Source organism: Lampris incognitus, chromosome 6 (assembly GCF_029633865.1).
Source record: "Lampris incognitus isolate fLamInc1 chromosome 6, fLamInc1.hap2, whole genome shotgun sequence".
In the NCBI taxonomy this organism is placed as follows: Eukaryota; Metazoa; Chordata; class Actinopteri; order Lampriformes; family Lampridae; genus Lampris; species Lampris incognitus.
Window position 1 is genome coordinate 61,171,894 of NC_079216.1, and position 71,362 is coordinate 61,243,255.

The 71,362-nt window shown below is 47.1% G+C and overlaps 3 protein-coding genes across 7 annotated transcripts; 2 read left to right on the forward strand and 1 right to left on the reverse strand.

Annotated features, from left to right (window-relative positions):
- The first annotated feature begins 14,442 nt into the window (after positions 1-14,442).
- On the forward strand, positions 14,443-27,031 carry LOC130114711 (proprotein convertase subtilisin/kexin type 5). The gene is made up of 10 exons (XM_056282595.1): positions 14,443-14,463; positions 14,608-14,806; positions 14,953-15,176; positions 17,360-17,602; positions 18,343-18,588; positions 19,232-19,427; positions 24,564-24,769; positions 25,144-25,244; positions 25,377-25,548; positions 26,378-27,031. Exons 4-10 carry the CDS (start codon positions 17,431-17,433, stop codon positions 26,761-26,763), a joined length of 1,479 nt encoding a protein of 492 aa, XP_056138570.1. The 5' UTR covers positions 14,443-14,463; positions 14,608-14,806; positions 14,953-15,176; positions 17,360-17,430; the 3' UTR covers positions 26,764-27,031.
- A 5,723-nt stretch (positions 27,032-32,754) lies between these two features.
- Positions 32,755-34,344, forward strand: gcnt3 (glucosaminyl (N-acetyl) transferase 3, mucin type). The gene has a single exon (XM_056281423.1). The coding sequence runs from the start codon at positions 32,792-32,794 to the stop codon at positions 34,073-34,075; it is 1,284 nt and encodes a 427-aa protein (XP_056137398.1). The 5' UTR covers positions 32,755-32,791; the 3' UTR covers positions 34,076-34,344.
- Positions 34,345-34,464: 120 nt separating this feature from the next.
- Positions 34,465-49,129, reverse strand: bnip2 (BCL2 interacting protein 2). 5 transcript variants are annotated; one of them, XM_056281419.1, is made up of 11 exons: positions 48,044-49,128; positions 44,617-44,712; positions 42,572-42,639; positions 42,285-42,461; positions 39,914-40,096; positions 39,582-39,684; positions 39,361-39,492; positions 39,059-39,145; positions 38,869-38,967; positions 38,496-38,531; positions 34,465-35,290 (listed from the first exon to the last, which is right to left on the reverse strand). In XM_056281419.1, exons 1-11 carry the CDS (start codon positions 48,412-48,414, stop codon positions 35,233-35,235), a joined length of 1,410 nt encoding a protein of 469 aa, XP_056137394.1. In that variant the 5' UTR covers positions 48,415-49,128; the 3' UTR covers positions 34,465-35,232. The 5 variants fall into 5 exon arrangements, with proteins under 5 accessions (XP_056137394.1, XP_056137393.1, XP_056137397.1 ...); XM_056281418.1 differs by having other exon boundaries at positions 42,285-42,473; XM_056281422.1 differs by lacking the exon at positions 44,617-44,712 and having other exon boundaries at positions 48,044-49,129.
- Positions 49,130-71,362: the final 22,233 nt, after the last annotated feature.

The following is a 71,362-nucleotide window of genomic DNA, read 5'->3' on the forward strand; positions in this document are numbered from 1 at the left end:
AGGGCTTTGAATGTTAAAAGGCACACATACCACACCAAAAAAATATTGCAAAGTTGATTTTTTTTTTCCCCTAAAGAAAATTGACCAATATTTGCGAAGGTCTGTCATTTTGTAGTATGAGCCGAGAAGCAGTACCATACGACAATACCGCAGCAGTGACACGAGAGAGCCCGACTGGGTCCACAAACGGCCGGCATCTCTGTTCCGGTTTTCTGGAGCTAAATGCCAGTGACAGGAAGAGAATTCGCTGTGGTAACTGATCAGGTGCCAACCGCCTCCTCCCCCGTGCCCTGGTGTACCAAGGCCCTCTGTGGTACTGGCACGTCCTGGCCTAGCCCGGCACTGGGGGGTGGGCGGCGGTGGTGCACACTTTCTGACAGCCTGCCCCGACTGGTATCCAAATCAAGCCTGAAAACACCGTCCCTCTCACAAACCCTAGTCACAAATCCACATTGGCCTGAATAAGCTGTTCTGTTGCTAGCCCCATGTGGCACCTCAGCTCTTCACCACCTCCCGTTACCCTGCGATTCGCTCACTTACCATAGGTCTATTAGGAATAGATCAAAATGCTATTTTCCATCTCTTTTCAATCAGCCACAGCATCCTGGGATATATACCTCTTGGGATATCATCTTGGGATGCTTGTGATCCCGCCAGCGAGGTGAAACGTTTAACCGGGGTGGAACAAACGCTACAAAGGGATAACGTTATGAAGAGCTGAGGTCACATATGGGGCTATTCTGCTGCATAAAAACGTTTAACAGATGACTTGATCCGCTGCGTCCAGTCTGATCCCATCAGCAGCTCGTTGCAGCCATGCAACGTTGCAGTGGAGGCTTGCGTTTACTATGTCAGCGTGTTATAAACCTGCAGGGGCATCACATGACATTTGCATGCAACTGAAATTCTACATGATGCATGGTTGTCCGAGGGGGAAGAAGTTCAACGAGTTAAGCAATCAATTGGTCCACTCATCATCCTCATCATCATCATCACTACTACTCGCAGCATGGTGGCACAATGTTCTGACACGGGGAACAACAGAAGAACAGCAGTGCTGTGTCATTTGCAGCGAGGTTTACAGTCGAAGAGGTACACGCCACATTTAGGTTGCGATGGTCGGTGTACTGAATCATGCATGCAGGCCCCTCTCAAGTACACCGCCACATGTAGACCCCTCCATCCATCCCAAGTGGTCAGCAACATAACATTGCATATTTCATGTTATGTACAACCTTCCCCTCTAACGCTGCTTAACCTCAATTAGGTAACAACTGTTTTTTGTTTTTTTGCTTTAAAATTAAAATATAGGTTATAATACCTCGGCAAAAAGCATCTCTCTCTCTCTCTCTCTCTCTCTCTCTCTCTCTCTCTCTCTCTCTCTCTCTCTCTCTCTCCCTCCTTACACACATTTATCCCGCCGTTTCACAGTCACACAGGTTTGGGACTCGGGTCCTTCGCCGCGTTGACATCTCACGACCATCGCCCCAAGATCTCAAACCCTCCACGGGAAAACAGACCAGCATTCAGCATCAAGCCGTTTTAACACCCACCTCCAATTAACCCGGCGTGCACCCCCACCCCCCCCGTGCACCCCCCCCCCAAGTTGTGGCGGACACGGAGGCGCCTGCTGGCACAGCAGCAGGTGCACCTGTGCTGTACCGCTACCTGTCTGCAGCGGCATCGTGCTTGCGTGCTCAACCATCACGCTGGGCGACGCGTTACCCCCCCCCCCCTCACCCCCACCCTCCTCCCCGACCCCTCTTACCCGTCTCTTTTCAGCAGCCGCTTGCCATCGTAACGTGCGCGACCCCGGACCTGCGACGGGCGGCGGATTTCTAGCAGCCTCGGGTCCGTCTCTCCCGCCCCGTCCCTCTGCCCCCATGTCGTATTTCTCCGCTGCAGCAGAACCCAAGCCACGCCTCCTCCGGCCTCCGCTCGCGCGTGACGTCAGCCAGTCAGAGGAGAGGGTTTTTTTTTTTGGTGGTCCACGCCCCCTTCTCACGAGCGACGCGGGAGTTAGAGAACGGGAAGGGTTACCGGGGCGATATTAATTTAATACGAATGTCAGGGCACTTCCGCGAGAGCTGCCCCCCCCCCTCCTCGCGCATATCACCTTAGACGTCACGTGGAGGGGCGACGGACCTGTAGCCCGCGCGGTTCTGGGACGGGCACCGGCTGTATTTTCTGGGTTATCCTGAGCAACTTTTACCCCTTATTCCTCCTAATCTGCCACGGTTCACTTTTCCAAAAAGACAACAGATCAGCGGGGTGACGCGCTGCCAATTAAATCAAAATCCTCCCCCCGGTCTTTCAAATCCCGTTGTTGTTGTTGTTGTTTAAAATGAGTGACGCAATCAGAGGTCTACTTTCAGGTATACCTCTATGTGCCGCACGACACAAACCAGAGGATTGTTGTTCTGGTCGTTTCTTACTCCGAGTCGCATCAGTTTTATCCAAAGCCCGGCCGCAATCCGCGTCCGTCGTCCGACCCCGCTCGGGGCAAAAACTGGTCGGGCGAGTTGCTCCCCTGCGTCGCCTTCCCCCCCTCCCCTCCCCCCCCGTAAAACCCCCCGCCGGCGCCGCGTCACAGCGCCACATCTCTGCACCTGCTGCTGCGGCGACGGACCCTCCGCGGAGGGGGCACTCAGCGATGCGACTCGCCGCGCTTCTCGTCTGCCTCTCGGCCGGATTTCTTCGAGGTGCGCCTCCGCCGGCCTGTCCGAGGGGACGGTTCGCCTCGAAGACCCAGTGCGTGCTCTGTCACCCCACCTGCTCCGGGTGCGACGGACACGAGCTTTTCCAATGCACCACCTGCGGAGTTGGTAAGCAACACTATGCTTGTTTCATATATATATATATATATATTCATATATATATATATATATATATATATATATATATATATATTCATATATATATAAGCATACATAACATGGCTAAAAGCGTCGACTGAGCAATGCAAACTTCCAATGCAAACTTCTGCTGCATGATTGTGTTGCACACTAAAATGCTCATTCCTGATTGACATTCACGAGACAAGTGAGACGGGGTCCCCCCCCCCCACACACATATTATAATGGCTTTGTCAAATCATAAACAGCTTACTCTATATCCTACTGGAGTTTGGCAACATTTGTGCCATTGTGGGGCGATTTTTGCATTCACGTAAGAGTGTCCCTCTTGTCCTTATGGGGTGTTGAAGCAGTATGGAGGCTCTCTGAGCCCGTGCAGTTAGTTCTCCGGTCTTGATTTGGGGTTGCAAAGCTGCAAGGCTCAAACGACACCATGCCACACAAACTCATTAATCCAGCTGAGTTGCTGTTGTTGTTGTTTTCTCCAAACACAGCTACTTAATGGTTACCCAAGCGGGGCTGCTCATGAGGAATTACAGAGGGAGCGCTCGCCTCTGTTTCCATCATCCCCCACTGTTAAGCAAGAGAGAGAGAGAGAGAGAGAGAGAGAGAGAGAGAGAGAGAGAGAGAGAGAGAGAGAGACACCCACATTAAATATTATTTCAGACTTTGTTGACTCTAGACATCTGACAATGAGGACTAATCAAAAAGAGGCCTTTGAAACTGAAATTGAAAGGAAGGTGTGATCGCTCTTGCTGACCTTCCACGGTGAAACCTGATCATGTCAGAATGGAGCCTTTGTTAAGGAGAGGGAAGCAGAAAAGTATCCCCACCACCACCACCACCACCACCACCACCCCCCCCCCCCCGGGCGAGAAACACTACTGCTATGGTCCACTTGACCGAGTCTCTCTCTCTCTCGCCATCCCTCCCCCCTCTCTTTCTCACAATCACTCTCCCTCTCCCAACATACACCAATCCACCCACCCCAGGATTGGACCCCCCACCCCACCCCACCTATCTCTATAGGTCCATCTCTGGATATTTCTCTTTCTCCCCTCTCTCTCTCTCTCTCTCTCGCACTCTCTCTCTCCTTTCTTCTCAATCCCCAATATAGTATTATCATGTCACTTGAGCTTGGACTACTGGCCCTGCAGACTTCAGAGTCCTGTTTATTGGCCATGTAGGGTTGCACAGACATGGAGTTTGACTGCGGTTTCGTGGCTCTCTCGGTGTACTTCACATAGAATACCAACACGACAACGCAGCAATCTTCAGATATATAGCACTGACTAAATACAGGAGAAATTAGAGGCGATAAAGTGCAGAGAATATATCAAGAGATGCTGAAATAGATGTTGGCAGGTTGCTTCCATACTTGCCTGAGGTAGATGTACATGACAGAGCGTACTAGTATGTGTACAATGTACAGTACAGTATACACAAAATGGTTGGATTTGTTGACAGTGTTACGCGTTCATCGGAATGACAGCCCAGATTCCTCTCTTCTGTTTTATTTCCAATACTTATTTGGAGGGTTTAAGCAGTTTATGTGAAACCTCTGACACGTTTCACCGGGAAACTGTAAAAAAAAAAAAAGGTCAGATGTTTGGCACATCGGACTAACGGTGGAATTTGTATGTCGCCCCTCCGCAAGCGTGTCTGTGCGCACACCGAGGTGGAGATCTCCGGGAGGCGGAAGGGCGGAGGGGCAGGCAGCCTCTGGTGGGCCCCGTCCTCCCCTTCCCACGCGTCTCCTCGGCAGTGCTGAACTGATGTGACAATACTGTAACTCAGCTGCTCCCACAACAGCCCCGGGTGCCGGCGCCGGGCGAGCGGCAGGTGGCGGAGCATCCATCAGCCGGGGCGGAGGTGCAGCATCGCCTCTGCCCGCAGCTCTAATTTTCTCTCATCTTCCTTTGATCGCCCTCGTGTCTGCTCGCTGTGCGATCACAACATCATCCGTCATCGGTGACCTCGCGCCCTGATCTATAAATCGGAGGTCACAAAGCCACCGCGTTAGATTATGGCGCTCACTTGTTTTGCTTTTGGGGGGGGGTTTCTAATACTAAGTGTGGCATGAAAGGTTTTTCGTGCATTCATTTTTAATTCATGACCAAAATAATAGCCGCTAATGCAATCTTTGTGCTGCAATGGATTTTTACATTTTTTTTGTTTATCCATCCATCCATCCATCCATCCATCCATCCATCCATCCATCCATCCATCCACCCATCCATTATCTGAACCGCTTATCCTGCTCTCGGGGTCGCGGGGATGCTGGAGCCCATCCCAGCAGTCATTGGGCGGCAGGCCCAATGGACACCCTGGAAAGGCCGCCGGGCCATCAGGGCCACATAATTCATACATGAAAGAAAATAATAAAATTCATTTGATGGAACGCATTTGCAGTTTATATTAACATCTTAATTAACTACATGCTTCCACATAGAGTCCATAGTCAGTGCTGGCATTTGCTGTGGGCACTGAACCTTCTCACAGTTGACAGCGTGACCTCTATTCTCCATTCTGTGCCACTGTCAAGGTGTTTCCCTCTACCCTCTCAGGAAACAAGGGGTCAGCGATCGGTTATTCAGAGGAGCCTGTGCTTGGGGGAGGCCGAGGCCTCGTGGCTGAAGATTTCCTCGTTAGAGGACGAGGCCGGGCAGATCTCATATTCACTTCGCCGGAGTCTCATGTTTTGTCTCATCCGCAGACGGGGACGGACAGGAGCGTTTCCTCCACCAAGGTCGCTGTCGGACACACTGCCCCCGAGGACTTTACCCTGACAGGGCTCGCTATGCTTGCCTGCCTTGCTTGGCCAACTGCGAACTCTGCGTCGACGCTAATGTGTGTGCCAAATGCCGGGAACACTACAATCTGCACAACGGGGTCTGCCAGACGGCCTACTGTGACATGGGTATAGTATATGTTCGGCATGCCCTGTGTTTGGTTTGCAATCTGAAAAGGAAAGCTGGAGGGGCCCTGATTTACAGATTGTCGGCATCTTTACGTTTCAGGCCAAGTCCAAGATCCCGATACGGGGGAATGCATCGACTGCGAGATGGGTTGCAAGACATGTTCCACAGGTATGACACATGACACTGCTCTGCCCTTTACTGAAGGCAGCTTGCCAATATAGAAGAAAAAAAAAATTACCAGTCATTATCCAGAACTACTCCCTTATGTAGGGCGTCCGGGTAGCGTAGCGGTCTATTCCGTCGCCTACCAACACGGGGATCGCCGGTTTGAATCCCTGTGTTGCCTCCGGCTACAGACACAACTGGCCGTGTCTGCGGGTGGGAAGCCGGATGTGGGGATGTGTCCTGTTCGCTGCACTAGCGTCTCCTCTGGTTAGTTGAGGTGCCTGTTGGGGGGGGGGGGACTAGGGGGAATAGCGTAATCCTCCTGAGCGCTACGTCCCCCTGGTGAAACTCCTCACCGTCCGGTGAAAAGAAGCGGCTGGCGACTCCACATGTATGGGAGGAGGCATGCGGTGGTCTGCAGCCCTCCCCGGATCAGCGGAGGGGGTGGAGCAGCGACCGGGACGGCTCGGAAGAGTGGGGTGATTGGCCAAGTAAAATTGGGGAGAAAAAGGGGTAAATTTTCAACAACAACAAAAAAAGAAATACTCCCTTATGTACCTCGCTTGGACCGTTTACAGTTTATCACGGTACGGATGAGGTAGGCCAGAGCGTCCATCTGTTCAAACTAAGGAAATACTGCAGTGATGTTCACCGAGCTATTTCTACTACACACAGTCCAGTGATGACTCTTGCATAACAATGACGCGGCTATAAAAAGACACACTAGCGTTAAGAATAAGGTGACTAAATCATCCAGACTAAACAACGACCTACTTCCTGATCCGGATGGACTGATAACCCACTGAATGAATAAGAGTAAGCCTAAATGGATAGCGTGAGAAATGACGAATAACGATAGCGCTGACTCGAAAGTCTCTCTCTGACACATCTCGGGACAAACTCTTGTGACTCACTTTTTTTCCTTCCCTCCATTTCTACACAGAAGACCCCGAGATCTGCTACAGCTGTGTGCAGGAATACTTTCTGTAAGTCTGCTTATAAATTCCTACCGTGGTTTATCCGTCTGTGTTGTTCTCCAATTAGCATATCCGTCACAACGGGAGGACAAGTTATTCACCCGCCATTCCCTCTGTCTGATGATCAGTTTGAAACTCGAGAAGCCATTTGCGGGTCTTGGTTTGACACAGACCGGATATTTAGTGTACATTTGTCTGTAGTTGCTAAATGTTCGACATTAAGGGATCACCGTCGTTATTCGTTTCATGATGGCTGTTCTGCAAAAAACATCTTTGGGCTTATTAATGGGTTCTGGCTGTCTGCATTACGTTTGCATCGAGCATTATATTTGCTAAAAACCCAAGGAACAATTTGTTGATTCCATTATTGCACCCCTCCGAACGTCATTTCAGCTGTTTCTTCTGGCTGCTCCAAACCCTCACCTGGACACAATACTATAGCACAGGCTATGGAGCCTGCACAGAGCTCTAATTGTCTACTTCTCCCCAGAGTTTAGCAGGTCTCCTGGTATTGGGTGAGTCAGGTTACCGAGCTATCTGAATCTGAACCGTGCCCTGTTACACGGGCCTTTTTTTTCTCTCCACAGGAAACACTTCCCATAGCGGCTGTATATCGTGTTTGGCAGGTCCTATGCGAATATATGAGAAAGAGACAGACAGGAAGATAGATGGAGAGAGAAAGAAAACAAGAGCGAGAGAGAGAAGATCCTCCAAACCTTAACAAAACCCTTGCAAATGAAAACGTTAAGCAGCAGCGGGTGAACAAATGCGGGCTGCCCAGTCTTAACCTCCTGCAGCGGTGCGAAAGACAGCGGGGCGATGCTGCACAACAGCCCGACACCTCATTTGTACCTCAACCCTTTTATTTTTCCTACTTTGGTGCAAAGAGATAGCGAGTCTCCCTCTACTCTAGGCATATATACTCTGGTGGCTTTGCATTTAACGGTGTTGGCGTTTAATGGGTTGCACTTCAGAGAGTCCCTGGACAATCTCCCGGCCCCTTAAACTGCGCTACATACATTCAAATAGCTGTCAGAGTAAAGGGGCCGTCATTGTGAAGAAGAAGAGTCAAGCGTTGGGCCTCCCTGGATTGTAGGGACGGAGTGGCCCCACTGTGTCCTGTGACACGTTCCTCAAACGTCGGAAACTATCGGACAGAGGGCGATAATCGTTCGTCCCATGGGAAATCCCAGCGTTTGGCGGCGGAGGCCACCGTCCCGTTCGAGAATGTCACATAAGAGCGCATTTGAGGCAGTGGCGGCACAACGGTTGGCAGCTTTTGCTCCGCCGTCGTCCTCGAGGAGGGTCAAGAATCGCGGCAAAACGCCGACCTTCCCTTCTGAAGGGCCGAGACAAACTAAGCCATGTTAGGAGAATACCCACTTCCTGGTTTCAATATGTCTGTATCCTTCATTTTCCTTGGTTTCGTTCTCTCCCACGGTTTTACACACATCGCCGCCCTCCCCTGATTTTGACTTAAAAAGGGGAAAATCCGAACAAAAGCAAACACTGGGCTGAAAATGCTGATGTGTTCTCTGGGAATGGCTTGTCTTAATATTTGCACAGAGGGACCCTTAAGTGTCCCTACGGATTCTTGAGCAGTCTGCTGCTTCCAGGCCGGAGTCAGCCGCTATTGTGAGAGTGATGATGGATGCAACGTGGCGCTGCCAGCTGTCCCTCCTCAAACAGCCGCCGCATCTCAGGGACAATACCTGGGCAACGCGGCGGGACGTGCGGCGAGGCCTGCCGGCCGTCGCATTCTCTCTCTCGGAAAGGTGGCAGGAAGGGCTCCGAACAAGTCCGCAACTGTGAAGGCCTGTTTCCTTTAGCGTCGTGTGTCTTCCCCAACCCGGGATTCCTTTGCGAGGTTTAATTTTTTTTTTAAATTGGACACCTACCGCTTTAGTCGCTAGAGGCCAGAGCGTTCTCATGTCGACGGGGACCGATGTAACAGGGTTGATGACGGAGGTGCCCCTCCGCCCTGTTCCCCCACACTGCAAATAAAATACCAATGATCTTTCTGCCGTGAGTAAGGAACAGAACAGGGTTAAAAACAACAGCGGTACGTTTTGCTTTGGCTCTTGTTTGCCCTTCTGGTTGATGTCAGACTGAGGGGAACTTTTGACTGTGGAAGGTATTCAGGTCAATAATGCGGCTACAGGTGCGCCGGGGGGCGCGGCAGGGTACACGTGCACATGCAGTCTTCCCCTGAAATGCTCGGGAACACGTCCTGCATGCGTGTGAATGGGAGCCGAGATCGACACTCTGGGAAATATGGACTGCCCCTTTCCCACCTGAAGCCCCGTGTAAGGTTTCAGGGGAAATGCCGGTAGGGCACTGTCGTGAATGAAGGCAGGGAGGCACACGTTAAAGGTTACTTACGTCCGTCTGACGAAAGACGCCGCCACGCGGAGCGAGCGGACCAATCACACGACTCCAATGATGGCGTATTTGAATCCGCGACGGTTGCCTCGCCTCGCGGGGGATTCGATAACTGCGATACAAGTCCTCCTTGTTTTTTTAAGAATGGTTGGAAACTGGGCAGATTCAGAAATAAGGGAGCTGGGATGGGCAGCACGATCCAGAAAGGGCCGATGCGGGTGCAGGTCTTTGTTCCAACCAAGCAGTTACACTCCTGACTGTATTAGTCATCCAGTAGTCTTTGCTGAGGACCTTGATTTGTAGACTCAGGAGGTGTGGAACTGCTTGGTTGGAACAAAGACCTGCACCCGTATCGGCCCTTTCTGGGTCATGCTGCCCATCCCCGGATGATGATGACGAGAATTCTACATGAACACGGCACAATGAGGCAGACCAGCCAAGTCATAAGTAAGCTGTGGGACTGTCCCTTGCCCCCACCTACTCTGGCATTGCCGTTGCATGTGTGAAACGGCACAAGACGAAAATGTTCCTGAACGTAACCGCATTTGTGAATAGTGAAAATCCCAACCGTTGCCCGAAAGGTTACCCCGAGTAATTTACCGGGAACCATGTGTGAGCATTCACCGCTATAAAGATCACACTTACAGAACTTGCAACCGAACGTCTTTATTCTCGACTACTGTCGGCCACAGAACGCCATTAACGCATCAACTCACCGGTCGTCTCTCCCGACTCTCCCAAAACAATAAGTAACCAAGCTAGGCCAGGCCGGCCCAGCCCAGCTCAACCCCCCCCCCACTCCACCAGCCCAGCTCAGCTCCCCCCCCCCCTCCACCAACCACAGGCACACACACACTGACCGACATGACATACTGCAGTGAATTCAGGGGGCAGTCCGGGAACCGCCACAGCCAGGACGCAAACCTGGATATCCTGCACCGCGGGCGACAACGTTAACCAGTCAGCCAAGGACTAGCGAGTCTATTTATCTGTGCACATTACACCACATTCCCGTGATTGGCAGAAAGCAGGGGGATGATAGACTGACTCCTCCAATCAGAACCCTCAACAACAGGGTTGTTAACGTATAGTTGCATCTCGAGTGTCGCATGTGTTGTCCCTTGCCCCAACTGTCAATTCATGGCGGTGAATTCATAATCCATTAGTGGTATTAAATCAGTGTAGATTTGACCACATCTTTCGATCTCTCCGTATAGCTCTGTCCTGCATGCTCGCTTAGCATAGAAACCTTCCTCTAGTGTTAAGAGCTCCCACGGAGGCCTGTTTCCAGACAACCTGGTTTATGAGTGAGTGAACAGACAAAACCCAGCGGTGGTGATTCACTAGACAATTATTCACTAGACACGGCTTGGCTTTTTAAGCGAACATTGATCAGAACTTTGTTTTGAATTTAAATGTCTCTGCACAGTTTCAGGCACCAGTGTCGCAGGCACTGCCCCCAGAGCACGTACGAGGACCGAGGCAGGGGTGTGTGTCTGACCTGCCCAGCACCGTGCACCGATTGCAGGAGTAACGCACACTGTCTTGCCTGCCAGGCTGGCTACTTCCTCAACGGTACCGCATGTTTTTTAAGTAGCAAAAGAACAAAAATTAATAGTGTGACACTCACAATTGTGTTGTCACAATGTACGTTATTGTATATGATATATTGTTATTAGGAGCCAGATTTATTTCATTGTTATGTAGACGAAGTATTTCTAATGTATTGCAGCGGCAATATGTCCCCACGCCACAAGGGGGCGCGCTGGTCTGGCAGAGTATTGTGTTTCTTCTATAAGTGTGTTGCAGTGGGCTCTGCCTTCAGACGTCTCCGGCCTGCTCAACAAGTCAACCACGTGTCCTGTTTTATGCTTTCTTTCTGTTTAAAACAGACCCACTTTCCTGTTACTGGCCCCGCCCCTTACCTGGGACCTGTAACAATAGCACGTTATATGTTTTGTGTAACAAACAGTGAAAAAGACGAAGGCTTCCAAAATCAACTGCCTCTTCTCTCACCACTGCAAGTCCACCTTGTCTTGCATCACTCTGTGTCGGATGTCGTTTAAGTCCTACCCCCTGAAATCATTACATGTGTGAAGGTAGTCACTGATTTTTGTCAGAGACAGCTTGGTGCCGAGTCTTCATTTGGCTTGCAAATCACTTCCATTTCAGCCCTCTGCAACAAGAGACATGCAAGTCCGTGGCTTATGCAAACTCGAGTTCACGGTGTTGATGAGTGTGTTCTGCTCTCCTTTACTGGCTCCCTGGTTCACACAAGATAGTTAATATAAGACGGAGCTGTGAGGGGAGAGGAGAAGAGCAAGGCCAAAGAGGAGGTTTATGGATGTGGCGAGGGAGGACACGCAGGTGGCTGGTGTGACAGAGGAAGGTGCAGAGGACAGGAAAAGATGGAGACGGATGACCCGCTGTGGCGCCCCCTAACGGGAGCAGCCAAAAGTAGCAGTAGTGGTAGTTAATATGTGACAGTGAAGTAGAGTATTGGGATCATGAAGTAAAGACTAGAAAGCAAGAGTATTAAGAAACACACCTGCCATTGGCACAACACATACCTTCTAGACTTCTGGTTATACCGTGTACCTATACGACATATGGAGCCAGGAACAGGATAAGACCCCGCTCCCTCTCAAGGTGAAGATTGTCCAGGGTCTCATTTCAAATATTCTAGGTCACTGTGTCCTGCCTGGGCAGTAAGGTGGATTTGGAGTGGAAGGGATCGTGAAAGGGTAGCTAGAGGGGAAACTCGACAGAGGAGAGGATTAGACCCTCCCGTCTGCTGCAAAATGGAGACGGGGGGATGTGGCTGCAAGGTGCAGCGCTTCACTGGGAGCACTTCAGAGCCAATTTTCCTCAATCATCCTTTGACATTTTAAAAATTACAACAATTTTATCAGCCACTGTTGCTTTTTCGAAATGCTGAAAGTTTTAAGAAATGGACATCGGGGGGTGGGGGGGAGGGGATGGCCGATAATGACTAACACATTCGGTATGGTGTTTTTGTTTTTTGTTTTGTTTAATTCCCTCCCTTCAGATGGCAATTGTGTGAAACAGTGTCCCCAGCAAACCTTCAGCGACTCCGGCGGGTGGCGCTGCCAAGCCTGCCACAGCTCATGCCAGACGTGCCACGGACCGCGATCCACCGACTGCGACTTGTGCGTCGGTGGGAATCCCTCGCTCCACGGGCAATGCCCGCTGGTCAACTGCCCACAGGGCCAGTTCTTTGACGGTATGCAAAGCCGCCGTGACGCGGGTCCATCGGGGCGATTTAAAGTCGCTCGGTGGGCGTCTGTTTTGCAGCCTCTGAATGACGACTCACACCTGTCGAGGGTAGGATCAAATAAACACATGTACTTGCTGGCTTTCGCGTCCCGCGTGACAAGTCGGCTGAAAGCAGAGTCCGTACAGCAGGGGTGTCAATCTCCAGGCCTCGAGGGCCGCAGTGGCTGCAGGTATTTGTTGCAACCATGCACTACACCACCTGATTAAACTAGCTCCTTTCCCTCCTTGATCCAGGAGGTGAGCTAATTAGCTAAACCAGGTGGTGTAGTGCACGGTTGCAACAAATACCTGCAGCCACTGCAGCCCTCGAGGCCTGGAGTTTGACACCCCTGCCGTGCAGCATCCAGTGATGGGGGACGTGCCACGTTTTACAAGGAGACAGTGTGGTACTTTGTCCCTCCTCATGGGGGCGTTCTCTTCACCTAACACAGCCGCTGAAACGTAAGCCTGAGGATGAGGGTGGCATGGGGTGGGGGTGGGGGGTTAAGTTTGTCTCACTTCAACCATGGGTCCAATGCTTGCCTATCCGTCAGATTGAAGACTTCCCCTTTTCACTTACCCCCCCCCCCCATGTACACTCACCACATATTACAACCACTTAAATGAACATTTCCGTTGCATGCGAGACTGCAGCAGTTTTTTCCCCTTTACTCGTTTGTACGGTTAAAACCAGTCACGGAAACCAAAAGCTTTAAAAGAGGTTTTAACTTAAAATGTAGGACACCTACATGTCACCTCCTGCATAATCTGACACGCTCTTATTTACATATGGGTGCGTGGACACCGAGCAGGACCAAAAACCAAAACCTGTCAAAGGGCGGACGGGTTCCTCTGTGAACCGACGGCCGTCCACACCCGGAGAGGAGAGACGTGCGCCCCCTACTGGAACACAGTGATGACTCAGCCAAACTCAATCACCACAAACGGTGGGAGAGACTTGCTGAGGCGTCAGCCGTGCTCCTACCGCCTCCATCATGGGTTACGGAACCGATGATGATGATGATGATGATGATGATGATATTTACATACGTTGTAACGGGAGTGAGGTAACGTTTATAGAATAGTTTGTAGCTTCTCCTCCATGCAAACAAGCCATGTGTCATTTCTACACAGGTTAAACCAGTGTTTCTCAACCCAGTCCTCAAAGACCCCCTATCCTGCAGATTTTCATTGTAACCCTGCATAGGTAGCCCTGCTTGTACTTACTCGACCAATCATCTCGCAGCACTTAATTATGCAAGGTGTGCAACATCGGACAAAATTCATGGCTGATTGGTTGAATAACTACAAACAGGTACCCATTCAGGGTTGCAAAGAAAATATGCAGAATAGGGGGTCCTTGAGGACTGGGTTGAGAAACACTGGGTTAAACCCTTACAACCAAGGCCGCCTTTCGCAGGTTAATCGGCACTGTTCGTTTTTATTTCCTCATCGATCCTCTGATTACAGCTCATAACCTACAGCACTACACGACATGCCACAGCACCTGTTCGCTTTTCTGACAAGTGAACGAGCTCAATCAAAACACGCGCTGCTCGTGTGCTCCGTCTCTTGCCATTTGTGATTTCAGATCAGACATCCAATCTGAGATTCTGAGCTACACAGCTATATAGGCGACAATGCTGCCTCCTAGTGGAGGAGTTAGCTAAAGAGGGAACACCTTCACCGACGCTCCTCAGTTACCTTTTCACTGGGACGTCCTCCTGGACATTCTTTCTTCATGTCTTATGTTGATATCAAACAAAGAAGTCCTTTTCTTTTACATGTGTACCCTGTCAGGAAAATATGGTGCATGTCACTCGTGTGACGTGTCCTGCAAGACCTGCTTTGGCCCGAAAGCACTCGATTGCTCCTCTTGTTTCACAGGTATGAATACATTCTTACTGACTATGCCAAAGGATTTAGATGTTATTCTGTTATCACCTGATCATTTTGGGGTACACATCTGTGTTTGTGTGTGTGTGCATGTGTGTGTGTTTGCACATTTATATGGGCGTGCGTGTGATACAGGGTATTTTCTAGACCAGGAGAGTTCGTGTGTCGAGCGCTGTCCTGCCGGCACCTATGCCAACTCTGCCACCCAGCTGTGTGAGGACTGCTCTCCTAACTGTGAGGCCTGCACGGAGACCAGCGATAACTGCGTCAGCTGCTCCAAAGGCAGCTATAAACTTTTTCTCCACCAAGGGAGGTGTTGGTCCAACTGCCCAGAGTAAGCAGTTTTTTGGGGGGGGGGGGGGGACAACATTTGATGTGTTATTCATCTAAAGACACAAATAATGAAATCCCGTGTGCTCCTATCCAGTTACAGTGGTCTTTTTTTATTGCAAAGGTTGTCCTGTGAATTAATTTTCGTAGAGGCTTCTTTGAGACGGCGGAGGGGTCATGCGAAGCTTGTGACAGCTCCTGTCTGACCTGCGATGGAACAAAGACCCAGTGTCTTTCCTGCACCGATGGCCAATTCCTGGAGCGCGGTTCGTGTCGGCTCAACTGCTCCATTCGGACCTACCCTGCGGACGACGGTACCTGCAGACGCTGCCCTCCCCACTGCGACGTTTGCTCAGACGACAGAACCTGCTTCAGTGAGTTGTCAGCCGTCTTAGAAACTGGGACGGTCTTCCACCGATAGGGTCGGGCATCGGTTGGATTCTAACGATTCTGATTCCGACTCCGAATCTGCTTTTCGATTCCGGTTCTTAACGGTTCTCGGTTCCGGTTCTTCAAGAGGCGGGGTCAAAACTGGTCACATGCTTCTTTCACGGAAGAAAAAAATTATAAATAAAAAAAAACTTGATACAAGCCATTCTGTTTTAAGAACGGGTCATTCATGTGAATGTCTCATTCTTATGGTAGCGAATTCGGGGGGTGGGGGGGCAGCCCGGGAACCGCCGCAGCCGGGACGCAAACCTGTGTCTCCTGCACCACAGGCGACTACGTGAATGTTGTGTTGCTAAGGGACCACTCGAAGACACGTGTTAGCGTACGCTTCTTTACTTCAACAACCCACGTCATACTCCTTCCCCTCTTACAGTCTCTTACATCGTATTTTGTCCTCTAGCTCCCCCTGCTTTCCTCCATCTGCATCAACTCAAGACGTCACAGTGAACCAGTCCACTAAAGGGTCCGACCCGTTAACCAAGGGCTTGCGAGTCTATTTATCCCTGCACGTTACACTATATTTACACTTACAACAGCTGTCTTCATACACGAAGATGAAGAAATAAAGAGACAGTCACACCCTGGTCCGGACTACCAGGTATTAAACTCCTTAAATTAGAAACAGTGCTAGTCCGCGGTGGTGTAGCGGTCTAAGCATCGGCTTTGTGTCGATGCAGTTGCCCACTGGGGACCGGGGTTCGCGCCCCGGTCTCGTCAGATCCGGCTATGACCGGACTTGATGAAGCGGCAATATTGGCAACGCTGTCTTCGGGAGGGGGGCGGAGTCGGCTTGTGTTCGTCACATGAGTGCGTCTCTGGGTGTGTCGGAAAAAGCAGTGGCTCGGCCTGGAGTCGCCTTGTCACGAAAGTGGCGAGGCCTCTCCTTCGAGACGGCCGGCCGGAGAGATGCAGTTGGCGAACGAACGCAGTACGAGGGTGGGTGTTTGAATTAAAATAGGGATCGATTGGCCACTAAATTGGGAGAAATCAGAAATACCTGTGTAAACTACTAATAGGACACGTTAGCCCCTAGCTAACGGGTCTGACCCTTTAGCCGAGCGGTTAGTGAAGTCGCCTTGTGGTGCAGTACACCCCGTATCGAATCCCGCACCGGGCAAGAAAATAACCGGTTACATTGGTGGCAGCGGTGCGATCCGGAAGTGTGCAGATCCTCAGAAGTCTCTTCGGAGCGCGGGAATAACAAAGCGCGAGGGCGCGCTTCCGGGGAGCGTGACGACTGTAAACTACTAAGAAGACACGTTAGTCCAGGGGTACCCAATTACTTTTCATAGCGGGCCACTTTTAGGGCCACTTTTAAAACCACGGGCCACTCAACCTCCAGCAGCATGTTGTTCGTTAGTTTGTTTTGGTGTCGATACGTTGCAGGTATTATAATTTAAACAGAGATTTTTCATCTATTTTTCGATATATTACTAGTCTTACTTTTACTAAGAAATTAAAACTTTTTTTTTTTTGGTAAGGAAATAAAAAAAAATCTTCTTTCTGGCATTTCTCCAAAAATTCTCGCGGACCATAAATCAACCCGTCACGGGCCGGACGTGGCCCGCGGGCCGCCTATTGGGTACCCCTGCGTTAGTCCCTAGCTCACGGGTCTGACCCTTTAGCCGAGCGGTTAGCGACGTCGCCTTGTGGTGCAGTACACCCCGTATCGAATCCCGCACCGGGCAAGAAAATAACCGGTTACACATTTAAAAAGAAAAAAATTAGAAACAGTTCTTGTTGAGAAAAATTAGCATATCTGCCCTCGCTCTGGTCCGTGACGGCGCGCGGTTCACTTGCGGAGGCCGGAAACTACGGAAGCCGCGCGCGCCGCCGCCACGGAAACCGAAACTAACGTGCGCGCGAGTGACGCTCATTGAGGAACCGCTAGGCAGAATCGAAATTTGGACTTTCTTAACGGTTCCCCTGGAATCGGAATCGTGGAACCGATTCCGGATGCCCAACCCGTAGTCTTCCATCCCATCCCACATCCCTTTTCATTCTGAGGCCTGGATGCCCTACAAACTAATAACACGTCACTGTCGGACAAACTGAGGTCTCCCCTGTTTTGGCCTCGACTTACCGCCCGCCTCGTCGTTGTCTCCAGAGTGCAGTTTCCTCTACCTGATCCTGAGTGGTGTGTGCAAGGCCAGTTGTCCCACGGGTTATTATGAAGACATGGAGGAGGGCCGGTGCGGTCAGTGCCACCACACCTGTAGCAGCTGCTCGGGTGCCCTCGCAGACGACTGCGAGACCTGCTCCTCCGTCACCCCCAAACTGTATGAAGGGGTATGCTCCGCAGACTGCCCCACTGGCACCTACTATGAGAGCACAGCAGGGGAATGCCAAGGTGAGATAGATATGATTTGAACAGGATTAGAAATTGTATCCCGGGTGGCGTGGCGGTCTATTCCGCTGCCTACCAACACGGGGATCGCCGGTTCGAATCCCCGTGTTACCTCCAGCTTGGTCGGGCGGCCCTACAGACACAATTGGCCATGTCTGTGGGTGGGAAGCCGGATGTGGGTAGGTATGTGTCCTGGTCGCTGCATTAGCGCCTCCTCTGGTCAGTCAGGGCACCTGTTCGGGGGGGGGGGATAGCGTGATCCTGCCATGCGCTACATCCCCCTGGCGAAACTCCTCACTGTCAGGTGAAAAGCAGTGGCTGGCGACTCCACATGTATGGGAGGAGGCATGTGGTAGTCTGCAGCCCTCCCCGGATCAGCAGGGCGGGTGGAGCAGCGACCGGGACGGCTCAGAAGAGCGGGGTAATTGGGGGGGGGGGTTTAAAAAATAACAGAAATATTATCCACTTTCGAATACACACATTAACAGTTCCACGTGTAATCGTTTATCTTTGTAATGTCTTGCCATGTCCATTTGAACTTGATGTGAGATGTTTTTGTTGTTGTTGTACACGTGGATCTGTCCTAACTGTGAAAACCTAAGCGGTTTTCACATAAAGAGGATTTATACGTAAAACCACGCTATACATTTCAAAGGAACTTACAAATGGATACCACCTGTCGCTACTCAGAGTGAGTAACACTGAGACAAACACGATCCGGTTTGGTGTTGAACCACATGCAGAATGCCACCAGACGTGTGCAAGCTGCTCCGGTCCCGAGGCCAACCAGTGCACGCAGTGTGAGAAGGGCCTGGTACTGGACCCAAACACTTTGTTGTGCGGAGTCACGGGTGACACCGACTGCCCACCGAGGACCTACCTTCACGATGACCAGTTCACCTGTATGGCCTGCCACCGGCACTGTCGGTCCTGTGGGGGGCCTGGCCACGACGACTGCCAGACCTGCGCTGTGCCGACATACCTCCACAGTAAGCACTCTCCGCTAATATGTCCAGAGCCGGCCCAAGGCTTTATGGGGCCCTAAGCAGAATTTGATTTGCTGAACAAGTTAACTACTTGTCGGTCTGTTAACAACATGATATCAAAATATTTTGTTTTTTTTTGTTTTTTGGTGAGTACTGCTGATATGATATTTCACACACAAAATATATATATATATATATATATATATTTATTTATTTATCAACCTGTCGTGTTTGACATTTCAAGCGCTCTTGGGGGGGGCCCCCCTGATGCCTTGGGCCGGCTCTGATTTCACTACCATCGGTGTGGAGAGCAGAGCAATCAACAGAAACACCTGTACAGTGAAATTATTGGGGGGAACAGCGTGATCCTCCCACGCGCTACGCCCCCCTGGCGAAACTCCTCGCTGCCAGGTGAGAGGAAGCGGCTGGCGACTCCACATGTGTCGGAAGAGGCGTGTGGTAGTCTGCAGCCCTCCCCGGATCGGCAGAGGGGGGTGGAGCAGCGACCGGGATGGCTCGGAAGAGTGGGGTAATTGGCCGGATACAACTGGGGGGGGGGGAATCCCCCCCAAAAAAAAGAAAAGAAAAAAGATTTGTGTGTGTGTGTGTGTGTGTGTGTGTGTGTGTGTGTGTGCTTTAACTCCAGACAGCACCTGTGTGAACGAATGTCCAGCGGGCACCTACGTCTCAAGACAGGATGCTGATGGTTCGGCCCTGGGTTTCTGTTTGCCGTGTGACCACGTCTGTTCCACTTGCACCGGCACGTCACCTAAGGACTGCCTCGGCTGCTCCGCGGGTTACCTGAGCCTCCTTCACCTCTGCGTGGCGCATTGTCCGACAGGGTAAGCTTTCCAAATGAGCCGGGGAGTCCAGGAAATGTTGCACCCTGAGACACCAAGTCTATTGTCTCCTTGTCTCCACCCTTGTGTGCACAGTGTAGGAGTCGAGTGTGGCATATGCATGTGCGTGAGCCCGTTGTGACGTGGTAAGTGAACAGGGACTGATGCACGGTGACTCTGCAGAACCCCGGCTCACCGAGATGACATGCAGACGTACATCACCCAAGGAAATTGCGTTTAAAGCTCTTTTTAAAGAGATACTTGCATCAAAATCCATCGTTTCCTGCTGCTAATCGGTGTAAGGAGTGGGGATGTGGTCGAGGAGACAAATGGTCGCCCTAAAATCACATTTATGGCCAGATGAGAGATGCCAGCAACCGAGTTTTTTTTTTAATTATTATTAAATAAGTTGTACAGAAGACGCAATATCCAGCATTCAGATATATCTGTCAAACAAGAGCAACAAATACAAACAACAGAGTTGTTAATACAACCAACAATAAAACAGAAAAAAAACAATTTAACTGGAGCCAGGGGGAATCTGCAAGTGAAGACATTAAATAGACTGCAAAAATAGACAGTCTTCACAGCTTTCTTATTTTTCCAGTCAGTCGTGGTCTTCATGTATTGTCTGGTGTCATTTTCAAAAACTAAAAATAGGGGTTTAGAATGGCTAAATTTGTGACTTATGAGTGTGATACTTTGCTAAAATAATCAACAAATTTATGATATAGAATTCTTTACTTTTGTTACTATTGTTAACGGGAATACCAAACAATACCTTTTCCCAATAAAGAGAAAAGTCCGGGTCAACGTTATCAATAATCTATCGTGATAGGTCTTTCCAGAATTGGACAGTATAAGGACATCGCCAGAACAGCTGCAGCATAGTTTCAAGGGTGCAAATCACATAAAGAGCATTTTACTCACAAGTCTTTCTTAAACTTATTAACTAGATAGGCGTTTACAGGATAGAATCTATGTAACATTTTAAAATAAATTACCCTAATTGTATTAGTAAGAAGATGTTTGTACGGGAGATGCCATATATTTTTCCAATTCACGTTGCCAACAAAACTAGACCAGTATAGGAGACAGCAGAAGGTGTACAAGTAATGTCAGATTGAAATAAGGAACGAATATTAATTTTATTATTCCTTAAGGTGGTAGACAGGCAGACTTTACCCATGAAAGTTAATTTAGGATCAAGTGCCGGCAAGGATGCTGGTCCTTCGGAACCCCTTAGGAAGGTCAGAATTCCAGAAGGAACAGCGTCCGTGACCGTTGCAAACTCCTTTGGGGTAACAGGAATACCATAGGCATTAAGGAATTCAGAATACCTTAACAGGAGACCATTAGCATTAAGTAATTGGTTGACAGACATACCATTGCTAAACCAATTTCGACAGAATAAAGACCTATTCTTAAATGTAATATGTTGATTATTCCAAATGAAACAGTTGTGCGGAGAGAATTTGTGCTCGTAAATTAAAGACCATGACGAAAGCACCTGCCTGTGGAATTTAGCTAGCTTTAAGGGAAGTTTCTCTATCTTGTAATCACATAAAGTACAAAGTTAAGACCACCGATCTTGGAAAAAAAAATATAATCCTGTATAAAGTTCCAAATAGAAGTGGGGTTGTTCAGAAAATGCTTTATCCAATTAAGCTTAAAGGTATTAAGTGTGGTAAAAATCAAGAAAATTGAGCCCCCCTATGTATTCATAATGACAGACCTCTTAACATAATGAGTCTTGTTTTTCCATAAGAAGTTGAAGAGTAATGTATCTGTTGCATTGCAAGTCTGATTATTGGCAAACGGAGGGATTGCTGCATAAGTGAGACAGGATAAACCTCCTGCTTTGGCCAATAATACTCGCCCTTTTAAAGATGAATCTCTTTGCAACCAATGGTTAAGCTTTTCCTTCGTTTTCTCAATAATAGGGTTAAAGTTTTCATAACATCTTTCTTCTTCGTTTCTCACAAAGATAATCCCTAGATAGGTAATCTTTTCTGCTACGGGACACTCAGGAAGGACTCAGGCGCAGACACAAAATTTGCTTCCAACTGACTTCGGAGTTTATTACAGGGGGCCAGCTAAGGCGAAAAAACACAGTGGAGGGAATTGGGCTGGGCTTCCTTGGGCTGGGGAAACAGGACCGGGAGCAGAGACCGTGGGTGGTGGAGAGAGCCGGGCAGAGCAGCGATCTGGAGCAGGTGAAAATCTGCAGAACAGGGACAGGTGGGGAGTGGCTCAGGTTAAGCAGCCTTTGAGGTGGAGGCTGTGGAAGGAGGGACAGATTTTTCCTTAACCGGTATGTTAGAGATATGGAGTATGTTACACTCTTTAAGAGAAAAAAGCTCACATTTGTTCAAATTCAAACAAAGACCAGAGGCTGCAGAAAAAGATTCTATAGTGTTAACAGCAATTGGAACTTGACTAGCATTCTTAAGAAATAGGGTAGTGTCGTCAGCAAGTTGACTAATTATAATATCTCTCCTTGCAATGGAGAGCCCTTTTATAAGACTATTCTTAATATGATTAGTAAGGAGTTGAGTACATAGAAGAAATAAATATGGAGAGAGCAGACAACCTTGCCAGATGCCACGCTTCAAATCAAACCTTGGAGATGTACCACATTTCAGCTTGATGGAGCTAGTACTATTGGCATACAGAGTTTCAACAGCTTGACAAAAGAAGTCACCGAAACCACATTTTTCCAGGGAACTAAAAATAAATTTGTGTTCTACCGTATCAAAAGCTTTATAGAAGTCCAAGAAAAAAGAATTAAGCTGTCATCAGGACATAAGAATGAATAATCAATTACATCTAAAACCAGCCTGATATTGTTAGAAATATGTCTTTTTCTCATAAAACCTGACTGAACTTCATCAATAATTGGATCTAACACAGATTTAATTCTTTCAGCAATTACTGAAGCAAAAACTTTGTAGTCGTTATTTAACAAAGAAATGGGCTGCCAATTATCAATAAAAAGAAGGTCTTTTGAGGGTTTGAGGGAAGTTCTTTTTATGTGTTTTTTGACTGGGACACATATCCCACTTCTGACACCAATGTAGCGAATTAAGGGGGGGGGGGCAACCACAGGAATTGCCGCAGCCGGGACGCGAACCCGTATCTCCCGCGGACATCGCTAACCGCTCGACTAAATATTCCGACCCTTTAGCCAAGGGCTAACGTGTCTACTTATCCATGCACATTACACTACCCCCCGTCCTTCGGGAAGCGCGTCCGAGCCTATTCATCCGTGCCCCCCCCCCGCCCCCCATAACAATCACGGATGAATTGGCTCGGTAGCTACGGGGGCAGACCCTTTAGTCGAGCGGTTAACGATGTCTCCCACTAGTGCGGGAGCTATGGGTTCGCGTCCCGGCTGCGGCAGTTCCTGTGGTTGCCCCCCGAATTCGCCACAATACAACGTGAATGCGAATAAGCATTAATGCAATAAAAGTACAACGGATTTCTTGTATCATCTATAAAGTCCAGCAGGGTAAGATTTCCAAATACATTGGAGATTGCCAGGAAATGTTTAACCCAAGACACAACGTCTATTGTCTCCTTTTCTCCACCCTATGTACACTAGTGTAGAAGTCAAGTGTGACATACTCATGTGCATGAACGAGTTGTGAAGTGGTAAGTGAACAGGATCTTATTCATGGCGAAACTCCTCAGCACCGTGGCTCACCGACATGACATGCAAACGGACGTCACCCAAGGAAAGTATGTTTAAAGCTCTTTTGAAATGCAGTGACCGTTTATTTGCTTGTAAAGACATTACACAACACTAGAATAAATGCAAACAAAAAAAAGCATTAATACAATAAAAGTACAAGAGATTGCTTGCCTCATCCATAAAGTTATTGGTACCTTATCTTGTGAGCTGGCAAGAAAAACCACATATTTGGTTTGCAAACCTCTCCTCTTGGCACTTCGGCCATTCCTTCCAAGGAAAAGTAAACCCCTGGTAGAAATACGATAAGGAAGGCAGATAATAATAATAACGATATACGTTTATGATTCATGTTCATGTTTTTCAGTGGACTTGATCATCTCGTGGGCGCTGCCATTGCAACTTTTATAACCAGCCAGAGAGGTAACGGCAGGAACTCTGTCAGCAGTTTGAATCTGGTTTTGGTTCGTTATTTTACCCAAGGTTTAATAATAATAACAATAATACATTTTATGTGTATAGCACGTTTTATACATAAAAAGCAGCTCAACGTGCTTCACATTGAAAACAAGGGAGACAATAAAACTCAACAACAATACAGATAAAACAAGTTAAAGGTAATAAAACACAGACCTAGGCAAAAAAATAAATAAAATAAAACAAGGCAAGAAATAAAACCACATTACCAGATGAAAAACAAGAGTAAAAGAAATATAAAGTGGAATTAATTAAAAGCAAGAGCATAAAATGGGTTCTGTCTGTCTATCTATCTATCTCTCTGTCTGTCTGTCTGTCTGTCTGTCTGTCTGTCTGTCTGTCTGTCTATCTATCTACCTGTCTGTCTGTCTATCTATCTACCTGTCTGTCTGTCTGTCTGTCTCTGTCTATCTATCTATCTATCTCTCTGTCTGTCTGTCTATCTATCTATCTACCTGTCTGTCTGTCTGTCTGTCTGTCTGTCTCTGTCTGTCTGTCTATCTATCTATCTATCTATCTATCTATCTATCTATCTATCTATCTATCTATCTATCTATCTATCTATCTATCTATCTTATCTATCTCTCTGTCTGTCTGTCTGTCTGTCTGTCTGTCTGTCTGTCTGTCTGTCTGTCTGTCTATCTATCTACCTGTCTGTCTGTCTGTCTGTCTATCTACCTGTCTGTCTGTCTGTCTGTCTGTCTATCTATCTGTCTGTCTGTCTGTCTGTCTGTCTGTCTGTCCAGTGTATATATTGATCTCAGGTAAAGCCCTTGCCCTGCATTTTAATGTAAGAACGGCGCCAGTGAGATGAATGTTGATTTGTTGGTCGTTACAGTCAGCATGTCTGAGTGTCACCGAGTATCCACTTTTGACTCTCACCAAATTCAGCCATGAACGGTAATTAGTATAATTTCGCGAGGTGTAATGGATTGATGGCTCAGTGTGGATCGTCTCGTGCATCTGATCAGGTACTACAACGAGGGCTCCCGCTGCAAGAAATGTGACCGCTCCTGCGAGCTGTGTAACGGACCGGGGCCCGAATCCTGCAGGGCCTGTCCCGATCCCCTGCTGGAGCTGCAAGGCGCCGGGCTGTGCGTGCAGCGCTGTCCACGCCACTTCTACCAGCTCGGCCGCAGCTGCCTTCAGTGCCACACCAGCTGTCAGACATGCAAAGGTGCTTCCCGGCAAGCAACGTCTATTCTTCCTCTTTCTTTCCTTCTGCGGTTTGTTGTTGGTACCGAAGTTGTCGTGTTTGTCCGACGACCGCCATATGGCAACCCTATGTAAATATTGCTGGAGACACCCGGAAGGCGCAAGTCCGGATCGCGGTCCTGTCCCCTTCTCAGAAGTCATCTGTCAACGTCACTATGTCATCGCCGTTATTTGCACGGATAAAGGAGAGTCACAGACTTGCGTGTGTTTGCGTGTGTGTTTGTTTGCGTGTGTGTGTTTGCGTGTGCGTGCGTGTGTTTGCGTGTGCGTGCGTGTGTTTGCGTGTGCGTGTGTTTGCGTGTGTGTGCGTGTGTTTGCGTGGGTGTGTGTTTGCAGATGCTTCGCCTCAGAGCTGCGTGACGTGTGACCGCGGCAGCACCCTAAAGGACAACGTCTGTTACCCGCGCTGCGAGGAGGGGCGCTATTTCTCAGAAGCGGTGAGTTGTGAGCCGCGTGTCACGCCGGGGCCGCGCCAGTGACTCGTTTGCTTTGCGGTAAACGACGCCGCGGGGGGGGGGGAGGAGGAACAGGTCGTCACGACTCACGGGTGAAAATCTTGTTTTCTGCAGGAGGCCTGCGAGCCGTGTGACCGCACGTGCAGGCACTGCACGGGCCCGAGACCTGACCAGTGTCTCACCTGTCCGCGTGGCTCTGCGCTCCGCGCCGTGGAGAAGCGCTGCGCCCCCTGCTGCCAGGCCGGGGGGAACGGCACCGACTGCTGCGTCTGCGACCTCCGCTCAGGTAGACCCTCTTGCGCAGTCTGAAGCACCCACAGGGGGGCAGTTTAGACCGGCGCTCGCCGACGTTTTGCACCACGGCAGACCCGAAAACCATTTAAGCTCGTGGAAGAATAAAAGGGATTAAAAAAAATAAAAACACCCCAAACATTTGCTGTTGTGGGAAATCTTGGGGTATCAACAAAGCAAAACTCCTTTTCACTGGCTGGCACGGTGGCGCAGCCGCCTCACAGCGAGAAGGTGCTGGGTTCGAGCCCCGGGGTCGTCCAACCTCGGGGGTCGTCCTCTGTGGGGAGTTTGCATGTTCTCCCCCCCGTGTCTGCGTGGGTTTCCTCCCACAGTCCAAAGACGTGTAGGCCAGGTGAACCGGCCGGACTAAATTGTCCCTGAGCTTGTGTATGTGTGTGTTTATGGGCCCTGAGAGGGTCTGGCGGCCTGTCCAGGGTGCCCCCCCCCTCGCCTAAGGCCCAATGACTGCTGGGATAGACTCCAGCTTCCTGTGAACCTGATTGGGATAAGCGGCTTGGATAACGGAAGGATTCAAATCCTTTCCAACTCATAGCGAGAGTGTGACAACTAAAGACAGTAAAAAGTTATATTTTATGTAATGTTGACAGTTTGCTTTGTGCTAGCTGAATAATTATGTCTTGATGTTTTGTGACTGAGGCTTTCAATGATTTCCTATCATCTGAAGCCCCCCCCCCCACACACCTCGCTGAGGGCCCCCTCTTGGGCCCCGGCGCCCCTGTTGAGAAACCTCTGCTTTAGCTTCCGCTCCCCCTCCCAACACCCGCTCACTTGTATTTAACCTCCCTTCTCCTCCATGGCTCCAGCTCTGTGTGTGGAGGCCCTCCAGCCTGAGTTGGGAGTGGACGGGACAGCAGGCCAGGATGAGTCACCCGGAGCTGCCGAGCACTCCTCGGCCGCCCTGACCGCCGCCCTGCTGCTGGCGCTGGGACTGGCTCTGGCCGCGCTGGCCCTGGCCAAGGCCCGCGCCAGGAAGCAGCTGTGCTGGAGCCGGAAGTACGAGAGGCTGAGCGGCAGCGCCGACGCCAGCAGCGGGCCCCACGGCGTGCCCGAGCCGGACAGTGGCGACGAAGCCGACGTCGTGTACACCAGCAGCGGGGGGTCGGTGTACCGACGCTACAGCTTCATTTACGAGCAGGACGCACACGCCGACCGGGAGGCGGGTGACGGCGCCCGCCTCGACCGGTCCTAGACGGGTAAGCCGCCCGAGAGGATTTAGCATAGCTGCGGGTCCCCGTGGTCAAGGCCGGGATCAGGCGGAGCCCAGAGCAGTTAAGCTGAGCTGTAGAGTAGAGCGCACTGGGATTTGATGTTCACCATATTAAGTTTTGAGCGATTTCACAAGCTGCCTTTGACTGTACGTTAAAAGTGAAAACGTGAATTGAAGAGATTGTAGGTCCTGGGTTTTGTCTCATTTTGCTGTACATAACAATATAATTGAAATAAAAGCCTTTTTTTTCTACTCCACGCACGAGACCAGACGCGTGTTTCGGCCACTAAATGTGTTGCATGTGAGATGGTCTAACCATGCAAAACCAAAATCAGATGACTAACTCTGTTCTGAGCTCTGTCGTCATGTTTTCAGAGACATCCGTTTCTTGCAGGTTGCAGTGACGAGGGGGAGGAGGAGGATTTATTTCGAACATGTAAACGTTACAACCCCACCTCAAGGGACGTGACAAAAGAAGGGAGACAAGTCGAGGGTTGCAACAACAATCAAAATATTCAATAATACAAAAAAAAAGATAAGTAAAGTTAAAAAAAAACAATGTGCTGGTGGGAGGGGGGAAGCGGTGGGATCTGGAAGTCCAAGGAAGCGTGCAGATCTCCCCCGAAGCGCGGGAACCCGCCAACCTGAGACTGAAACAGAGAGGACGCCAGCAGGCAGGAAGAGGAGGAGGCCGTAACATAATAATAATCTTTATTTCGGACACACAGCCGGTCCATAGCATGAGAGCAACAATACAATAAAAGAAAAAAACCATTTAGGCCTACATGACACCCCTACTCTCCACAAGCACGCACACACACACAACATGTGAGGCGTCCATACACAGTACAACACAGTACAACACAGTCAGATCATAAGAGATACAGGCTGTCTGTCTCGCCAGGGCTTTTGAAGTCTGGATGTGAACCGGTAGCAGTTTTTCGTGGGGCTGGTTAGAGCCGAAACACATGGCAAGCATTGGGCAGAGCCTAAGACTGGCATATTTGAGGTGTTCTGCAGTAATGCAGTCCATACCACAAGTCTTGTTATAATGTAGCTTCATAATGGCATCTGAGTCATCAGGTGACCTGACTACCGTGTTAACAGAGAGATCAGCATCACCCACTACGACTGCATTACTCTTAACACAGCTAAATAAATTACAATAATGCTCTCGCCATACCTCAGCTATTTTTGTCTGGGCCACAAACACCCTCAATATCAGACGGTAGGGGGGGGGGTTACGATTATTCATGACTTTGACCTCTTCCCAGAAGCCATGATGATTATTACTTGCCAACTTCCTGGCAAGCGAGTCCGCCCTCATTGTGTTCTCATTTTGCTTAACAAAACGAAGAGCATATTTAAATCTTGTTTTTTTTAATGCTCAAACAATGCCCCCTGTCTAGGCCTTCCTGACTCAGACCAGAGTGCAAAGGCTTCTCCAGCTGCAGCATGTTGTTCAGCCACCAACTCATTCCACCATGCAGGTTTGATATTATGCACCTTATTCCTGTGTTTACGGAAGGGCTCACTGGAGGCATTAAGAGCCATTACAATATTATCGTACATGATGCAGAGGTCAGCAGCATGATGTAGGTCTTCGCAATTCATATTTAAGCACATTAAAGCACCCCTAGGCAGTGCAATATTATTAAGCAATCTGTCAGTTAGGCTAGAATATTTGATCAATATCCTCCTCAGTCAGATTTGTCCCATCTAGCTTCCCTGTATTAGCAGCATTACCAGTAACAGCCAGCAGGGGTACATTCTCAACATTTAGTAACATAGCAACAGGTATGTGATCAGAGGTGGCCAACCCATAGCATCCAGAGAGGCATGGGTATCTGCTGCAGAGGTGGCAAAAGTACACACATTCTTTACTCAAGTAGAAGTGCAGACACTTGCGTAAAAATAGACTCTGGTAAAAGTAGAAGTACTGACTCAACTTCTTTACTCAAGTTGAAAGTAACAAGTACAGGCTCTGAAATGTACTCAAAGTATAAAAGTAAAAGGTACAGGCTCGACCATTTCACCATGCCACCTTTATTTTTAGTCAACGTTACATTCTCACTGTGTTTCAATTTAGCTGAAGGCACAGATCAATTTGAAAAGTCTAGCCCGAAAATAGTCCTCAGTGAAAAGATCGTTTTATGAATTCAAACGTCCATGACTTCCATCAAGGCACCGTGAATGTTAGCCAGAGAAGTAGATCGTTTTATGATAGGCCTAGCCCCAGAAAATATGAATAATAATAATAAAGAAAACATGCGACAACACTGGTATTGTCCTTTTTCCCCCAAATCGTTCAGCTCTACTATTATCTGAACCGTCCCAACTTCAAATAAAATCACGTCCGTCTGGTATCGCGAGACTATCCGAGATCATCTCCGCTAAGCGTTTAGAGATTGATTTATGAGTCTACAGGGTTATAATGTTAATAATCGATCATTCCCCCCGAATGCATTAAAACTAAAGTAACGAGCCTGTTTTGAAAATGTGAGGGGCAGAAAGTACGGAAATGTGTGTTAAAATGTAGTGAGTATCTTCAGTGTATTTCCAATAGTATTTCCAATAGTTTTGTCTAGCTCTGCTGTGGTTTTCATTCAAGCAACTAACGTTAGCGAACGTAACGTTAGCTAGCTAGCTAACTAGCTATCTTCCACCCGGTAACGTTGCTAGCTAGTTGCTGACGTTGCTGGCTAGCTGTTTGAAAGCTGCCAGGCAAGCTAACTATCGGTAGCGTCCGGTAACGTTACCGGTAGCTAGCTAGTTATGTTTGTCCAACCTTAGCTCTGGCCATGCAATATTTTCATTCAAATAACTAACTAGCTAGCAAACGTTAGCTACCGGTAGCTATTATTAGCTAACAATGCTAACGTCGGGACTACTGGACCAGTGGTTAGCTAGCCTAACGTTAGCTAGCTACCTATCACTCCCGTACTTTTGCCCACCTCTCTAATACAGAGATCCCCCACTTACCAAATCCCACTTTAACCCCTGAGTAAAAGTAAAAAGTTGTCAGAAAAAGAAATATCCAAGTAAAGTACAGATACCTGATAAAATCTACTTAAGTACAGTAACGAAGTATTTGTACTTCGTTACTTCCCACCTCTGATCTGCTGTACACATACAAGCCAAGGAGTGGTATGCCACGCTTCACTTACATAAGTAAAATTCTTATCAGGCAAGAATACTTCGCCAGATAGTATTAAATTGCTATCATTACAAAACTGCAGCAGATGTTTTGCAACTACAGAACTGCTATCTGACAAGTCAGCATTAAAATCTCCAATTACATGAGACACAAGATGAATCACGGTCCTCAATAAAAGAATGAGCAGAGGCTAGCCTGTTCAGAAATTCATCCTCAGTCTCACAGGATTCATAAGGTGTATACACATTTAAAACTATAAACTTTGTATCACTATAATTAAACTCGGCCCAATCAACATTTAAACGTACCCCCTTTGTAACAACCAGGATCGTTATTCCTAGTTTGTGGTTCTGGGGAGCAATTAGAGTGTGACACAGGCCGCGAGTGACGCTGGCTAGAGACGAAAGTAACTGCACTGCATGGCCTGAGGATTTCCTGTCAATAACGTGATAAGTAAGCAGGTAAAGCTTTAAGCGTCCATTCTGTAGGGTTAAGTAAAGAAAGGAACAGAAGGAAACAACCTTAACCAGCGGGTCGTATTCGCAGTTGCAGAGCACAGCCACACCACCAGGTGTCCTACCTCGTACTGTTTTGGTGCTGAGATCAGTGGCGGATTCACCAGCACCATGGAAATCCACGTGTATAGAGTTGTCCGTCTAAGCGCTGTTTGGCAAGCCGGGTCTCTTGTATGCACAGAATGTCTCACTCGTCCGGCAGTGTGTCCGCCACCAGACGTCTTGATTCATCCGCAGCACTGTGTCCTACTCGCAGGCTGTGTGCGTTGTAGGATACAACCCGCATTTTGAGAGTTTAGGTGCCGGGTGCGGCTGCTGCTGGCCTATCCGGCAGAGTAGCACCGGCGCTAGACCCTGTCACCACAGCCTTGCGTGGCTCACGCGTTATTATGGATCCCACTGTTTTTCTGGGCAAGACTAGGAAGACCTCTGATTGGCTAACCCTATCCCTAACCCCACACTAACCCTAACCTTAGCCAACCTAACCAACGGAGGTGACGAGTACTAGCCAATCAGAGGCAGAGTTCGCGGAAAACGGCTACGAGTACTGGCCAATCAGAGACAGAGTGCCCAGAAAAGCAGTGGGTTTCATAATAACGCGCGGCTCACAGTACCGCCTCACAACAGGGCCTTCCGGCCAGATTTCCGAGCTGTACATCTCGGCGACTTCATTGCATTCAGCACACTTTCGATCAGTGGCGCCCCCAGAATTTTTTCACAGGGGGTGGCCAAATGGGGCCACTGAAAATCTTGGGGTGGCACACCAAAACCAAAAGCCATGACTGAATTTCAGGAATTCTATTATGCTGTTGCAGTATAATGTATAGGCTAGTTGGAAACTGCCAGCATGAGAGTTAAGGAATCGCATACTGAAATACTTTGGTTTCTTATTTTTTTGACAGTTAATGTTACTAAATATCTGATGTGCATCGACTAATACCAGTACAGTTAACATTTTGAGTTCCACAACAATTCTGTTTTAATGTGTTATGTATCTGTATATATTGTAACATGTTAAACAATTCATTGTTATCTTGTAAATGTCCAGAAATGAAAAATGAAAATATCAGATCACAAGCATATTCTGCATATGCGACTCGTGGCTGGGGGGGCCAGCGGGGGGGGGGGGGGCAGGGATAGTATCAGGGTGGCCGTGGCCACCCGTGGCCACCCCTTGGGGGCGCCACTGCTTTCAATGCGCCGAATCTGTTGCGCGCAGTGTCCGTGCGTCCACAGATCACATCCCGGCCAAGCTTTGCTTTAAGATACATAGACAGCGTCCCTGCGTCAAGGTCTGATGCGGATTTGGTAGCAAAAACCCTTACCAGCTTCGTACGCACCGCCTTAATACTGCCATGCGCCCCAGTGCCAACAATAGGCTTAGGCGTGACCCTCCGTTCAGGTTTGTCAGGACGCCATTTTGACAAGCCGGGCTGGCCCTCGGTCGGTCTTCCTCCTCATGCGTCGGCGCAAGCCCCGCTCGGCAACCTGACTCCGTTTCGGCGGGTCTTCCGCCACCACTGTAGGCCCTCCTCCAGGCAGGATCACCGCGCTCCCCACGCCAGCGGCGACTCCACTGCCCGCTGAGCGGGATAGTGTAACGTGCGTGGGTAAGTCGGACCCTTTAGTCGAGTGGTTAACGCTGTCGCCCGCGGTGCGGGAGGTACGGGTTCGCGTCCCGGCTGTAGTGGCGGTCACGGACTCCCCCCGCCCCCCCCCCCCGAATTCCCTGCATTTAAAGCTGGCCGACGCGGTCGTTCGAGTATAATTCGTTTCATCTGAACACAACGCTGGTAACACAACTCACTGACAACTCACCGCCGTCAGACTCGGACTGCCCTCCCCCACCCCCGAATTCGCTGCAATACAGATAAGCCGTTGCCAATAATCTGAAGTGATCAATACATCAGACTCAGCGAACAAATCTCCGCATGCATCAGATCATTTATTATATGTTGGGGAAGCAGCAGGAGGGGGTATACGCTTGGTTGTTCCTACCCCTTCTCCCCTACCCTTAGATTAATTCAGCTACTCTACATTTCAAACTCAGTTCCCACTGTACTGTGTAGTTCAAATTCAGTGCCAGTTGTGCTGCATAATACAAACTCGACTACCTGTGAACGATAAGAGGGGAAAAAAAGTTAATCTCTGAGCCACTAAAAGTTCTACCTCTGACGTCTTTGGCACACCCATTGACGGAGGACACGTTTGCGTTACGCCACTAATGAAAGGCAATCGCCGCTCCCATTTAACCTGGAGTGTCGCCTGCAGTGTGCCCAGTGTTCTGCGCCGCGCCGTAGGCTGCACTCCGTTATAACTCTTGCGCAACACTGTGGTTATGGCCAGGCCCTCAGTGTGGAGGAGATTCAATATTCTCTTTATCACACTCATGTGCATGCTTGGTTGCCTTGCCTTTTGGAAAATTGGCTCCACGGGACCCAGGCATGCGGCGTCTGATTTGAAAGTGCCACAGGAATATTCCGATGACCTGCCTGCCTGTTCAGCAATTATCCATGGGGACATTGAAGGCAAGAAAGAGGAATTTGACCAGCTTCTGGCATCCAAGAGGAGACGAGCCTTATCAAACGAGTTCTACCTCAACGCAACCGAGGACTGCGAGATGTACATCGACAATAGGGGATTCGTGATGGCGCCCCTCAGCGCCGAGGAGAGAGACTTCCCCATTGCGTACTCCATGGTGATCCACGACAAGATTGAGATGTTTGAGCGACTCCTGCGGGCCATATACAACCCACAGAACGTCTACTGCGTCCACGTGGACCGGAAGTCCCCCGAAGACTTTCTGAGGGCCGTGAAAGGAATCGTTTCCTGTCTCCCCAACGTGTTTTTAGCCAGCAGACTGGAGAGCGTGGTTTATGCCTCGTGGTCTCGAGTGCAGGCAGACCTGAACTGCATGCAGGATTTGCTGAAGTCCCCCGTCCAGTGGAGGTATTTGCTCAACACGTGCGGCACGGATTTCCCCATCAAAACCAACGCCGAGACGGTCCGCGCGCTGAAGCAGCTCAACGGCAAGAACAGCATGGAGTCCGAGGCCGCCGGCGCGGGCAAGACGGGCCGCTGGCGATACCACTTCAACGTCACCGACACCGTCCGTCGAACCGGTGTGGAGAAAGGCCCCCCTCCCATCGGCAGCCCCATGTTCACAGGCAATGCCTACTTCGTGGTGACAAGAGACTTCGTGAACCACGTGCTGGAGGACAGGACGACCCGGGAGTTCATGGAGTGGGGGAAGGACACGTACAGCCCGGACGAGCACCTGTGGGCCACCCTGCAGCGGATGAACGCCGTGCCCGGTTCGAAGCCCGCCAACGGCAAGTTCGACGCCTCGGACATGAACGCCATCGCTCGCCTGGTGAAGTGGAGTTACTCCGAGGGGGACGTGAACCGAGGGGCCCCGTACCCCCCGTGCGCCGGGCAGCACCGGAGAGCCGTGTGCGTCTACGGGGCCGGTGACCTCCAGTGGGTTTTCCAACAGCACCACCTCCTGGCAAACAAGTTCGACCCAGAGGTGGACGACGTCGCCATCAGATGCGTGGAGGCTTACCTTCGCTTCAGAGCAATGAGCGGTCGGTCGCCGTCGGCAGATAATTACAGGATGTAATTTATTAACGCCTCACGTTAGTGACGCACGCGCTTAAGAGGTTTGCGGCAGGTTGCTCCGTCTTCTGTGCAAAGCAAGTGACTTGTTCTGATTTCCATGAAATCTTTTAAACGGGCGCCATCTAGTGGCATGAATGAGTAGTTGCACCACTGCGTCAACATTTATTCTTCCCTGATCATTTCAAGCGGGTTAATAATAATAATGATGATGATAATAATAAGAAGAAGCCCTACCACATCATATCAATAAAAATAAAACTATATTAAACATATTCATTTTATTACAATACAATTTCTGTTACAGTGCAAGCATACCATGACACTCAACGTAAATGTACTGTTGTAAAAAATAACCAATACTGTGACTAATAAAGAAATGCAAAAAATGAGTGTGGAACAATTAATTTACTTGCAGAAACATAATATACAAGAAAGAGCAGACTAAATCCTTTTTAACTCAAACGTCAACATACCTAGAGAAAACACCATGGGGGAGTTATCTTCCGCAGAGACCTAAATCCCACTTCGGATTACAGCTCGCCAACATTGGCCTCCGTGTGCATGACAGTGGGTGCATTCAAGTGAAGGGCAGGAGTGTTTTGTTTTGTTTTTTTTTAGTGGCACATTTCTAACCTATAACCTCAGCAGTGAACGTGAACATTGACAGGGGTGCTGGGAAACCTGCTCTAAGAATGCCACTTAGTGGGTTCGGGGAGGGGAGGGGAGGGGGGACCTAAAACTCAGCTTGAAATCAGAGCAACCATAAAAATATATTAATCTCTCTCCTTTGACACCATTGAATATAAATACATATTTAAATGCAACGAAGCGGAGCATGCATCAACCATTTGTAACAGAGTGCCTTAAATACACCGCAGACACATCGGTAGCTAAGAAGAACGTCGATATCAAAGTTGGACATATTGTACATTAAAAAAGGGGGTATAAAAACACTTTACATAGCACGAGAGGAGAACGGGAGATAAAGCGCTTGGCACACCGACAACACGGAACTCCTCAACGTAACAGGCAGCATAGTTTTTAAAAAAGGCACTTCTCTGACACAAAGACCTAAGTATCCAGTTACATAACACAGGATTATGAGTGGCTGTGATTCTACGAAATCTTCCTCCTCTTCGCCCCGGCGTGCTGGCACATTCACTCCGGAACGGCGGCGGCCGCAATCTCCACTTTGCCGTGCATGTCCTGGTCGATTCTGTGAGGAGAGATGGAGCACTCGTCAGACTGCGACAGCGGAGGAGGCACGTTCAACAGGGCTGACTCTCACGACAGCAGGCCACTACCTAGCAGTCTGGTTTCTGAGAATCGGGAGGACGTGTGACGATAATCTTAAGTGTTGCCTGACAAGTCCAATGTGATTTCCCCCAGTGAGAGCAGATACCATCAAATACAGCAAGTGCTTCATATGTGTGCTTTTATTAGATACCAGAGGATTTCTAGAGAACCAAATAAATAAATGATTTTGTCTGGAGAGGTTTTCTTTCAAAAGCCTTAATTCTAGGCTTGGTAAAATAAGATATGAACTGAAATGTTTTTCATGCTCTAGATATTAAAATACTGACAGTTTCTATAGACGATATCTTCAAATGTGTGGGTCCTATCCCCTGCCCTTGCTACAACATACCAAGACACTGGGCTCTAGTTTGCGGACGGCACAAGGCCGGCGGAGGCACCAACGCAGACGTAGTGACAATTTCGTTGGGTGTAATGTGGTTTTTCTCTCGCCTGCTAATTTCCGGGCTCGTCATGGCATCGCTTGCGCCGGAATAGGCGTGAGTGTGCAGTAGAGGGTGTGTCAGTCAAAATCAGGTGGCGCAGAGCTAGTTTGGTGTCAAATAAAATCAAATATTGAGCCTGCGTTTCCGCCTGGTCACACCGCATCTAAGCGCAGACGTGAGTATGAGTGGAAGTTTCCGGGCTTTAGGCGAAGGTGAACTAAGCATTGTAGACTTATCCATAATCACTCACGCCACTTTTGTGTATGTTATGTTGGCCTGTTTTTTTTGGGGAGGGATTCCCCCCCCCCCCCATTTTTTCTCCCCAATTGTATCCGGCCAATTACCCCACTCCGCCGAGCCGCCCCGGTCGCCGCTGCTCCACCCCTTCTGCCGATCCGGGGAGGGCTGCAGACTGCCACCTCCTCCAATACATGTGGATTCGCCAGCCGCTTCTTTTCACCTGACAGTGAGGAGTTTTGCCAGGGGGGCGTAACATGTGGGAGCGTCACGCTATTCCCCCCCAGTTCCCCCTCCCCCTGAACAGGTGCCCCAACCGACAAGAGGAGGCGCTAAAGCAGCCACCAGGACACACACCCACATCCGGCTTCCCACCCGCAGACATGGCCAGTTTTGTCTGTAGGGACACCTGACCAAGCCGGAGGCAACACGGGGATTCGAACCGGCGATTCTTGTGTTTGTAGGCAACGGAATAGACCGCCATGCCACCCGGGCACCTGTATTGGCCTATTTCATGAATTATTTAACTAATGACTACTGTCCTAAACCTTTTTTAATTACAAAACAAAACATCTGCACATGCATCACTGTCTTCCAACATAAAACAGTCAATGTGCGTCGTTACGTACGGAAAGCAGCATGGTGACTTCAATATTTAAATTAACCTCATTCAACCTGAAAGAACACACTCACTGCCCAGGCTAACTGATCTATGATCACAACTACTTAAGGTCTCCTGCTGTGTTCACAGGCTACGCCGGTAAGAGAAAGACGCTGGTGAGAACGGAGACACATTAAACGGTAGCCTGTCAAATCACCATGTCGGCGTGTTGTCTATCACATTGGAACTGCCTCCAATTTCCTGTTTGTTGTCCCATTTATTTCTTGTTTTGTTCTTTTTTGTGAGTGATGTATGCAAGTGCTAGAAGCGGCTGTGAACCGGAGTCAAACTCCTCGTGTGCATAGGCACAACTGACCGATGAAGTTGATTCTGATTCTGATTTGGTGTTAATGTCTGTTGTATGTGCACTCGGCGACTCTGCACGTCCCGAACAAGGACATCGGTTTCCTCCTGGCAGAAGCTTTTCTGCTTCAGCCGGTGTTCTGACGATTTATGCTGCCTTGTTGAAAAAGGCTACCGAAGAGCGAATTGATGGCAGTCTAACCCTAACCTCGCCCAACCATGTGCAGAATCGATAAGTAGCACATCTCGATAGGCAGCACATAGACAGAACACCGGGCTGGACTTCCACTGTCCATTACGAAACTGGCAGTTCGCCATGACAGAGAGGGCGCAGCTTTTAAAGGGAATGAGAGGAGCTGAGCCGAGCTGATATGATTGGCCGTAATTGAAGACAACCCCCACCAATCCTACTGAAAATTTATTTCTTCTAAGCCAATCCTTTTACAACTGCACCCAACTACCGCCAGGGCGGCGTGTCCCAAAATTAGCAACAAAAAAAAAAAAGCATTGGCCCCACCTTAGATCGACTTGTGCCATGAACTAGTGCCGGCGGCTTCAACTGCGCTATGACCCGGAAACTAGAGCCCATCATGTTATATTCCTTTACATTCACACTTTGACATTCTGAATGCACCGACCTCTCATCAGTAATGGAGGGACTTCTGTGTGAGTGAGTCTAACACAGTTATGTGAAAGTTAATCAGAGTAGAGGATGCAGTGAGTCATGCAAGGAGCTGCGAGAAGCCAGTTGTGTAGTGAGAGCTCGTGACTGAAGGGGCCACATGAAGACATGGCTACAGTGCACTCAAATAGCACAGACACTATGTTTGACCACAGCCCAATAATTCCACACTGTCCAGGAATTAAAGACAAAACGAGCCAAAAAGAAAAACAGAAAAACATTTACATACACTTACCTACACTTCGTCATATTCTAAACTTGTGTATTTGAATAAACCATCGATAAGTGCTTCAAACGCCAAATAAACATGAAATGATCGGTGCACCTTCACCCAAAGCAATTCTAACCACCCGTGACAAGACTGAACACTTGGTAAAAGCCATTGGCTCATTGCTGATGGACCGTCTGATGAGAGAAAAATAAAGAATTCTAAACTTTTTAGAAGATGGGCTGTTTTCGAAGAATAGGCTTTGGACCGATAATGACTCGCCTCCAAGATGAAATACAGTTTGTAAGATCCATCTGACCTACGGTCAATGAGCCAATCGTTCATACTAATCAACTCACAGACTAAAAAAACTTGAATGAGAGGAAAATGTGGGCTGGTGGAAAGAAAAAAAAAGAAGAGAATTATTGGTCTTGGCCAGAAGGTGACTGACACTCAAGACGTAGGCGTAAGACGAACTGATGTGTATAATTACAGTCCTTAAAGCCAACCAATGAATTCACTGTTAGTTTCGTGCAATGCAAATAAAAGCCTAGGCACCTGGCTTAAGCCCTTGGGTGAATGCGCATATACCTTTTACGTGTTTTCCTATTTTTTTCGTCGTCAAACCTTAAAGGGGGCAGGGAAATTGGGTTAGGGAATAGAGAGATACACAGCCACCAGCAATCAAACATCCAAAGAAGCACCTTAAACATCTAATAAGAGGAAAAGTTGTGCCGCAGCTGCCATGTTAATTCATCCACATTCTCAACAACCGGCTAGGGAATCTTAAACCAAAACAAAACACATTTTCAGCAGAGCCCAAGTTTTTTACACTTGAGTCGTAACTCTAGTATCTTGCATTTTTATTAACCTTAAGACTGATCTATTTCCTTGTAATGATGCAATTAGTCACAGATAAGGTAACTGAGAAGAATCAGCCGCATGTTGAGCGAAGTATACTTACTGTTTGATACAATCTGGTATAGACACATACTCCATAGGCACCAACTCTGCCAGGTCTGTCAGGCTGTACACATATTTGATTTTCTGGCTAAATTTGGAGCTGGGAAATGTTGCAAGAAATACGATTATGTTAGAATCTCGAATTCCTATAAGCGCATCTATTCAAGGTTTCTCTTTTCAATTATAGGTACCTTATGAAGGGTTTTGTGAGTGCCAAAAGCGTGCGAATAAACCAAGAGGGATGGACAATTATCAGCGACTTCAAGTTCTTCCGTAACCTGTAAACAAGGATCAGGAACAGCTGTAAACAATGTCAAATTCTTTCAACGCCATAATATGCTGCAGCCAATGGGATTCATGTTATGCATCACACTAATGGGTGACGTCTCCGCACGTTTCAAAACAAAACAACCAAACCTATTTAGTTAAATGTTCACCACAACCTTTCAACTAAGTGTCATGGCTGCCTTCAAAATTGTCATCTCGGACTCACCTTCTGTCGATCTGTTGATAACACTTCCTCAGCCAGCCGACGGTTGGCATCTTTTTTCTTGACGTCGCGCCATTCAAATACACTATCATGTAGTTTTCAGCAACCAAAAGCTCCAGAGTGCCAATGACATACCTGAGGCAAGAGAATTTCAGCAAGCACTTGTCACGTTTAAAAAAAATTAAAAAGGAAATAATAGTATTGTAGTTCAAGTTAATCCTCACTTGAAGAGATTGTCCATTATGTATCTGTAATTTGGTTGATTGCTCTCAGGCATAAAACACACAGCAAACACGATTATAGCATTTAACCCATCTCCATAATAACCTGTAGAGGGGGAAAGAGTGCATTAAATCAAATTTCCAATGTCAGCCCACTACCCTACCATGTCATTGATTTAACTTTTTTATACTGAAAAATACAAAAATATCTAATAATGCTGTCATGAATAGCAAAAAGTTATTTTGAGTAGGCACGTCTACCAAAAGACAGACAGTTTTCACAGACTATAAATTTGTCATGTATACATAACACCTAAAGGGGCAATAGAACAGACCTCCATGGCTGATAACCCTCTTGTAGGGCTCTATAGCCTTCATGTCTACTCTGTGCTCTTGATCACCGATACGAAATACCCTCCAGCGCCGTCCCTCATCCCTTTCCTCTAAGGCAGAGTACTCTTGGACAGACTCAACACCCTTCTGCAGTAGCTCTGTGGTTTTTGGCTTGGGCAAATCATCTGCAAGGGAAGAGGGGAAAAAAAAAAACCCAACTTAAAACCCGACTGAGTCACTGTTCCCGAGGAATGCCATGACTTGTCTGTGAATAAATACGTCATTGTACTCTTTTGGTGAGTGCAAGGCCACCTTTATTCTATTCTTCCATTTTACAGGAAGAGCACAAGAGAATAACAAGCAGTGTAGCCTACCCTGTGTGCAAGGTTTGCCGTGATATATATGTTAAATGGCCATTTCTCCACGACTCCATGTTTAAATACTCATGAAACAGACAAACACGACTGTGAAATCAACAGTACAGCCCAAATAGCACCACTGATGATCATGTGTATTTTGCGATATCTAGCATGCAGCAAGCAGGATGAAACGCATGCAACAAGTGGAATTCAGCCTAATAACAGAATAAATTTCACTTTCTGAATATTTGTGTTACGAAGATACCGACGTCCGGGTCCTTTCATTGTGTTTAGAATCCAGTATAATTCAAAGGTAGGGTAAGGTTTAGAATTTTTTTAAAATTAAAAAGAGTGTAACATAGTATTTCTCAGCATCAATCAAATGAGAGATACAAATCAGCTTTTCTCTTCCCAGCTCCAATATTTTACATAATTTAACACAAGATTGTATTATTCTTTTCAGTGTGAAATATGGCTGCAATTAAAAAGACATAGTACAATTGCTGCAGACATTTTTTGTTTGGCTCAACAAGCATAATGGCCTTGTTTCTTGTAACTGCAAACAGCTGAAATTTGGAATTGCTAACATTTTTTTTCCTTATGCAAGAATGAGTGAGAATTAATTACCAACAGAAAAAAAATTGCAGCATTATTACACACATGATGACCTCTGTCAGAGACCGGGTGATTTTATGACAAATACAAGGTACCAGTTTGACATGAAAGGAATGATGACATGCTCAAACCTTCAGTGAAAATAAAATAAGGTACACAACATGAGAGACCACTTGATTTGGTCAAACAAATGAAACAAAAAGGAAGTGTAATCTGGCCATTTTTGGTTGATTGCTCGTGGCCGGGAGGAAACGAGGGGCTGTCCAGGAGGCCTTACCACACGGAAGACATTAACTTGCTGCCCAGCGGCCTGTTTCCAGGTATAGTATGGAAACAATCCTTCCAAGCGACTGAAAGGAAGGCAGCAGTGTGGGAAGAAAAAAAAAACAACAACAACACAGCACAATTTAACTATACTTGCAAATGTCAAGACCTTAACCGACTCTAGACCAGGGATGGGCAACATGATGGAGAAAGGGCCGGTGTGGGTGCAGCTGTTTGTTCCAGCCAAGCAGTTGCACACCTGAGTCTACAAATCAAGGTCCTTAGCGAAGACTGTTGGTTGACTAATAGAATCAGGTGTGTAACTGTTAGGTTGGAACAAAGACCTGCACCCACATCAGACCTTCCTGGATCATGTTGCCAATCCCTACTATAGACCCTCATAAGTGAGAGTTAAGGAAGACTCACTCACTCTCATACGTACAAGATAAAATGTTTCTTGGATCAGAGAAAAGAATGAGACTCAAGTTGGAAACAAACAAAAATAAATAAATAAATAATACACTTGGAGTGTAGGACATAATAAACCCCATGAGGGTAAGTTGCCCTGAAAACACCACCACATGCTTAGCAATCTTCCACGGTAGTGTAATCTTCCAATAGCCAACATTTTTATATGCTTTTTTTAAACTATACTTAGCACAAAAAGTAAGGAAATTTGTGTTTGGTAGATTATCTCTTTGTTGTAACAATGCTTCTTGGCAATAAATCTTATACCGTTGGAAAGCCTGTTTATTTCCCTTTTAAATGGGGCCACATTTGTAAGGAACATGCATTTATAGGATGAGCAGCAGAGCTGAGTATGTTGGTTGCGCCCATTAAAAATTTGCCAAATCTTCTCTGCCAATGCCAAACAGCTTATTTTGCTGTTGCTATTAACTCTTGTTTTGAGCTTCCGGTCCCCCAGGTGCTGACAATCAGCTGCCTGATATAAGATTTATTGCCAAGAAGCATTGTTACAACAAAGAGATAATCTACCAAACACAAATTTCCTTACTTTTTGTGCTAAGTTTATAAAGTAATTGTTTTTACAATTGCTCAAATATCAGGGTTGAAAGACATTATCGAAGTACTGCGAAAAGATTTTTTTGTTAAAACAAAAACGCGAGGACCATACCTTCCCATTCAAACTCATTGCTGTTGTCTGAGGGTGTGTCTATGTCATCTAGGTCCAGCTCTGTGCTTTCGTCCAGCTCATCGGAGAGAAGTGAGCCCTCACTGCAGTCAAGGTTCAGGCTGATGTCTGGAGCTGCAAGCTTCTTTTTGGCTTTCTTTCCATGGTTGACTGCATAGCCTGGAGAGGAGCCTGAGTTATTAATGGGATGTAAATGTCAGATTAGTAATAATGATTGATGCTCCACAAGACCAGTATAACACAGCACAGACTGCAATCTGTTAAACTACCTGGTTCTCCTTCGCTAGAGGTTCCAACAAAAAGCTCTTCATCAAGCTCCTCTTCCTCCGGCAGGGGCCTAAAATTTAAAGCAACATGAGGGGATAGGGCTAATGAATAGGACTGTTGCTCAATGTGTCTGTGAGAGCTTAGAATACAAAGGAGTCAATAGGCCTTTTTTTGACTATCAACCTGTGTCACAGTGACTTATCAGGCTCATGGGTTCAGAAAGCATTCACATTAGACACAACATGGTTCTGTCTTGGGACCAGGTACTAAAAATTAGTACCAACCCAGAATGTAGTACCAAAGTACCAAGCTCTAGGTCCCATGGGGTGGAGGGAGTTGTGGCAAACATCTCAGACTGGATAACGATAATGCTAATGAGAAGTGGCAGAGATCAACAAGTATCTCTGAACAGCCAAATTTGAAGCAGATTCCATAAAAATATATAACAAGCAGCTCCTGAATTGTATTTGGGCGAGGAGTCAGCAGGAGCTTGACTCAGCAGTTTGTGATGAGAATGTGTATGGAATGAGCTGTATGAGCATGTATGAGCTTGAGTATGTATGATGAGCAGGGAGCAGGGTATGACGCATCAAATGCATAATCTTTTTTTTTCTTTTCAACCCCCCCCCCCCTTTGTCTCCCCAATTGTATCTGGCCAATTGCCCCACTCTTCCGAGCAGTCCCGGTCACTGCTCCACCCCCTCTGCCAAATCCGGGGAGGGCTGCAGACTACCACATGCCTCCTCCCATACATGAGGAGATGCCAGCCACTTCTTTTCACCCGACAGTGAGGCATTTCACCAGGGGGACGTAGCGTGTGGGAAGATCACACTATTCCCTCCAGTCCCCCCCCACCCACCCCCCAAACAGGCGCCTCAATTGACCAGAGGAGGCGTTAGTGCAGCGACCAGGACACATACCCACATCCGGCTTCCCACCTGCAGACACGGCCAATTGTGTCCGTAGGGACGCTCAATCAAGCCGGAGGCAACACAGGGATTTGAACTGGCGATATCCCCATGTTGGTAGGCAACGGAATAGACCGCCACGCCACCTGGACGTCCATCAAATGCATAATCAATGCTGCCAAAGGAAAAAAAAAAGAACTACAAGACGATTTGAGACCACAACAATCAGAGGTGCTAACATAAGAACAACCAAGTGACAAAACACACTGGACGCTATTCTTGGCCACTTGACAGCAAACTGTGGCAGAGTCTCGCCATTTTGATGCAACCGCAGTATTGTTGCAGGCGATGGTTGAGAATGAAAAAAAAAACTTTCTTCAAGATTTAATTTACAAACCACAAGTTATGAGTTCATGTTAATGTATGTTGTTCCCCTTGTCTGTAATACATTTGAGACCATGCAATCAGATTGAGATTGTTGGATAATTGCTTTAACTTGAGCCATACCACAAAACGCTTTGAGTTATATTGTGTTTTTATCAATTTTCTGCCATGTCGTTGTTGAAATAACCATTTATGTGATAGAGTATAATGTCATATATGTATATGCATTATTTTTTTCATTGGCACCTCAGGTTTTTACATTTTAATGAAACTGAATTATCTGCTGGGTTTTCACTCCAGGGTATAGACGCTAAACAGTTTTGTCCAAAAAAAAAAGAAGCAGTGTCATGTGGCAAATAGATTGAAATTTAAAGGCATTCAAGGGATGCAAGAGATCTCGATGCACATTTTGTGTATTCTCTTCTGATCTCTTGAACCATCTATTAAATTCACATTCAGTTAGAGCACAAAATAATTGCTCCTAAATTGTTTGTAGTGTAGGCCTACAGTTTTGTAGTGTTTTGCACAGCACTGTGTGCATATCAGTTGCTTAACCATCATAATTTGAATGGTCACCTTGATTGTTGTGGTCCTTTAAATGCAATGGAAACAAAAACAGATGTGTTACAATCACTGGGGTTGATTCTCGGTATGGTCGTTCAGGGAGCTAAATGTACCTTGAACTTCATATTGAAAAAAGCCTTAAAAGGCTTGCACCAGGAGCCAAGCAACGATGTGCATGTTTGGAAATATACCTTGGAAAATCCTCATCCTGCCACTCTTCCTTAAGTTCAACCCCTTCCATTCTTAAGCGTGCCTCTGTTGTGGCGACTGACTCCCAGCGCTCCAGACTGGGAAAAACAAAAACAATGGTTATGACAGTATGATTTCTTTGATGGTCTCGGACAGTTAAAAAGGGTCGCTTGTGTTGCAAATCTGTCCAGTTTGGGAGGAAAAGAAGCTAAGATTATCTGGAAGAAAAACTAATTCGAACACAGAATGTCTTATCTCTGTACTGTGCGTGGGACTTGTTCAATCTTTAAAAGGCGACAAGAGTTCACTGCCCCCCTACATGCCTGAAACTCTGACATGAGGAGAGGAAATACACGGCATGCCTCTCTGACACTAACTACTGAATAGGTGCTGTGTGTGGCAGGGCCAATCAATACTCAGTTCAGTCTCCCATGTTCATTAAGAATCTCCTCCAGAGCTTCAGCTTGGAACTGGCCACATAATCAGATCACTGGCTTCTTGAAAAGCTTGGAGGCTAAGAAGCAGTGTGTAAAGAGCTTAGCTTGTAAACCACAACACTACTTACCATTGCTGATCATTGTATCTGTATCTATGGTGCACAGAGCTCTCTTTGATGCATTAATCACAAACACGACTGTGACTTGCACTCCCAGACACAGAAACATTCGAAGCATTTGGTGCTCAAGACATTTCTAAGAGCTCATTTCATATCAGTTTGGTTATATTTAGTGCTAATCTTTCAAGGAGCACAATCCAGCAGAAAGACGAAGAAAATGGCACCGGAATGAAGTTTCTTGAAACTGAAGCGTGGATGCATGTAGCCCTAATGTACATGCAGCCTAAGCTAGACGGCCTTGCTGAGCCAGCCTAATTGAGGAAAAAAAATTGGTGGGGGGAATAAATGATTCAAAACCAACCAAAGTTCTGAAAGAATATATACATAGGTAACATTTCTTTCATTTGGAGGTTATGCGAAATGAGTCCCAGATCATTTGAGTTGATTGGACTGGCTGAAACGAAGCATGCAAATGCTTGCCTATGCATTTCTTGGTTAAGGTCCCACCCAAACGAGAATCTCCATTGCAATTTTGATATAGGAAAATGTTTTTATTTTAAACTTTGAGAAAGTTTCCATCTCCATTGCCAATTCAGCAACAGCCAGCCCAAGAATTTCTAATTAGCTAATTGTTGTGAGTTAATTAGGCTGACTTGAATTAACCAAAACACATTTGATGACGGTGACAGGATCTATATGACTATTGACCAAACGTTTAGTAAGTTTAGCAAACGTTTGATTTTTGTTCTGGGGCTCTAACTGATTCCGATAAACACTGCGCGTGATGATGAGAGACAAATAACCCACCATTGTTAATTGATTATGTCCCATTATCTCTGTTACTTAGACCAGAATCTCGTCTGCCTATATCCATACTTTTATCATCATATCCATACCTTTCAAATTCAAGATGGAGCTAGCAGAGATCAAACTGATATGCCAATGTTCAAAACTAAAATTCTACACTGACCACTGAATTTTGATGACCCCCCGGTCTCACTCTAACTGTGACAAAAGATTTAGGTGCTCTTAGAATAGGCCTATATATTACATGGTCTTTCCTTAATTAATATTGATGCAGTTTCTAAACGCGAGAACAACTGCTATTACTAAACCTACAGATGTGTTTAACGTCCAGAAAAGTTGAGGAGGCAGAAGCAAAGTTAATAGCAAAGCACTAGACTTGCAGACAAAGATCCGCTTTGTGGGCTTTTTATAACCTTGTGTCCTCAATAAATCTGCTGAGGTCACGTCGAGAGATGAAATGATGCCATGCTTACAGATTGTGCACTGTAGCTTATCCAGGTTTGATTTCATACAAGCCTAGATCTTGCCCACTGTTCAGGCTAAGCCATGGAAAAAAAGGGACTTGACAACAGCGACAGTAAGCATACTATGATACATGTTTTGCAATAGCTGTTTTACTTTGAATTAAAAACACTTAAAACGAAACAAAATCATAAACGTAGCAAATTAAACTGCGGAAACCGCATTCCTCTCTTTGTGTTCGGTCCATTATTCCATGGACTGATTTTGCTCGAGTGAAATGATTTAATGTATTTAGGGAAACGCCTGAACAGCAGATTCTCCAAACAGCCAACGCTGCCGAAGTTTTCAGAAATGTGTGGACATGTTTGAAAATGTTCTCTTGGAAATGTTCTCTTGGGGTGACGTTTTAAATACGGAGACATAAAAGGAAGCCTTTCAAACCTAACCACTCACAACGAAAAAACGACTGGTTAAGCTGTGCATTTACCTTTGCCTGTGAGAACTATGTTATTGAGGCGACAAAGAACAGAAAGCACAGAGGTTAAAACTAAGGCTGGGATATAATTCAACATTTATCATCTTTCAATGGTAATGTATTGGAACGAAATGTGGCCAGTCAAACCGTGGCACACAATTTTGCTATCTACATGAATGATAAAGAGAATGTGTTTCCTACAATTTCTCACCAATCAGGTGTGACATATTTGTATCATTTGAAAACTAGTGTGGGTTATACGTTATACTTTACATCAGTGTTTCTCAACCGGGGGTCCGCGGACCCCTAGTGGTCCGTGGTGTAATTGCAAGGGGTCCGTGAAAATAAAACATCTTTAAAAAAATATCCTATGACATTTATAGAAAGAGGATTATTTTACTCAAATGTGACTGAGACCTTTATCTACCTAAACTATAAAGGGTAACAGGACTTTTTTCTCGAATTACATCTGTTTCACAAGTGTAATTTATTGTATTTTAATAAGAGATCTCGCTCCCGTTTGCATTGTTAAAAGTTACTGCATAACAATTCTGGTGTTACATATATCTGAAAGTTACTGAATACATATTCTGTTTTGTTACATATATCTGAAAGTTACTGAATACATATTCTGTTTTGTTACATATATCTGAAAGTTACTGAATACATATTCTGTTTTGTTAACTATATCTAAGTTACAACTGAAAGCTCTTATTTTTGCCCCAAAGAGTGAATAAATGCTATAATGCAATTTAAAATGCAGTTTCTACTGTTTCTATCAAATTGCAACCCCCCTCCCCCAAGATCAGGTGGAGGGGTCCTCAGGGTAGATCAAAAATACGCAGGGGGTCCAGGACCCCAAAAAGGCTGAGAACCCCTGCTTTACATTACCAAACAGTTCGATATGACAAACCTTAGTTGGATTCTTACACATGGTATTTATGCAGATGTTTTGAAACTTGTACAGTGTGTAAAACCCCCCAATAATGATCATAATGACACTATCTGCCACATTGCCCAGCACTACTCAACAACGGCAACAGGTTTCCAGGCTGTGTTCTCCACATTCAACTGTGGAAAGTGTAACCGTGTATACCCAGTGAAGGGGGTGTTTGTGCACACATCCTACCTTCCATTGGGTCCACCAGAGGTTGGGGGAGACCGGGAAGAAGCCACCGGAGTAGAGCTCCTTGCCTCGGGTTGTTTATGTCCATTGTCCGGGGCCGTCCTTTCCTGCGGCGAACCTCCCGTTTCCGTGCGACTCTCCTCGGGCGCCTCTCCGCCATTGTCCACCGCGGAAACTGCGCTGCGTTGCGTCTCGTCCGAGTCTCCCCCGCCGCCGTCCCCCGACACCCCGGGGGATGAGGGACTTGACGCCCCTCTGCTCCCCGGATCCCCGTGAGTCCTTCCGGGTGTGTCAAGCCTCGGGCTCCCGTTGTTCACGCTCGGGTCACGCAGTCCCTTCAGCGCCGCTTGGCTTTCGGTCACGTCCGAGGCCATCGTTAATTCCTACGCCGCCTTGGTCGCACGGCTCAGGGCGGAGAGAGAGAGAGCGAGAAACGGGCCGCCAAGCGTTTTATACGTCACGACCCGGACACGGGCGCGCTACGAGGCTTTATAACCGTTAGCTAAGCGGCGTCGCGTCCGATTTACGCAACGTCTAACGGAAGCCGCTAGCTAACTAGCTAGCGCACGTTAGCCGCGCAGCTATCCGGGCAGACCCGCGGGTGTCGACTGCTAGCTACGCCGACTAGCCGCATATCCTTTTGGACAAAACAAGCGCTCGGCTTCCTTGGAGGGCTCTACGGGGGGGAGATTACCGTTCTCGGTGGTGGCGGCGCGGTGTTGAGGGTCCCGGCGGGGGTGGGTGGGGAGAGAGAGAGGGGTTGTTAGCTTCGCCTAGGCGGCGGTGCGCAGCAGACTTACTTTGTCCCTTTCCTCGCTCGCTCGCTTCCTTCCTTCCTTCCTCTCGCGCGCTAAGCGACTTTCCTGGCTAACGGCCGCTAGCGACAGTGGGCGAGGGCGCCGCCGTTTACAGAGCCCAAACCAGCTGTAATCCATCGAAACGGGGTCGTTTTCAGCGAAGACCCGACTTTCCCCCCAACCATCGCAAGAGCCCTGTTTGCCGGGTCAGCGGTGCACCGGACCCGGTCCGTCGCGGAGCTTAAGAGACCGCTCGGTTAGCGGAGGGCTGATGCTTCGGGTGTTTGCTAGCGCTAGCCAACCCGAGCCTTTCTCCGGGACCGTTGTTTCCCTGCCAGCCAATCGTGGGGCTGTTAATTTGCCTGCCAGCCAATCGTGGGGCTGTTAGTTTCCCTGCCAGTCAATCGTGGGGCTGTTGTTTCCCCTGCCAGCCAATCGTGGGGCTGTTGTTTCCCCTGCCAGCCAATCGTGGGGCTGTTGTTTCCCTGCCAGCCAATCGTCTCTCCCGTGGTTGCCAGGTCTCCCTGACACTTTTCCGCATGTTGCATTGTTACTGGATTTCAAATCAGCCCCCCCCCCCAAAAAGAAGCTCTAGCAGATAGTGATTTTAAAAAGTAGGGAAGATTTTCTAAATTAGTCTATAGAGTTTGCCCCCCTCCCCGTTTGACAAGTAAAATGATCCATTTTTTTCTATTTTAGAGACAGATCTATTATTATAAGCCTATCTGTGCGGTCATATCAAAAGTCCCTCATTATGTCTGCTATCTGCGTCGCTTATACACAAACACCCATGTGTGCTGGGTCCCCGGTTCAATTCTCTCTTTTAAACCAGCAGAAAAAAACAAAAAAAAACCGAATATAATATCAAATATAATCTGTCGTTTTTTTATAGCCAAGCTAAGCCTGCCCATGTTTTATATGATGCCCAAACATGATGATGATGCAGATGAAGAAGAAGAAGAAGAAGAAGAAGAAGAAGAAGAAGAAGAAGAAGAAGAAGAAGAGAAAAGAAAACCCTCTAGACCAGTGGTTCTCAACCTTTTTGGGGTCCTGGACCCCCTGCGTATTTTTGATCTACCCTGAGGACCCCTCCACCTGATCTTGGGGGAGGGGGGTTGCAATTTGATGGAAACAGTAGAAACTGCATTTTAAATTGCATTATAGCATTTATTCCCTCTTTGGGGCAAAAATAAGAGCTTTCAGTTGTAACTTAGATATAGTTAACAAAACAGAATTCTTATGCAGTAACTTCCAGATATATGTAACAACACAGAATATGTATTCAGTAACTTTCAGATATATGTAACAAAACAGAATATGTATGCAGTAACTTTCAGATATATGTAACAAAACAGAATATGTATTCAGTAACTTTCAGATATATGTGACAACAGAATTTTTATGCAGTAACTGTTAACAATGCAAATGGCAGCGAGATCTCTTATTAAAATACAATAAATTACACTTGTGAAACAGATGTAATTAGAGAAAAAAGTCCTGTTACCCTTTATAGTTTAGGTAGATAAAGGTCTCAGTCACATTTGAGTAAAATAATCCTATTTTGTATAAATGTCAGGATCTTTTTTTTAAAAGATATTTTATTTTCACGGACCCCTTGCAATTACACCACGGACCACTAGGGGTCCGCGGACCCCCGGTTGAGAAACACTGCTCTAGACCAGCGGTTACCAAACGTTTGCATGCTGTGACTTACCTGTCGAGATGCTTCCTGCCCCGGGACACACCAAATATTTCACAAGCAATGAATTCCCATCACCTGTCAAAAGCTAGATGATTAACGATCCTCTTTAGACTGTTCATAAATGCAGTATTAATAATAGATAATAATAATAACAATAAATAATAATAATACCGTTCCACTTTTTCAGTCTTCATCATTCGTCATGGTCTATGAATTAGCAATTGAGACGGGCAGAGTTACAACGTATCAATAAAGTATCTCAAATCTAGGTTGCGGTCAAAACAGGGAGCGTTGCATCGCTGCCCGATCTGAGTCCACCGTAGACGTGAGTCGCGCATGCGCGAGTGTAAACCGCTCACCCAGCGTTATTATACGATGAAAGTAAAGGCAGGGTTAGGGTGAGACCAAAATGGTCGCGTTTCTTTTTGGTAAGTGCGCGTTCATTCGTGCGAGGATCCGACTAGGAGTCTGCGTATCCACAGACTGACGGGCAAAACGTTTTTATTGGGTAGATTTTTTTTAGCTTGAGTGCTGCTTATTAACACCCCCCCTCCCATATTTCCTGTTCAATCGACTTGGGCGCTGCGCAGAAGTCTTACAATGGTCCGCGTGTGCGTGTATCAGTCCGCTGCTAATCTCTACTGGGGTTGGAAACCTAATCATTTTTGTGCACAGTGTATTATAACTATATTATTATTATTATTATATATTATTATGTACCATGACTGTATGATCAAGGACCTCTCGTGGTTGCGGTGATTCAAACCCTCTGAAAAAAGCTGTTTTATACCGCAGTTGAGGGCCATCTCCTCAGCTGGTACTTCGCCCAAGTCCGAGCCCCGGAGAAAGGGGGGCTGCGCAGGCAGGGCTCTGCACTGTGCTGGCTGCACGCTCTAACCCAGCGTTTCCCAACCGGGGGTCCGCGGACCCCTAGTGGTCCGTGGTGTAATTGCAAGGGGTCCGTGAAAATAAAATGTCTTTAAAAAAAAGATCCTATGACATTTATAGAAATAGGAGTATTTTACTCAAATGTGACTGAGACCTTTATCTACCTAAACTATAAAGGGTAACAGGACTTTTTTCTCTAATTGCATCTGTTTCACAAGTGTAATTTATTGTATTTTAATAAGAGATCTCGCTCCCGTTTGCATTGTTAAAAGTTACTGCATAAGAATTGTTTCGTTACATATATCTGAAAGTTACTGAATACATATTATGTTTTGTTACATATATCTGAAAGTTACTGAATACATATTCTGTTTTGTTACATATATCTGAAAGTTACTGCATAACAATTCTGTTTTGTTAACTATATCTAAGTTACAACTGAAAGCTCTTATTTTTGCCCCAAAGAGTGAATAAATGCTATAATGCAATTTAAAATGCAGTTTCTACTGTCAAATTGCAACCCCCCTCCCCCAAGATCAGGTGGAGGGGTCCTCAGGGTAGATCAAAAATACGCAGGGGGTCCAGGACCCCAACAAGGTTGAGAACCACTGCTCTAACCTGACCCCTGTCACAGGGATTTGGAAGAGCGCAGATCCGCGTCTGCAGTCCCAATCAAGTAACTCATGCGCGTGTCCGTATGTGTTCCGGCTTTTGTTTCAGAGAGCGAGCGTGCGTGCGTGCCGTGCGTGCGTGCGCGCGCTATGGCTGCGCAGTATGTTTGCAGACTCCTCCTTGATGAACGGATGCACATGCGCAACTTTGACGCCGAAGGATTTTTATGCCACTTTAAATATTTCTCTTAATATTTCTCTTATCAAAGGGGCATTTATGGAAGTGAATTTCATTTATCACACGAATTCTGAACACAACGTTAAAATGAAAGCATTATATAATACTAACACAACCAGGGTGATTTCATATGTGTGATGTGGGGTCATGACGGTGAGCCGCTGGTGTGTTTATCTCCTGTTTTACGCCCGTCTTTCACGCCTCATAGGACACAACGGTTCAGCACTTCAAGCGGTTGCTTGGTTTTTCTTGGCCACAAGGTGGCAGCAGATCTCTATGATACTATTAAAGAGGCGGTGACGCGTCGGAGATAAACCAGGCGCTGCCGTCATTCCGAAGCTGTGCGAGGGCAAGCTGGAACAAATCTTATAATGCAATAAATAGACATTTTCGTCATGATAGGATTTGTTGTTTTTTGTGTTATTGAAATAAGAGAGAAGGTGAATGAATAAATTAAGAATGTATTAATCTTCAGAGAATAGGATATTGCCCTTTGGCCTCCAAGGACACATGATGAGACCAAAACCACAGCAGAGGAGTCTGCACCCTCCCCGGCTACAGTGTGTGGTGTCTCGTTAGAATTTACCCAATTATGCTCACAACCTTCTCTCGACTGTACCTGCGTCAATTACCCAGTGCTGCTCTGGCTGCCCTGCAGCCGGCACCAGCCTCGGTGTATCTGTGAGCTGTCACTTGTTTTCACACACCCTGAAGAAGACTGGGAGTTACAACGCCCAGCCCATTTGTTAAGGCTTTTTTAATTTTTGCAAAGAGGTGTGTGCCTTGGTATATACATATTTTTTTTTTTTTGGGTCATGGCTTATTGATCACAAAGCAAAGTGCAAGTCTAAAGGCCCTGTCTTGTCTTTTTGTTTCACTCATTCATTGCCACACTGTTATGTTGTTATCAGTGCTCTTCCCATACAGCACCGTGTCAGCGTGGTTCAGCTTCAAATGCATCACCACCGGGTCTGATTCTAGCACCGAGAAAAGGCAGCAAACGCACCGGTGGGGATGTTCTACCATCCTGCCCCCCATGGGGAAACGGGGGGAGAGGTATGGCTCTAATGTGACGGCCAAGCCCAGTTAATACCCCCTCTGTGTGCAGGAGCTCATTCGGTGTAATTTCTAATTAACACGTGCTATTTAATCATTTGGATCATTACGGCCCATCACAAAAGGGATAATCCGGTGAAATTGGAAGTTTATGCCTCCCCCCCTGCAACCTTCCGCCGTGGTGCTATTTGCTAATGGGCCGTGTTGCAATTATCCAACAACGGAAGGTAAATGTTGTCCGTTAATCTTGGACGAACCGCGGCGAGGCCGCAGTGTTTGTGAAGTGAGCATTGAGCAAATTCCTGCTGCTACAATTTACTTTTCCTGTAACCTAAATGACACGGGGGGGGGGGGGGGGCTTATTAATACTGTTAAACAGTGATCATAGTGTCGTCATCGATGCTTTTTTGTGCAAAAAGCAGCTCCACTGCAGTTGTCATTTCATGTGGAAGGGACGTGTGTGTGTGTGTGTGTGTGTGTGTGTGTGTGTGTGTGTGTGTGTGTGTGTGTGTGTGTGTGTGTGTGTGTGTGTGTGTGTGTGTGTGTGTGTGTGTGTGTGTGTGTGTGTGCAGTTGTATTCTCAGTGCACACTGCTGAGAACTGGCCGAGGAACTGCAGAGTAAGTGGAGCTGCGAATGGCGCCGGTTAATAAACCAGCAAGGCTGCATTGTTCGAGGCACGATGGGTTTAGATTCACGTCTAAACAAGCAAACAGATGGGGGGGGGGGGTATATGCAGCTCGACGCCGAAGCAAACCTCTCCCTTTTCTGGCACGAAAGGAGCGCCTACTGTTGTGATCAGGGATTGATACTCTCACCTATTTATGAAGCGGTATTGTAAAGGAGGTTCTTCAACCAATTTCCATAAGTGGGGTAGTGGGAAGTATTTAGGCTACTTGAAGTCGAGCTCTAATGAGGCAAGACAAAAAGGATTCATGTGCATGTTTTATGCAATGTCTTTCTGGGCGAAGATGAATAATTATTTATGATTGCACGGGCTGAAAGGGGGGCGAGAAGCTGGCAACTGCAAAGAGACTGGTAAAAAATTTAAGGAGGAAGTTAAATGAATATTTAAGGGGAGATGAAATATTTAATGGAAACAAATGGGCAAAACATTTAAAATGGCATTATAAATCGTTCGGAGTGTCATTAAAAGTGGTGCTGATAATTTGTGCTATTTCCTGTGGTAGCCACGAGGTCTTTGGAACGCACCCCGAACGCCGGCCTTAGTCGGTTGTGGTGGACAGGCCCGTCGTCAGATGAGCACACCGAGGACGTTGCTCCGGTGCTGACCTGGACGCAGCCGAACACCACGCTGAGGTTCAGTCGGTGTGGTTGTTGAGGAGAAAAAGGGGGAAAAAAATCAAATGTTACACTGATCTGACAGTGAGGTCTGCAGAGAAACTCACTGGTGCCAACCTGCCCTCCATCCAGGACCTACACACCTCCAGAGTCAGGAAACGGGCAGGCGACATCACTGCAGACCCGTCACACCCTGGTCACGGCCTGTCCCGACTCCTCCCCTCTGGTAGGCGCTGCAGAGCACTGTGCCCCAAAACAACCGGATATAAAAACAGCTTCTTTCTGCAGGCTGCCATTCAAATGAACGCTTAACACTGTCAAATAAAGCCAACCATGTTGTATATACTGTCCTGTATATATATTGTAGGTATACCGGCACACTCCGTCATGTCCATCTAGCTCAGGCATGTATGGGAGTAACCTGCTAACATCTATCTCAGCATCTCTGATATATATTCTCTGCACTATTGCACTTTTTCACCTCTTATTTTGCCTGTGTAAGTCAATCCTTGTGTATATATCTGAAGATTGTTGTGTTGCAGTGTGTTGCAGTATGTTAAGTACGCTGACAGAGCCACGAAACCGGAGTCAAACTCCATGTTAGTGCAACCCCACATGGCCAATAAACATGCACAGCATCACACGTTTTATAATTCTATATTATATACTAAAATTGCACAATACAAAACTATAAAATGTGCCATTCAATATCCTATTCTCAAAAGGCATCACATCCTGTCGGTACCTCGCGTCGTAACAACGTGGAGGTGTGCTACACAGACACAAATAATATCCATACATGCAATCCCTTTTGTCCCTTTCACCCGACACCACTAAAAGCTCAGAACCGGAGCGTGCATCTGCTCACGTTCATTTGTTTTCCAAATGTGAATATGATTAAATCGGCAAACAAATAATTATTCAAGTCAATGGGAACAATTATCTCAAAGACGCCTCCGAGACTTGGATGTGCATACTGAGTCGATTAATTATCCTTCTAAAGATAATTGAGTGGAACCGGCTCTTTGACTGCTTCCTCTCGATATGTGCCCGTCTCTCGATTGATTTCAAGAAGAATACAGTTTCCGTCATCGTTTAACTGCGTGCCACCGCTGAGGAGGCCCGTTTCCTCCTCGCGGCGGGTCGCAGAGAAATGCGTATGGCCTCCATGGTATGCGGCGGTTTCCCTGATCTCTATCTGGCTCTTTATTTCCACGGCCAGGTGGAGGGTAAGATGGCCCGACGGTTACAGTTTCCTGTCCGTTTGGGGTCAAAGCTCCGTCGTTCCGCCGAAGTGTCCTTGAGCAGGCCGCTGGCGTCTTTCCATAAAATTGCTTGAGGCTGCTGCAGCCCTGAACCGCTCCCTGCGGAGTGGGGGTGAGGATTCCCTCTCAGGTATCCATAAAGCCTCACGGTATTATGATCTATCTGCAGCCGGTATTGCTGAAGAAGAAGAAAAAATTGGGCCCGTTCGAATCCCCTCCGGCTTGATCGGGCGTCCCTACAGACACGATTGGCCGTGTCTGCGGGTGGGAGGCCAGATGTGGGTATGTGTCCTGGTGGCTGCACTAGCGCCTCCTCTGGTCGGTCGGGGCGCCTGTTCGGAGGGGGAGGGGGAACTGGGGGGGAGCAGCATGCTCCTCCTGGTGAAACTCCTCACCGTCAGGTGAAAAGAAGCGGCTGGCGACTCCACATGTATTGGAGGAGACGTGGTAGTCTGCAACCCTCCCCGGATTGGCGGCGGGGGGGGGGGGAGGAGCAGCGACCGGGACAGCTCAGAGAACGGGGTGATTGGCCAGGTATAATTTGGGGGAAAAGGGGGGGGGAATCCACCCCCCCCCTCCCAAAGAAATCAAAGGTGGGCACGGCTGATATCAGAGGCCAGAGTTCCTGGTTAGTCCCCCTTTTCAGCCCATTTCTCTCCGACCTCCTGTGCCACACAGCGCAGGCCGAGCTTTGTAGTAATGTCAGTGGATGAGTGTAGTGACCCGTGTGCTCTCCAGCCCGGTAGTCCACGTTCAGCTGCGCCGGTGTCTCTGAGTCACGGCCTTCGTACCGCGGTTTATAAAGCGGACGGAGTCAGAGATCATTACCTCGGTGAATGATGGGGGGAGGCTGCCCGAGCGACGCAGCCTTATTTCCCGGCTCAGCTCAGCCGACCCGAGCTGTCACGCTTTGTCGACAACTGCACGGCTCCGTTGTGAGGATGGGCTGCCTCCATCGAGCCCCGCCGTCTTGGGTCGCCGGCGAGAGGCCTTCGGTCATCAGCGGCTGGCGTAGAGGAGCGCCTCGCATTGCTCAGTGATTGACACCATGTCGATGATTTGCATGCATAATCACCTCGCCTACTTGGGGGCGAGTTGCGTTGTGCGGCCCCAGCGAATTCATGAAATATTTACCATCCATCGTCCGCTATATGCGAGTTCGCGTGATCGGTCTTTCGCTCGGAAGCGAACCTTTTTCCACTTCCTGTGGAATATTTCAAACGTTAGAGATGACCCGAGCCAGAGGTTGGGTCCAGGGCTAACGTTTTAATTGTGGCGACTACTGTGCGGGGGTTAGTGTGACTGTCAAAATTGATTAAGGTCAATCCATTTGGTGAGGATTTGCTTTTCATAACGTTGAGTCGCTACATCCTAAATGATCCGTTTACTTGTGAGGCCGGGTTGATATTTTATGTATAAGCACACATCCCATTCAAGGCCCTTTATTCTATTAACCTCTCCTTTCTTCGTTGGATCCTTTCAAAGATAATTCCCATAAGATTTAGCCTTTGATAAATATTCTTTTAGGTCCACCTAATTAATGCATTCCAGTACGATTCTCTCCGCTTGTCACACAGTCTCTAACCTCATGGTGAGGGAACAGACTTTTCCTGCTCAAATTAAAGGTCCTCCGAGACCCCCCGTACATGTGCGAGTTAATGATGCAGTGGGCTCTTGAGGGCCTTTTTTGAAATGTTTCGAGAAAAATAAATTATATGACCCGGCTATTATGGAGTGTGGGTATTTTCCAAGCAAACATGTTTTTTGGTTTGTTCATCTGTCTTTGGTTGATGCTTGGAACCATTTCCATTTGATGACCTTCAGAAATTATCTGGGCTTTTTTTTTCCCCATTCAAAACATTATATATCCAACACGCTATCGGTTAGAAGTAAAGCTCAAGTGAGTAGATTTTGAAAGTAGAAGGTCTATGACAGTGGTTCTCAACCTTTTTGGGGTCCTGGACCCCCTGCGTATTTTTGATCTACCCCGAGGACCCCTCCACCTGATCTTGGGGGAGGGGGGGTTGCAATTTGATAGAAACAGTAGAAACTGCATTTTAAATTACATTATAGCATTTATTCACTCTTTGGGGCAAAAATAAGAGCGTTCAGTTGTAACTTAGATATAGTTAACAAAACAGAATTCTTATGCAGTAACTTTCAGATATATGTAACAAAACAGAATATGTATTCAGTAACTTTCAGATATATGTAACAAAACAGAATATGTATTCAGTAACTTTCAGATATATGTAACAAAACAGAATATGTATTCAGTAACTTTCAGATATATGTAACAAAACAGAATATGTATTCTGTAACTTTCAGATATATGTAACAAAACAGAATATGTATTCAGTAACTTTCAGATATATGTAACAAAACAGAATATGTATTCAGTAACTTTCAGATATATGTAACAAAACAGAATATGTATTCAGTAACTTTCAGATATATGTAACAAAACAGAATATGTATTCAGTAACTTTCAGATATGTGTAACAAAACAGAATATGTATTCAGTAACTTCCAGATATATGTAACAACAGAATTTTTATGCAGTAACTTTTAACAATGCAAACGGGAGCGAGATCTCTTATTAAAATACAATAGATTACACTTGTGAAACAGATGTAATTACAGAAAAAAGTCCTGTTACCCTCTACAGTTTAGGTAGATAAAGGTCTCAGTCACATTTGAGTAAAATAATCCTATTTCTATAAATGTCATAGGATATTTCTTTTAAAGATATTTTATTTTCACGGACCCCTTGCAATTACACCACGGACCACTAGGGGTCCGCGGACCCCCGGTTGAGAAACACTGGTCTATGAGATAGTGATAGCTGTAGATAGATTAGTGTAATGTTCCATAGCACAGGAATCTACATCGGCTGCATGATATTATGTATGGTAGCATCTGTTGGCAACTCGCATGAAATGTCTTTACTGACGACAACCCCCCCCCCAGCCCCCCACCCGCATCGTCAGAGTCATCCTCGTTTAGATTTCTAGACCGACCCTACCAACATGGGGATCGCCAGCTTAGTTGGGGGTCCCTATAGACACAATTGGCCTCCTCTGGTCGGTCGGGGCCCCTATTCAGTGGGGAGGGGGAACTGGGGGGGGGGGGGATAGCGTGATCCTCCCACGCGCTACGTCCCCCTGGTGAAACTCCTCACTGTCAGGTGAAAAGAAGCGGCTGGCGACTCCACATGTACCGGAGGAGGCGTGTGGTGGTCCGCAGCCCTCCCCGGATCAGCAGAGGGGGGGTGGCGCAGCGACCGGGACAGCTCGGGGAAAATAGGGTAATTGGCCGGGTACAATTGGGAGAAAAAGAGAAAAGAAATCTATAGACCGACGGACAGAGACCAATGGTTACGGAAACAAAAAGCTGTCTCTTCCCAAGTATTCAATAAATGACCTGACTAAGAAGCGATGAGGCAGCAATTTCGGGGGGGGGGGGTGGTGCACTGGAGGAAAGGCCTCTCCTAACCAAATCTACCTCGCCCAACACCTTCTCCAAATTACTAACGGCAGTTCAGCATTTTTAGATGAACCAGCTTAACTTTTCCTTTTACTGCCTGCATCATTAAAGTCTCCGGCGCTGTGGCCTTACAGGCTTTCCTGGCCATAATAAATGGGATAAGGTGCTTATGAACCTGCAGAACTTCATAGCACTACGCTGAGACGTGGTCTGTAGCCCACAGGCCACGGTGCACCTTATCTATCAGAGCTGTCCGTCATAAAGTTAGGAGACAGTGCAGGCCGTAACTAACAGTGGCTATATCCCAGTAACACTGGTTGATGTGTAGTAAACTAAGCTGTAGCTGAAGACATCTTGGACCACAGATGGAGGATGTGTGGGGGCCGTTAAGGTCAATCTGACTGCATAATATTCATGAATAGTCATGCTCTGGGTGGAGTCGCGAACAGTATTTATACGAGCCTCATCATGCCATCGGTCTAGACACTGGTTAAATCTTTCCTCGCTAAATAGCATGCTGAGGAACAAAGACGTCGAAATGGGACACCTCACCAGACATGCAGGTCAACACACACACACACAGTATAGCTAACTTTCTTGCAAGGGAAGTGGAGATGAATACTCTTGCAGCTGTTCTTTAGAGGATCAAATGACAATTCAAATAAGGTCAATGAGCGTCGACATAAAATATCCCCTTTTTTCAGGGAGACTCTGGTGCCTTTGGCGTCGGCTTCACCGTCACTATTTGATGTCAAGTGAGGACTGAAGATGGCCTTCAAGCCACAAGCTCACGTACGATCTCGTAAATTCGAGTTTCTGCTCCCATACTGACACCTATGGCAATACTGGCACATCCAGTCGGTCTGTTCTCATCCAAGTGCCAGAGATCTGGATGAAATGACGGCCACGTAGGCACCCCCAACCAAAAAAAAAAAAAAGTATGGTTGAAGCAAGACTGCAGAGGTGTTGGTTTTGCCAACATGAAAGACGTTAAACGACATGAGCAACCTTGCTCGGTTGATGAGCGTGAGAAGGTAATTTATACACCTAAATACGCCAACCACATTCATAAAACAATAGGATGTTAACGTTATACACCGTAGCGCCAGTAGGAACACTTGAATATGGTGACCAAATAGGGGCCTGTGATTTGTTTGGCAGTCTTGAGTGTGAAACCCCCCCCCCACACACACACACACACACACACACAACTAACTCTCAAACCGGGAGCTTGCAGTACAGTCAGACATGTCTTAACTTGCTGCACTGAAATAAGGTGAAGAGTCTAACAGCCCCGCTTAGTCTCGCTACCCAGATGCTCACGCCCCACTTCATTACCGCTGCGCCGGTGCTTAGACAATAGAATTTGCCGGGTTTTCCCATGCATCGATTATCAACAACAACACGCTTAACAGACGTTGCCTCGAGGCAGCTACAAGGTGGCAGTGCATGGAAATGGGGATCTCTATCACGTCTAAGTACAACAAGGCTTCATGAGAACAATGTTGCTATAACTAAGATGTTCACTAAAATATTTTTTTTTCCATGCATGGATTACCAACCATGATGCAGGTCTCTTCACAAGTTTCACTCATGAAACTGTGGCTCTCATATGCAGATGTCTGCATAGGTGGGAGTGCAAAGCCCCGGTCAGGCCTGTATAGATAGGCTAGCTCCTTACATCCCACATGACCAACGTGGTGAACAGACTGACCGACAGACTGACACTGTGACCCTTAGAGCCACAAAACTCTCATTAGTGGGGCTAAAAGGCGGTCACAAATTGGGCTTTCTCTTGATCAAAAATAAATATATTTGCACTTCTGTAAATATCTTTTTCTTGCTACGTCTGTGCAGTGCTCGCTCGCATACTACAGGGTTGTTCCAATTCAAAACACAGTAAGAATAAACATAGAAATAAATGAAGATAAATGGGAGTGTACTGCGAGTTTCCCATTTTCAAAAAGGAGATGTATCACGGTTGTTCACGACTCAGTCGCCACATTCAAATATAAAGCCAGGGACAGCTGGTATATATGGGATCACAGGACTAAGCCCCCCCTATCTTTTACAGTAAAGATGAGAAAATTATTGTTAAAAAAAACAACCTTAGAACAGAATATTTTAAATTTTGGTGGAACCTAAGAGCAGCAACAGCACCAAATAGTCACAAGGAAAACACAAAATACATCTAAATGTGCTAATTTTTTTACAGCCCTAACCCAACTGCATCAGCTTCCATTCGTCTTCGTGTTACGTGAGTGACAGGCGTCTTGGCACGCCCCCTTGATTTGCTGATCATGTGGGCTAATTTCAAGCAGCCCACAGGCCGCTGACTTGTGACCAATCACGGCACAGGCAGCACATAAAGCGACGTGACAATGGCGGCCGCGGGCGTTAGCATTGTAACCGGTTATTTTCTTGCGCGGTGCGGGATTCGATACGGGGTGTACTGCACCACAGGGCGACATCGCTAACCGCTCGGCTAAAGGGTCAGACCCGTTAGCTAGAGGCTAACGTGTCTTATTAGTGGTTTACAGTCGTCCACCCGCCCCGGAAGCGCGCCCTCGCGCTTTGTTCTTCCCGCGCTCCGAAGAGGCTTCTGAGGATCTGCGCACTTCCGGATCCCACCGCTGCCACCAAGGTAACCGGTTATTTTCATGCCCGGTGCGGGATTCGATACGGATGTACTGCACCACAAGGCGACATCACTGACCGCTCGGCTAAAGGGTCGGACCCGTTAGCTAGGGGCTAACGTGTCTTATTAGTAGTTTACACCAGTTAGCCGATCACCTGTCAAACACGCAGGTTGCCAAGTGCACGTCTAAGACGAGCCAAAACGAGCGGTTAGCGATGCCTCCTGCGGTGCGGGCGATACGGGTTCGCGTCCCGGCCGCGGCACTTCCCGTGGTTGCGTTGTCCCCCGAATTCGCTACAGTACGTTAGCTGTTTATGGGCAACGATTGGCTGATGAAACATCGCAGGCACCATTTGCGGCTGTGCAAGCCGACGAGGCAACCGACGTGGCGTGTGTAAGCCAGTGCGTGATGGTGCTCGGGGAACAATCTTCACAGCACCTTTCCTGAAACACTGGAATGAACACAAGCAGCCACCGCAACCCCCATGACGTCTGCAGAGTCAGAGAGGTGTCCAGTACTCTCGAGAGGATCAAGTCATTCCTCCGAAGCACTGCGGGACAGGGTCGGCTGGACGCCCTGGCTGTGCTGTCTACTGAGCGGGGCTTCGTCCAGGAATCACCGGACTTCAGGTGACGTGGCGATTAACCTGTCTGCGCCCCGGAAAGGTCGTCGACGTCAGCTTCTCTTCAAAACAAGGTAGGCCCGAGTCTGTAGACCTCCCTAAAAGACCACCAGACACGTTTCGCTTTCCTGTCTACTTAATGCGGGTCTCTCTTCTATACTGGCCGTCATCGTCGCTGTGCTTACCACGTTGTTTTATCCGGGACATGTTTGGCACAGTGTGTTGCCAAACAGTTGTGCTTAAAAACAGCTGCAGTGTTTCTTGGCAGTCGTTTCAGCCGGGGCACGTTTTGTTGTGCATCCTTAGGCGAGCCCTTTTTGTACCGATAGTGGCCTGTAGGGGGCGCTATACGGCGTGCGCGTGCTCAATGATGCACTTTTCTGGCATTGTGGGCTACATGATTCTGCTTCTGTTCTATCATGCAGCACATCATTCCATCATTCTTGCATATGTTGTTGTTGTTAAAAATGGCATGTGCTAATGTGTACTGAGAAAAATAGTCAAATGGTGTGTGTTTGTGTGTGTGTGTGTGAGAGAGAGTGAGTTTTGGCATCAGGCCATTCTTGTACTTCTCTGCAGAGTTGCTGTAGAGCACTTGCTATATAACAAGGTACATAGTGTTGTTGCTCTAGCTAGGTATCTCAGATGTTGTAGTGCAGTGTGACCTATAGATGGGTATACTGTATTTGTTAGCCCACCCACCCAATATCACCACCAGCCGTCACGCTATAAAGCCCTCAAAATGCAGCAGTCCTTAATTTGTCAATACTGTTAGCAATCACTGATTCAGTTCTGTACAATTCTGGTTTATTTCTGAGATAATGTTTTAGTGAAGTCTGGGCTCAAATAGGTGAACTTGGGAAGAACAGGAATAGGAATGCAGACTTGTGTTCATGATGTTGAGGAACACCCAGCTCATCGAGCCCATGGAGGTTCTGGACTCCGGCTAAAATCAGAAAATTCCCGGGTTCTCTCACTGAGGAATCCGTCGTAAACCAGCCGGTTCCGTTTCATTTGATAAAATGTCCACAGTTTATACCGAGCCATTGCATCCTGAAAACCAGCAACGGTCATGAGCTCAAACTCAAAAAGAATAGAACTGGAGTTTCGTTTGCTTAGTGCAAGTTTAGCCCCATAATGTGACAGCACGTTAAGATTTCTGGGGCGCTGTCACGAGATAATGTTGCGTGTCCGGCTACTCAGCTTCATGCTTAACATTGGTTCACATAAACAGTCCATCAAAATCATTTTCTTTTCCTGCGTGCTAAAAGAATCTGTGTGCTAATTGCCAGCGATGAAATATTGACTTGTGCACATGCAGATTTGGCCTCGTTTGCAGAATGCTTTTCGGCTTGTGTCTTTCAACTTGTATTTTTGGCAACTTTTCATCCAGATTTCAAAGAGGTATCGATGACTGCTTCTCTAATGCCTCCTCGTGCAACCTCGACATCATTTAACCTCAAGGGTGTTGTATGGGAAGGGGCTTCAACCACTTCAGCTAACAAAAGTAATTTCCATCTGCTAAAATGTGTCTTGAAAACCTTCCACTATGTCTCTCCCTCTCTGTCTCTCTCTGTCTCTCTCTGTCTCTCTCTCTCTCTCTCTCTCGCTCTGTCTCTCTCTGTCTCTCTCTGTCTCTCTGTCTGTCTCTCTCTGTCTCTCTCTCTCTCTGTCTCTGTCTCTCTCTCTCTCTCTCTCTCTCTCTCGCTCTCTCTTTCTGTCTCTCTCTGTCTCTCTCTCTCTGTCTCTCTCTGTCTCTGTCTCTGTCTCTCTTGCTCTCTCTCTCTGTCTCTCTCTGTCTCTCTCTCTTTCTCTCTCTCTCTCTCTCTTTCTCTCTGTCTCTCTCTGTCTCTCTCTCTCTCTCTCTCTCTGTCTCTCTCTGTCTCTCTCTCTCTCTGTCTGTCTCTCTCTCTCTCTCTCTCTCTCTCTCTCTCTCTCTCTCTGTCTCTGTCTCTGTCTCTGTCTCTGTCTCTGTCTCTCTCTCTCTCTCTCTCTCTCTCTCTCTCTCTCTCTCTCTCTCTCTCTCTCTCTCTCTCTCTCTCTCTCTCTCTCTCTCTCTCTGTTATATTTGAAAGTAGAGGTATGATATTAGTTTCTCTTCCACGGTACCAACATGTTATTCAGCATCAGACATTAACTCAATTAGAGGAGATTCTGAGGAGCATTGAGGCCGGGTGGTAAATGTGCCTCAATTTCGATCGGCTACCTTGGTTTCGTTGCCTAGATTTTGATGCCTTTTGCCTAGTTAGGTGTGCAGTATGCATCCTTCTGCGTGGGCGTTCATGCTTAGGGAAAGACAGAAGACGGTTAAATCTGAGATGTAAATCCACTCGTTTTGACGACGTCCACGCAAGACAACAACTCCATGGCTTTTACTTTAAAAACAGCACACATAACGTCAGCCCTATAACGACGTGGCGTCCACAGCGCTGTTAGTGCATAAAGAATCCCCGGCAATCAACGGTTCCTTTAAGCCGAGAGTCTGTGGAAAAATCCTGTTTTGACTGCGCAGCTTGAAAAGTCTGTTTGGAGCCGTCACGCCATCGACCTTGATCATGTACAGTGAGCACAGTGGGAGGAAGCAAAACTTATAATTACTCTCACTGTCACTTTTTATGATAAATGTTTAACTAATCATCACAACACAAAACAGCAAATACGTTGTGCAGAACGTACTGCTTTCTTGCTCCTGTCTGGTTTCAAGTCGTATAAAGGATTTATTCAGCGAGACATCAAAACAATGTAACTACAAAAATGCTTTTCCTTGTCTTCTTAAAAAGATGAAATATTTTCCCTTCTATGTAACCCTCCTCTCTATATTTCGAGAGATACTGACCTAAAAAGGTTGATCAAAGACTGTTGGAACCCTACAGCCTGCAGCAAGCAATAAATTGGTCCGTTCGATGTTTTGCACTGACAAATTATTCTCAGGAGCCCTCACATTCATGGTAGCAACTCAATTAGCAGGAGACAGATGTAGCAAGGATTCACATTTATGTTTCATACACGTTTCAATATTTTATTATTTCAGTGCGTGTTAGCGTGGACCTTTTTAAGCCATGAAAATAATAGCTATTTGCTAATTCTCAAAATAAAGCGATAGTTGCTCTGGCACAGATTGCACATTTGTGCGAGACTCCTTATAGAGCCCCCGTAGGGTTTGACACCATGTTGGGATGGCCCTAAGTGTCCTCGCCTTATTATGTGGTTGTTAAAAAACAATATGTCTTATTAGGGCTGAGTAGAGAGAGGCTTTCTCCAGATCTTGCTCTTTGCCAGTGTAATGGCAAAACCACGGTGTCATCAAAACAAAGTGGAAAAATTAGACCCCAATCACTGATGGAGGACTTGAGGACAACCCCCCACGCTTCCTAAAAGAAGAGAAATGGCATAATTCGTTGGAATAATTTTGTTTATTTCTATAGTCATTCACAGCCGACTGCAAGAAAAGTCAATTACCCATCTATGAACTGTCATGTTTTGAAAACGCTAATTATACCCAAGTTTTGTCCTTATCGTCTTTGTTCAGGGTATTGTGGGCCGTCATTAATAAACATGGGCTCCTCTTGTCTGTGTGGGAGTGTGATATTAACCCTTTGACACAGCGCCGACCCTTCTGCGTGAAAACATATGGTTAACAGTGAGCAGGCGCTGTGCTTTTCAAGCATCATTTACTGCAGCGAGACATTAAAACACAGGGCTTGGCGGCACATCTGAGATGCCTCTGTGGTAAATGGGGCTAAATTGTACTTGCTATATGCCGTATTCATAGACCTAGTGTGCAATGTTTTTTAGTAAACGACCGAAACTAGATTTCACCTGTTTAAATCCCTCTTTACAGTTGTATCAAATGAGTGTTGATGGATTTCACCACAGAGGTTAAAAAAAAAGAAAAAAGCTTAACACTGTATGCCACCAAAATAACGACATATAAACACAGAAATGTGGATTAATGAGTGATGATGCTGCTGTTGGCATGAGCCGTAAGTGCACGTTGCCCTACATTGTACGCTTACGCTCATGTTCACTCGTGTGTGTTTTTGGTGTAGTGACCCGATCCGATTCGGGGCACTTTCTTTTTTTTGGAATTTCCCCCTTTTTCTCCCCAGTTGTACCCGGCCAATTACCCCACTCTTCCGAGCCGTCCCGGTCGCTGCTCCGCCCCCTCTGCCGAGCCGGGGAGGGCCGCAGACTACCACACGCCTCCTCCCATACATGTGGAGTCGCCAGCTGCTGCTTTTCACCTGACAGTGAGGAGTTTCGCCAGCTAGTGAAGCGACCAGGACACACACCCACATCCGGCTTCCCACCTGCAGACACGGCCAATCGTGTCTGTAGGGACGCCCGACCAAGCCGGAGGTAACACGGGGATTCGAACCAGCGATCCCCGTGTCGGTAGGCAACGGAATAAACCACTAAGCTGCCCGGCCGCCCTTAAAAGCCGCCGGCTTTTTAGAAACCCTCTTTGCACGTAGATGCAGCGATGAGTCACACGGTACTGTTTCTCCAGTGCCAACACGATATAAAAGCATGGCACAGTACCAGCTTCACAGCCTCGCCACGCATTTAGCCAGAAACCCAGACGGCACGTAATCTCCAGCCAATGAAGTGTCCCCTCGAGTCAGCTTTTCTGCCGTAACAAGGTGTTGCAGCCGTTTAGATGAAATAAATATGATTCATTTCTTGTCCTCCTCACCTCTTACCGCCTCTTCTAACGGCGTAACTGTGATCATGACAGATGAGATCGTTTGATTTTTCAAAACTAGGACACATCACCCACACTATAGCGCGGGGTGTGAGGTGAATGGCTTGTAAGAAATAGAAAAATTACCAAGAAGTTAAATATGTACATACCCACACAGTGATTAAAGGACTGGATGGTGGGTCTTTTTGATATGTAATTCTACCTTCTGTAATTATAGACGGGTCTGGTTGTGTTTGTTCGGGATTTGATGGCGATGTCTAAACGACCAAACCACAGGTTATAGGTGAATATGATAAGTGAGGGCTGAAGCAGGGGTTGGAGGACGGGGGGGGGGGTGATGTTAAGTCTGTACAAGTTAAAGAAGATCAAAGCCGGCGTTGGACTAGAAAAGAGAAGGCGGAAGACAGAAGACAGCCTCTGCAGCTGTCTTTGTGGCCTTGCTTGGGGTTTTCTTGCAGCGGAGCTTAAAGGCGACATGCAGAGGCGGTGAGGACATCAAAACGAATCCGCCTTTTCTTGAAGGAATACTAGAGGCTCCCTGATAAGTGGGCCTGTGCTTTTGCTGGCATGGGTTGCAGAGTTGGCGCTGCACCAAGCAGCAGGGAAGCCGCCATTGGAGAGCTACCTGGATAGCCTTTCTGACCACAGACCTTTCCCAAAACGGATCATTAGTGTTGTGCCAAAGATGGATGGCAACTTTCTGCACGAGTTGCTGGCTGCCAATGAAAGAGCAGGGGGACAGTTTTTTCCTCTGGTCCCTCAGCCGGCTGCTGGACCTGCTCCTGGGCCTTAGTTAACATTCAGGGGGCCCTGACCTGAAAAACAGGCTTGGCAACAGAGCCAAGGTCCCATCCTCCCCAAAGAAATTAGAGGTGGTAATCTTTCAGGAACAACCTGCTCACCTTCTCGGACCATGTAAATGTAAAATGTAATAGATGCAGCTGATTTCCCCAGCTCTTGTTTTCGGGCTCCCGTTTTCTGTCTTCCTGTCACCGGGCATGGCACGTTGTGTCAAATTTGTGTGTATTTGACAGCTCACGAGTGACAAATTATGGCCGGGTACGAGAGAAGGTTACGTTTAAGCACAGAATAGGTCAACGGGGTAGGCGGCTGGCTTCTAAATCACTGTCAGGGAAATAAATGACACAACGTTATAAGACAACAGAGCAGAGTCAAAGACAAATCGCGGTGTGTCATGCTAACGCCGTCCAATGTCTCTTTCGACCCGGCATTCATCTTAATTTTGCATAGACACTCGCACGTCCCACCCCTTGATAAAATGGGAGACAGTGAAATTACATGTAAACAGCGGTCTATGATATATGCGCATCCTTTTGCGTAGAATAAGAATACCACGGTGCGAGTTTCGCTAACTGTTATTTTTTTGGTTCCACCATAACATACCGGACACCTTTTCATAGATATCGCAAATGCATAGAGTTGCAGCATCTTGAATCCGTTGCACCTGCTGTCGCAATTTCCAAAACTAACAGCAAGTGTGAATAAACAAACAGAGAAAGAGCCCGGAAACCGAAGGAGCGGTTGTGGCATCTTGACAAGTCTTTAAGTAATTCCTACAAGAACAAACACCCCAAGGCTCACTTGCTTCATTGCTTAAGTCAAAACAGAAAATATACACACAGCCTATGGGGTGGCAGTGAAATCAGTTAAGTGCTGTCTGTGGCTTTCAGGATGGATTACAAATGTACAGTAGGCAATGCCTCCATAGTCTGCAGCGTGCCAAATGTACTTCATGCATGCTAGGAATTACCCAGTCTTGTCCTAAACGTGGGAAAAATGAAGTCTAATTTCTATAAATTATAAATTAAATAAATTATATAAATGCTGATAACTGCATTTCATTTATTGACTACAGCGTCGGAATACATTGCGTGATGTGTCTTTTTTTCAGAGCGACTGCTGGAAAAGAAAACCGTTAAGGAGCCAATATCAGCTAGTAGTACGACAACCGACCCTGACAAAACGGCACGTTAGCTGGAGGTTATGTGGACTGGGAATGTCGAGGAAGCTCAAGGACAGTTCCCACTCCCAGGTTAAACAACATTCACTCTCTGTCAAACACCCGGCTCCCAAAACCGCCAAGCCGGAGGAAAATGAGCCCAACCTGGCCCCGGCTGTGCATGGCGGGACAACACGCGAGACGGTGGCGCCTGAAGGAGACCCGGGATAACGAAATAATCTTTAATCTCTGTCCCTTCGAGGCACTTTCAACACCTGTTATGCGTGATGGCATGGTAAGAGAGGGCAGCGCGCAGATTCATTTTAAGCCTGGTAATTATTGCACTAATTATTCACTTTGGTGCGGGGTGATTACCAACCCGCTTTCAGGTGAACGCTCGTCCGCTGGAGCGCCAGCTGAGGCCAAGCGGCTCGGTGGAACAGTTGTTCCACTCCTTTTTCCCTTGCAGATATTTGACCTCTTGCCATGTTTGCAAGCTGTACTGGGGGAGGGAGGGTGGGAGGGGGGTGGGGGGGGGGAGAACGAACGACAGCCAGAAACTTTTAATTGCCGGAACAGAAACAGAAGTGAAAGACAACAGTTCTGACCATCTGTTCAACGCAACCCCGCGTCTTTAACTGAGGAACTTGTTGTTTTACGTCTGATGGATCGGGACGGCTCACAACAGAAACATTTACAATGCGGTCCCGTATAATGATGAAACCGTGTTATTCCTATTAGACCAATTGGTATGTTAATGATTTGCGGTCCATAGTATTTCCCCCCCCCTCCTCCTTATCCATTCATAATTAATGAAACAAGAAGTATTATTTTCTGTTTAAGGAGATGTATTTTTAATTAGAGCCCGGGGGGTTGAACGCCTTTTAGACAAATATATCTGCTCTCTGACTGGATTTAATTCAATTAACAAAAATACAGCAGCATCGAATACTATGCCTGGAAAAAAAGAAGATCTTTAATGGGTAAAATGATTATCGTGTATATTAGACCTGATTTCTGATAACGGCTATCCTTTAATTCTGCAGATAAGAATAGCAAAGTCCATTTAACCTGTGAAATTTGATGTCCCGTCTGGTGAAGAAGGGATGAGAAATACTAACAGTCGGGTTGTGTGTCTACGTCATTGCAGCACTGTTCTGATATCGGAGCGGCACCTCATGAAGACACCAGAAGAAGAAGACACTTCATTATTTGTCATTGTACATCCGACGGAATTCGTTTCCCGCATTTAATCCATCCCATTGTATAGGAGCAGTGGGAAGCTGGGGCACCCGGGGACCAACTCCAATTCTTCTTTCCACTGCCTTGCTCAGGGGCACAGACAGGAGTATTAACCCTAACATGCATGTCTTTTTGATGGTGGGAGGAAACCAGAGCGCCCAGAGGAAACCCACACAGACATGGAGAGAACATGTAGACTCCACACAGAAAGGACCTGGGGTTTGAACCCATGACCTCCTTGCTGTGAGGCAACAGTGCTAACCCACTGGGCCACCGTGGTGCCAGATGGGCGTTCTGTTAAGATGGCAACGTGTACGAGAGTCCATCAGACCTAAGACATATGTACAAGAGTCTTTGGCCTTAGGAGAAAAAAAAAGAAGAAAATTGTTGGTTCATGACTCTTAGCTCATTTAGGACAGCTCTCATATTGGGCCTCATTCATCAGTCGTTTGTATGGACAAATTTGTTCTTGCACGCCCATGGGATTTTTTTAGCCCTGGAGTTTGTCTCAGAGACCAGTGTAGAACCTGGGTAAGCCCTGAATTTAGACACCAATCAGCTCTGTGCACAACTGTAGGCCACTGACTTCCGGTTTCTACCCCAGCGGTCATACCAGTTTCCGGTTGGTTGGCGTGTGCTATTTATTGACAATGGCATATTTTTCGCGATGCCTGCAAGATTTACCATGGCTAAATGTCAACGACGTGCACAGAATTGTCGACAAACTTTCGCCCGCACCTGCCAGCGAACGGGTGAAAAGTTTCAAGTTGTACATATCAAGTTACGTCCACAATTATGAGGATGTGCATG

What these genes read in the sequence shown, in the direction of transcription:
- bnip2 (XM_056281418.1), bottom strand. Translation starts at nt 48,414, where the DNA reads ATGGCCTCGGACGTGACCGAAAGCCAAGCGGCGCTGAAGGGACTGCGT. An exon ending in ATACCAGATTGTATCAAACA is followed by an intron (nt 38,532 to 38,868) that starts GTAAGTATACTT and finishes GCCCCCTTTAAG; the next exon opens with GTTTGACGACGAAAAAAATA. An exon ending in AATAGGAAAACACGTAAAAG is followed by an intron (nt 35,291 to 38,495) that starts GTATATGCGCAT and finishes CTCTCCTCACAG; the next exon opens with AATCGACCAGGACATGCACG.
- LOC130114711 (XM_056282595.1), top strand. Translation starts at nt 17,431, where the DNA reads ATGGAGGAGGGCCGGTGCGGTCAGTGCCACCACACCTGTAGCAGCTGC. An exon ending in GTGGCGCATTGTCCGACAGG is followed by an intron (nt 19,428 to 24,563) that starts GTAAGCTTTCCA and finishes GCATCTGATCAG; the next exon opens with GTACTACAACGAGGGCTCCC. An exon ending in CAGCTGTCAGACATGCAAAG is followed by an intron (nt 24,770 to 25,143) that starts GTGCTTCCCGGC and finishes GTGTGTTTGCAG; the next exon opens with ATGCTTCGCCTCAGAGCTGC.
- gcnt3 (XM_056281423.1), top strand. Translation starts at nt 32,792, where the DNA reads ATGGCCAGGCCCTCAGTGTGGAGGAGATTCAATATTCTCTTTATCACA.